Here is a 72089-nt window from a genome sequence, read left to right as displayed (position 1 = left end):
TTTCTAGCGATGGCCGGACTGCTGGCATCAAACATTACTAAAAGATGATATAATGACTTGTATATACAGACTGTTAATAAGGCATCATTATAAACCATGGCTTCTCCTTCTCTCCAGGTCCGTCTTCTTAGTGCGCCATAAAGAATCACAACAGATCTTCGCTATGAAGGAAATGGCCAAGCGGAACCTGGATACTCCACAGAAAGTGGAAAGCGCCTTTATCGAGAGAGACATCCTAACCTTCGCAGATTGTCCCTTTGTGGTCTCCATGCTCTGCTCCTTCCCTACTACATCTTACCTGTGTATGGTCATGGAGTATGTAGGAGGTAGGACACGTACACTGTATTATATTCTTCCCATGCCTGCTGACATCTTATCACCTCTCATATCATTAGGATTGTCCCCGTGGACGGTTACATCCCACAGGGCATTTACTATAGGTTATCTATTACCAAGATGCCCAGAAAGTCATTGATCTGTGTGATCTCCTGGTATGTCCGCACTGAGAGCGTCAGTATCTCCAGCTGTAGGCGAGATGTGACATCACTTTATGTTATTAGTTACATAGATGACATTTCATCATGACGTCAGACTAATTCATTGTGCAGTATACTTTATATTATATCTTCATATATTGTCTCCTGCCCCAATGTCTCCGCTCACTTCTCATCACACATCATGGTGATCTGCTGTATAAACCCCTCACCGGCCATATTTCCTTTCTTCTATAGGTGGAGACTGTAGGACCCTTCTAAACACCAGGGGTCCTTTCCCTGTCCCGTTGGCCCGCTTGTACTTTGCAGAAGCGGTCCTTGGTGTGGAATACCTGCATAGTTACGGTGTGGTGCACAGAGACCTGAAGCCGGAGAAGTAAGTGAATACCTGTAGTATGAGAAAAAGAGGAAAGTTATCCTTTATTATCTCACGGTCTATGAAGCTACAACCATCTTCTCTTTCACAGCCTCCTGATAACATCTGCTGGACATATTAAAGTTACCGACTTTGGAATTTCAAAACTTGGTGTCATGATGCCAGACACCAACATCTACAAGCCATCAGCAGAGGACATCTCCAGAGAGTTCCAGGACCATGAGGTTGGCATTACCTACAGGAACTTAGCTTGTTCTGCATAAATCTCATAACCCTATTGTCTCTTCCCTACGTTCTTCATTTCTACAGAACTTTTTCACTGATATTTTATCTTCTGTATTTCTGCTTTTATGTCAAGAACTTATCATAATAATTGTCTCATCGATTCTCATCTCGCTCTTCTGTTGGTTTCTAGTTCTGTGGCACCCCGGGTTACATGGCCCCTGAGGTCATCCTGATGAAAGGCTATGGAAGACCTGTGGACTGGTGGGCAATGGGCGTCATATTATATGAGCTTCTCATGGGATATAGACCATTTGATGGAAATTCCTGGACTGAGATTAATGAAAATGTGATCAGTGGTAAGTAGAATAATCTGATCATTGCTTTCACTGGTTATCTTGGTTTAGTTGCTTCCTTTGCTTTATCTTACAGTCCAGTAAAGAGGTTTTATGTTCTGTAATTTTCTATATAACAGGAGATATAATTTGGGATAGTAATGAAACTATTCCACCCGATGCTCAGGACCTCATCACTCAGCTGCTCAGAAAAGATCCTGTGGATAGACTTGGGACAGGTAACATATCCAGTACTATCACTATTCCCTTGTTACACCGAGGACATATCACTCATGTCCATGAGGATCATTACTTCTCCATCAGCTTCTCCATTTATAGTTCTCATTGCTAAGATTTTCACTCTATTTCCTACATGTCTGCTCGGTTACGTAATTAATTCAGATTAAGATAAACTGTTCAGATATAGTTACAAAGGTTGAAAAAAGACCTCGGTCCATCAAGTTCTCCCTTTCTCCACCAATTATTCATTTTGTCACCAAATTACCTATAACCTACAATCTTATGTGCACTGAGGGAATCTTCCAGCTCTTTTTTAGAAGCTGTTATAGTGTCTGCCATTACTAATTCTTGTGGTCGGCATTCCACAGACCGACTGCTCTTACTGTAAAGAACCCTTTCCTATTTAGCTGCTGGAATTGCCATTCTTCTACCGGTAATGAGTATACAGAGGGTATATGTTTTCTACAGGATTCTAGTAGGATATCCTTAAACATGTCCCATTTATGGTCGGAATCCCCATTTGCCATGAGATGGTCCCAGCCCACTTGATTAAGCGCTTCCCTTAATTTGTTGGTATGGAGCTGTCTCTGACAATGTCCCCATCACTTTTGTTTTTCTTTATCCAGGAGGTGCATTTGAGATCAAGGGTCATGCATTCTTTAGAGATTTAGACTTTGACAACCTTCTAAGTCAAAAGCCAGTGTACGTTCCTCAGCTTGCATCAGATGTGGACACCAGTTTATTTTTTGTCAGTAAGTAGAAAAGACATCATCTAGACATAGTGTCTGCTTGTCTCGTCTTCCATATTATGTGATAATCGGATCCCATTAATATTAATGATAAATGGGGACTGTGTTAGACTGACAACCTCTAATAGTAATAACACTTCATTGTCTGTCTTACAGACCATTATAATATGATTAAACATCTGGTCTCAGAGGATGAGAAGGGTACAAATGAGGACAATAAGTGGTATGACTTTCAAAATTTTACATCATCATCTGAAAGCCTTTCTAAAGTAAGTATGTGATTAATAAATCCAAAATATGCATAAAAATACCCTTAAAAGTAAACATAAAATGAATTAATATCTTGTTGCTTCCACATGTAGCTCTATACCACCACTAACGGATTGAAGAACGATGAGGATCCCAAGTCCCCTCCAGAGTGTACCCCAACATCCAACACTGACAGCTCCAAAATGTGAGTAGATTATGGGGTCATTACTGGGAACTTCAGGCTGATATATGTGCACAACACCAAATATAGGACAGAAATACCATAATATCACATGCAGCATCCTCCGCCCCCTGGTTAGCAGTCATTGTGCTTTTGGCTTCAGAAACCGCTGGTGATAACAGCCCATGATTGTGGCCAGTCATGCATTTTTAGTAATACACACACTGTAGGAGAGATGTAGTATTACCTGACAGACATTCTTGGTAGTTTTTTTCCACTCCACTCTATAAAAGTTAGCTTTGAGCATTAGACCTTCCCCACTATGGCAGTCATATGTCCTATTAGGCCTTATAGTCAGTGTTCTTATAGTGAGACAACACTTTTATACTGTGTTTCCTTGTGATTCATGTGTTTTTCTTCTTCCAAACAGGCAGAAAGAATCTTCCCCAATAGTTGATAGAGACGACGCCATTAGCATCTTACCATCCTCGTCCCCACTATCAGGTATGTCCATGTCTGCAGCACCAACAATCTCAATATTGACTTCAAGTCTCAAATATTTCCACATGGTTTTCCTGTAATAGGTCTCCTATGTTATTCATGATTCATGGATCACAATTATGTTGTCCATGGGCCCATATTGTATTTCTATTTCACTAATTTTGCACAGGAGCTTTTTCATGGATTCTGTGAGATGCGTTGCAGCGTCCAATAACCTCCATCATCATAAGGAGACATCGTCTCCTACAATAGAATATCGCTCATCAGTGATGCACCACATGGCGGCACACAGGACGCTTACTGCTGTATATCAGTGACACATCTATTGCCCCTCAGAAGGGATTATGTACATTATATAGGACTTATTCTGCCCTATTATGATATAATACCAGATTATCAGGACTATAGGAGACAGGACTAGAACAATCCTACTATATACAGGACACAAAGCAGATCCCATTAGGATATGTCATTACTGAAGTTTTTTTTTACTTTATGATCAGAATTTCCAGCTCAGGAGGAAAGAAAATCTACAATAAATCTGAGTAAAGAAGAAGAAAAATCAGAAAACGGAAAAAAGGGAAAAAAGACACGAGGTAAGTGTGAGAATCAGCCCCATGTTGTGTGATGTCAGTGAGAATCATTCATGTGGAGCAGATGTCATCTGTCAGTGATGGGATTATCACATGTATGATGGCTGACAATGATCCCTGACCTCTGTGTGATAATATTCCTCTGCCGTCCGGCCACAGTGTCCGCACAGTAGTATCATGTCATATGGAGTGCCATCACTTACATTATGTTTACTTCTCTTCTCATAGGTTCCATCTTCCGCCGGATCTTATCATCCTGCCGGCGTGGATTATCCAGGGCTGCTCGAGTATTTGCAGGTTGTCACGGTTGCCCTAGAACCATCTGAAAGACAGGAAACCTAAGCATCGAGCGCCCTGAAGTCAAGCAGATCCACCATCACTGCTGGACCTGTTTTGAAGCGGGACTAACTCCTAGCCGCGGTCTACGGACCAAACATTGGGCATGGGCAGGGCCTTGGGGGCAGATCCCAAGTGCGCTCAACCATGTGAAATAGCTTACGCTCAGGAACATTAAGGGATAGCGCTATCGGATAGCTCTACCCGTTCATTTCCTTTAGGAATAGAGCTATGGGATGGCTCTACCCGTGCACTTTCTTCATGGATAGCGCTATCGAATAGCTCTACCCAAACAGTATTAACGACAGAGCTTTTTCATACAAGTATTGATTCGGTTACTAGTTTTACCTCTCCCTTATCCTTATATCCTATTATTAATTAAAATTATAAAGATAAAAAAAAATGCTAAGTTTGCTTAATTTTTTTTTCACTTTTATTAACCTTATCTATGTATTTTGTTATCTGATAAGATTCAGTACATATACAGATACTGGCCGGTGGCCGAACCTTATACTACAAACACTTATTACCATTTGTGCCAACATTTTACTTATGAGTTGTGCCCCTAAAGACATCTAAAGTACAGGAAACCTCCACATCTCGCTCCCACAAGTCCAGCAGATACACCATCAATGCTGGACCTGTAAAGAAGGACCTTCACTATCTACCTGTGGCCTTCTGTTATATCTCTACCTGGACATGTATCGCCTCTGTCACCAGGCTCTGCGGTATTCCTACTGCTCGACTGACTGGGTTCTTACTGGTATCTGACCCCGGATTCCCTCCTGACTATGATTTCGACTACTGATTCTGTTCCCGATCTTCTCCCTCCTTGAAGTCCAGCAGATCCACCATCACTGCTGGACCTGTATAGAAGGACCTTCACCATCTACCTGTGGCCTTCTGTTACATCTCTTGCCGGACATGTATCGTCTCTGTCATCAGGCTCCGCTGTATTCATACTGCTTGTCTGACTGGGCTCTTACTGGTATCTGACCCCGGATTCCCTCCTGACTATGATTTCGACTACTGATTCTGTTCCCGATCTTCTCCCTCCTTGAAGTCCAGCAGATCCACCATCACTGCTGGACCTGTATAGAAGGACCTTCACCATCTACCTGTGGCCTTCTGTTACATCTCTTGCTGGACATGCATCGCCTCTGTCACCAGGCTCCGCTGTATTCATACTGCTTGTCTGACTGGGCTCTTACTGGTATCTGACCCCGGCTGCCCTCCTGACTATCATTTTGCCTATTGATTCTGTTCCCGACCTTCTCCCTCCCTTTTCCTTCTATCCTATTTTCAATAAAAAAAATTATAAATATTTTTAGTAAGATTTTTTTCATCTATTAATGATCAAACTTTACTCTGCATTTTGTTAGTTGATAAAAATAATAATCTAACATTCCTGTTTCTAAACATATGAATGTCTATGTAAGCAGCATATACATTACTGATTTTACTCATTATATAGAGCCATTTATTCCACAGCACTTTACAAACATTATTGAAATTGTCCCCATTGGGGCTCACAATCTAAATTCCATATCAGAATGTTTTTGAAATGTGGGAGAAAACCAGAGAATCTGGAGGAAACCCACACAAACATGGGAGAGCATTCAAACTCTTAAGTCCATTAAGCAATGCATAAAATGAGAGCGTTTTTAAGACAAAAAGTCACTAAATGCTCCAACTGACGCCCAGGTATCTTCTGGGGTTGAGCATCTGCGAAACAGAATATGCCTGAAGAATGGTCGGCTCACTTCTTTCAACCTCTTGGTGTTTTTGGAAACCTGAAGAATTTCAAAGACACTGAAGAGATACATAGAAATTTTGTTGCAGTTTCTGAATGATTTTTCAGGTGGTTTTCAGAGCGGACCATGGGTTCAGTGATGGTCAGTGTAGCAGATCAGTATTCTTCCAGCTGGGGCTGAGGTCGTTAAGCTGGCATCCTGTAGAATGTTAAATCTGAGTCCCTCTTGATGGAGCCATGGTGTACCGGCAGCTGTCTTGTAGAGTGTTTCTGGCTGTGATTTGTAAAGTTTACCTGATACAGAAGCAGATCCTCTTTTATACATCACAGCTCTTATTCAGGTATTTTTTCCACAGGATTGGGGGATGTTTGCAGTGTCTCATCCCTCATTGTTTGAGTATTTAATTAATTTGCATAGTTTGTCTTCCTCTGTTTTTCCAAGTAAACAAGCTCCATGGCTTGGTACAATGTGTAATCAACATATTAGCAAACATGATTGTTCAATGACCCTGCGTCCCTGTTTTTCAAAGATAGCAGACAATAATCCCTAGGAGCTGATATAAGAGGTAAACAGCTGCCATTCAGCAATTTCCCAAACATCAATTCTAGTGTCAACATTCAGACCCATACGACTATAGTCCATGTGTCTTATGCAATGTATGGTGGGTAAATTTGGCAGTAGTACAGCAGAAGGCTTTGGGCACAGTATTGTAGTATTATTAAGGAGTAGTTTCATGCTGAGCATTAATAAGCAGAGCAGTAGGACATATATGATATTTTCCCCTTGTCATATCATTATAATGACTTCTACTAAGATAGTGATCCATGATATCACATGTATTACTAGGAATATTATCATGTGACAGCACTATACAGATGTGTAGACCTGCGCCTGATGCCTAATAACTGAGGGGCTTAATCAGAGCTCCTCTTGTGCTGCAGGATGATAAGTGAATTGATTGTCGAGCACTCAGCTACTTCTCATCATCATTTACTTGATAAACGAGCTGTGTCATTAAGATCTGAAGTCTGCGCCATTTAGAAAACCGGAGAACGTACTGGATGTGAATATACGGAAGCAGATGCCCAGTAAATTTTAAAAGATAATACACTTTATTGAATACTGTATAATGCACAATTTTAAAAAAAAAATTCCAATGGTTAAACACAAGAAAAATGGACTTGCAAACAGAGGGATCGTTATACCCAGTATTAGGAGCAATAGATTGAATACCAATAAAGTAGTGTTACAATTATGATTTGGTCCAGAGAAGATAAAAGAAAAAGCATCCAATTCTTTTGCAAAACAATAAAATACTGTTAGCGCTTATAAGCTTCGATGTATAAAAAATAATAATTGATGATTTCTCAAATAATAGGTAGTCAGGTACATTTAGATTGATGAAATTATTCCTGATGCTAAGTAGCAATATTAGTACATATTAGATCAGTACCCTTGTACATACAATTAGTGCTTATAAGCTTCAACGTATGAAAAAAAAAGTTTTTAAGTTCTCTGATGATATGAAGTCCAAATCCAATTGGACGAATTACATTATTAAATCTATTTTTAAAGCAGAGTAACAAGTGTCTTAAAGGTAAATTAGCTAATAGTACATATTGCATCAGTGGTCCAATTGAAAACAGCTTTTAACAATAGTAAGAAATAAGGGTTTTGAATAAAGTTAAACAGTAAAGTAACTGGTGGTCATTAGTGATGGGTGAGCACTAAAATGCTCGGGTGCTCGTTGTTCGGGTCGAGCAAATTGGAATACTCGGGTACTCGGACAGAAGAACAAGCCCAATGTAAGTCTATGGGAGACCCGAGCATTTTTACCGCGATCTCCACCGGGGATCCTTTTAAGGCCTAAAAACGTCTGAAAATGATGGAAACACTGCTCAAATGACATGGGGACATCATGGGGATCGCCCCTGGAAGCATTCCTGACTCCTAGTTCACAGCTTTATATAATGTTGTCAGAGTTTCATGCCATTTTTACCGGTGCACCAAAAAACATATCAAAACGAAACCAAAATGGACTTTGCTGGGAAATATGTTACGGTACATCCTTTCCAGATTAATGACTTGCATATAAGGCAAAATAATTAACCCCAGACCAAAATGTTCCTCCACCACTTGGGATATGTTCAGACGCAGCGGTTTTGAAGCGTATTTCAACTTTTACATTGCTTTCAACCAAAACAAATGCATTCACTGGGAAATGTCACTGTAACATTTCCCAACCCTAGCTGGCCATGTGGTGTGTGACACATAAGCAGACACATCTTGTTTCCTTTATGAAGGAGGGACTCCTGCAGTGAGTGGATGGGCTGCCAAGAATTACGACGCACCCAATACCCCTTTCACGAGATGTCCAGGAGGACGTTGAATGCAATGCCTGCCCTGCTGCCAAGTCACATGCACCCCAATAAGCCTTTGAACCCAGGTAGTGGATAGGCACAGGAAAATCCAATTCACATTATTCATTTTGTACTTCCATACTCTTTTCTTATGCATTGACAGCAAGGTCTGCCCTGCTACCAAGTCATAGGCACCCCAATAACTCCAATCCCCCTTGGAAGAAACATGGAGGAGGGCCTCTTAGCAAAAAATGACCCATTAAAAAGGAGCGGTCTCCTTGACTTGTAATGCCCATACACCAAGTGTGTTGGCTGGCAAACATTTTCCCCTGTGGGGTACACCTCAACCTTTTCCATAACAACTCTTTTACGCCCAGCAAAACCACCCACCCTTGTTCATGGGACGACTCCTGGACACTCTGGGCCGTGATACCAACCCACCCCGGGCGAAGTGACCTAGTGAGTACCACCCCCTATACAAGGAGAATCAGGGGCAGGCCCAGGGGAACAAAGTACCACGACTGCTGGAACCAGGTGGCTGGCTCGAAGACAACACAGAGCAGAGCGCGTGCTGGGAAGCAAGCCTGAGTACAAAACAGAGGAGACTGCATGCTGGGAAGCAAGTCTGAGTACAAAACAGAGGAGACTGCATGCTGGGAAGCACGCCTGAGTACAAGACAGAGGAGAGCACGTGCTGGGAAGCACGCCTGGGAACAAGACAGAGGAGAGCGCATGCTGGGAAGCATGCATGAGTACAAAACAGAGGAGACTGCATGCTGGGAAGCACGCCTGAGTAGAAGACAGAGGAGAGCACGTGCTGGGAAGCATGCATGAGTACAAGACAGAGCAGAGCGCATGCTGGGAAGCACGCCTGGGTACAAGACAGAGGAGAGCACGTGCTGGGAAGCACGCCTGGGTACAAGACAGAGGAGAGCACGTGCTGGGAAGCACGCCTGAGTATAAGACAGATCAGAGCACATGCTGGGAAGCACGCCTGGGTACAAGACAGAGGAGAGCACGTGCTGGGAAGCACGCCTGGGTACAAGGCAGAGCAGAGCTCATGCTGGGAAGCATGCATGAGTACAAAACAGAGGAGACTGCATGCTGGGAAGCACGCCTGAGTACAAGACAGAGGAGAGCACGTGCTGGGAAGCACGCCTGGGTACAAGACAGAGGAGAGCGCATGCTGGGAAGCATGCATGAGTACAAAACAGAGGAGACTGCATGCTGGGAAGCACGCCTGAGTAGAAGACAGAGGAGAGCATGTGCTGGGAAGCATGCATGAGTACAAGACAGAGCAGAGCGCATGCTGGGAAGCACGCCTGGGTACAAGACAGAGGAGAGCACGTGCTGGGAAGCACGCCTGGGTACAAGACAGAGGAGAGCACGTGCTGGGAAGCACGCCTGAGTATAAGACAGATCAGAGCACATGCTGGGAAGCACGCCTGGGTACAAGACAGAGGAGAGCGCATGCTGGGAAGCATGCATGAGTACAAAACAGAGGAGACTGCATGCTGGGAAGCACGCCTGGGTACAAGACAGAGGAGAGCACGTGCTGGGAAGCACGCCTGGGTACAAGGCAGAGCAGAGCTCATGCTGGGAAGCACGCCTGGGTACAAGACAGAGGAGAGCACGTGCTGGGAAGCACACCTGGGTACAAGACAGAGCAGAGCTCATGCTGGCAAGCACGCCTGAGTACAAGACAGAGGAGAGATCATGCTGGGAAGCACGCCTGAGTACAAGACAGAGCAGAGTGCATGCTGGGAATCACGCCTGAGTTCAAGACAGAGGAGAGCTCATGCTGGGAAGCACGCCTGGGTACAAGACAGAGGAGAGCACGTGCTGGGAAGCACGCCTGAGTACAAGACAGAGGAGAGAGCATGCTGGGTAGCACGCCTGAGTACAAGACAGAGCAGAGCGCGTGCTGGGAAGCACGCCTGAGTTCAAGACAGAGGAGAGCTCATGCTGGGAAGCACGCCTGGGTACAAGACAGAGCAGAGCGCGTGCTGGGAAGCACGCCTGGGTACAAGACAGAGGAGAGCGCATGCTGAGAAGCACGCCTTGGTAAAAGACAGAGGAGAGCACATGCTGAGAAGCACGCCTGGGTACAAGATAGAGCAGAGCCGTGCGGTAATTGTGTGTCGTGCAAAAATATAGTGAGATCTTCTTCATTCACATCTGTGGATGGCAAAAAAAAAAAATTTTTCCATCCAACAACATATTACCTGCAACACCTCTCAGGTAATATATCATGCCACAAGTGTTAGGTGTCGGGATTCCTGCCCCTGCACAGGAGGAATCTCGAGCCTTGCCTTCTGCATTCTCCCATTCAGTCCCAGCAGCAGAGGAGCCTGCTCAGTAAAGACGTCGTTCCCAGAGTCTTGCTCAGGCTAGTGCTGTCACGTTGGTTACTGCTGCCACCTCTGGGTCAGCTTTGGCAATCCGCACTAGCCAGCAGCGATGGCTTCCCAGCCATCCAGAAAAAACCCATAAGTTTACAGTTTCTGATTAGTAGACAGGACAAAATAAGTCTGACCCTCTGATGAATATCCAGAGGGTCAGTAGCACCAGAAATGGTCAGTCTGGTGCCAGATGCTCTTTGGGAACACGTTACAACAGCCATTACGCTGATGAAGCCCCTGTGTTATGGGTAAATATGTATATGAAATACTCAGTGCCTGATGACAGATGAATAATGATAAAACAGGCAAAAACCCCCAAGGAATGAAATGTTCACCCACCTGAAATCCCCTTTGTTGTTGATCACTCTGTCCATGGGGCAATACTGTGCTGAACTCTCCAGCACCACGATGTCCACAGTCCTGCTGTCATTACCTCGCCTGCTCTACACCCGGCAGCCCCAGTTCCCGGTTGATTCAGCTTGTATGTTGGAAATGGTCAGTGCACTAAAAAGGGGATCAAGGTGTCACAACCACACACAAAGGCAATACTATTATAATAACCTCATACCTTCCACGGCCATAACTCACCTACTGGAGCATTTACGACAGAAGATAAAAGACTTTAAAGAGGACCTGTCACCAGGACAACAATGGCCAGGTTTTGCTCTTATTTTATCCCTGCTGTTTCCCAGAGTGTTCCGTAGCTTTTCTGTACGTATCAGGGATATGGGCCTTTTTATTTAGTACTGACTTTACCATGGGGCGAGGCTCACAGGATCCTCTGGGGCGGGTCTTTGGGCTGCTCTGCATTATATGTCCTTGTAAGTCACCGCTCCTTAGTGAAGAGCATAATTATAGCAAGTAAATAAAAAGGCTCATATTTCTGGAACAGTATAGCAAATTTACAAAAAAATTACATACAACCCCCCGCTCCCAAAAAGAAACCAAAAAACTGAGCTGGACTATAAGCTGGCATGTGTGCAAAGTGTAAGAGCAAGTTCACACTGTGGCCATTTCACAGACAGAACCTAGGAAACAAAGAAAATGAGCCCATACCCTACAGAAAATAAGCAAATACTAATAGCACATATTATATATATAACACAGGGGACTTAGCGCTGTTTTGATCAAATACATGTTTTTTGTGTTATTTTCCTATGGGTTTTGTCTGTGAAATTGCCGCAGTGTGAACGCGCTCTAAGGCCGGAGTCACACTGGCGAGGAATACGGGTGCGTGCGAGGCGCAAAAAGCCCGCATTAGACACGGACCAATGATTCTCTATGGGGTCACTCGCACCAGGCGTATATTTCTCCTCCGTATCCTACGCTCCGTGCCACTCGTAGCATGCTGCGATTGTTAGCGTACTACGCCCGTAGCACGCCAATGCAAGTCTATGGGTGCGCCAAAAATACGGATTACACACTGACCACACGTGTGACCTGCGAGCAATACGCAGGTCTTTTGGCTGGTGACAGGAAATGGGCCAATCCATCATCAGGAAGCGTAGACATGCAAATGAGCTCAAAAAGCGCTCCAGACATCCAGGAAGTACGCCTCCACGGAGTACAGCAGCAGCATGGCGTCCACTTACATAAATGTGGAGATGCTAATTGTGCTGGTGCAGGAGCGTCCAGAAATATGGGACCCACGCGACGCAAACTATGCGAACCGCACACGAAAGGAGGCGTCATGGAGGCGCATCTGTCGCCAGATGTACCATGACTTCGTTGACAGACCACGTGAGGAGCAGCAGAAAATTCATAAGTGCAACCATAAAAATATAATTACCGTTAGCGCACGCTAGAAAATGACTCTACAATCAGCCCCCCCTTCCTGGGCATGTAATTTTAGCCTCATGAGGCCGTTACATTAGGATGTGACACGTGGCTTCACACAGCCATAATTAGGGGTTAGGCCACAAGCTCCTCATCCTCCTAGCCACAAAAATTATTTTCAGGGGAGCTAATGAGACCCTGGGTATCGGCCCAATTACATATGCCACCATGGGTAGAACGCACACCCCAGAAGGCCCCATGCCTAGACTACTGTTTGAAAATGTGACCACTCAAATATGTGATTTTGACAATCTTTCCTGTCACATTGCAGTGGAAGATGTGATGAAACGGTGGAGAAGCATCCGGGACCAGTACCGCCGGGAACGCCAGCAGCGGTCCAGGAGTGGGGATGCTGGCCATGTAAAGCGCAAATATATATATTATGACCGGCTGAACTTCCTCGCCCCAATTCTGGCTCTGAGACCGTAAGTACATACCTCACACCACATGACACAAAAACATTACACAAATACTTTACAGGGACAAAAATATTGATGTATTTTTGCCTCTGTTCTATTTCATAACAGAACTCAATCCAACCTTACGGATCGAGGAACGGCCTCAGAGGCAGAGCCCGTTATTGATCCTGTAGGGGATGAGGTGGCTGGCCCATCTTCTCCCCCTACAAGAAGGATGTCTGAAGAGGAGGCTTCACAAGAGCACACAATGGCTGCCCGACAAAACACACCACCAGGACGGTCTGCAGCTGCAACCTCACCCATCCTGGAAGAGATGGGCAACTTGAGCAGCAGCCCAACTGCCCAGATCAGGCCCTCCCCACAGGCTGCTCTAGCAACACGGCGAATAAGAAGAAGGCGCCAGGTCGCCATTCAAGAGAGCAGGACCAATGTGGACACTGGGGTGCTGAATTACCTGTCCAGAGTCACTACAGATGATGGTGAGGAGGCCTATGCACGTAGCCTCACCCTTTATCTCCGTGCCCTTACCCGTGAGGTCAGGCTCCGTATTAGGGGGTGTATTCAGATCCTGCTTGATGCAAGCACCCCCCCCAATACCCCATATGAGGTGTTTGAATTTCTGGAGAGGTGGCAGCTCTCACCAAGAAATTTAATGCGCATGAGACCATCCACACAGATGCTTGCTCAAGCAGGGTCTGAACAGCCCCTAATACGTGGGCCAACACCTCAACCCCTTCCTCCCCCTACCCATCCTTCTATTCCGCAGCCCCAAATGTCTTCAGCAAGCCAACCCCACCAATATGGCCACTTGTACCCACCCAGTGTTGGAGGCTGGTCCCAACCTGGTTGGGGACGATCTGGCTATCTTGGTGGGTATGATCCACGGGCCTACCATAGCCAACAAGAAGCCCCTCACCATCATCATTATTACTCTGGGCAGTATCACCAACAGGCCCAGGAGGCTGGACAACAACAGCATCATGGGCAACAGTATGGCCCCACACAGGGCGATGTTGCCCACAATGTCCAGCAGCACCCCCAGGCTGTTCCTCCCCGTTCCCCTTCCCCTACATATGAGGATTTATGAATCCAAACTTTGGAGATGTCCAGTGACATGTAACTGGTGCTTCTAATCTAGAGAAAAAAACAGGTGTTCTCCATCACCAACATTTATAACATAATTTAACACTCACATTTGTAAACAATGTTTTCCAAACATATGAAACAATCCATCATGACAGGCAACGCTACCTCACGCCTTTCACACAGATATTACATGTGTGTATAAAAGAGAAGATTTAAATGCGCTATACAGTTACCTGAAAGGATGAGAATACAATAATCACTTGTTAATGCATAGGAAAGGCGTGCTTGCCTTTAGTTAAGTAGTCAACTTTGTTATTAGCATTCTCTAGTAACCCAATTTGAGGCGACCAGCATTCACAATATCACGCTCTCTCTATGTCTTAACAAGTGAGTTTTGTATTTTCATCCTTTCCAGTATAGCATGCTTAAATATTGTCTGTTCTACAGACAGGTAATATCTGTGTGAAAGATGTGAGGTAGCCTTGCCTGTCATGGTGGAATCTTTCTATGTTTGGAAAACATTATGAGGAAATGTGAGTGTTATCTTATTGACTTTATTTAGGTGATGGAGCTCACCCTTTGTTGCCTAATCCAGGTTAATGTAGGCATGCAGCAATGTTGTTATTGCATAATGTTTGTTGCAGTTATTTTCTGTTATGTTAATGTTACATCAAGTTAACGAAGGCCCAAAGGGGCATTTTGGCCATTGCCAAATTTGTGTGATGGCAAAATTATGTTTGCCTTTAAGCAAAACCCAAAAAACAAAAAGGCAAAACTAAAAATTTGTCTACTCTAGTTAACGTCTCTGTGTGATTTCTCACTATCCCTCACAACATACTAACAGACACCAACCAATGCAAAGAAACACTCATAGAATCATAACAAGGCTTGAGTAATATATATTTAGACACACTTTGAACCAAAAATAATTAGAACATAGACACAGCATTCTCTTGCCAAGAAGTAGCCCCCTCAGGTGAGATAAAGTAATTAGTGAATATATCACGCACTTTGAGGCCAGAGAGCGGTCTACGTTGAGGGATGATAGGTGGTCTCACCCTGCGCACATTGTCCGGCCTACGCACAACACCATCAGAGGAGGAGCAATCATGTATCCTGGTGAAGTTATGCAGAACAACACAGGCTTTCACAACTTCATTCACATTTTGCTCACTCAACTGAATGGCAGACTGGAGTACCCGCCATTTGGCACAAAGAATCCCAAAGGAACACTCCACCAGTCGCCTAGCACGTGATAGGCGCAAGTTCAAAATTCCGCGCCTGTGGTCAAGGTTGCGCCAGGGATATGGCCTCATGACATTACATAACTGAAAGGCCTAATCTGCCACAAGGACATAAGGGACTGATTGTTCGGGGGAGCCTGGTAGCTGGCGTGGTGGTGGTAGTTCAAACTGGTTGGTGCGTAGCCGCCGACCCATTATGGAAGTATTGAAGACTCTAGAGTCTCCTGTCCTTCCATAGGCCCCAATGTCCACAATTATAAACTTGTATTGAGGGTCTACCAGAGCCAACAATACAACAGAAAAGTATTGTTTATAATTGAAGAATTGGGACCCTGAGTTCGGCGGCTTACGCACCCTGATATGTTTGCCATCCAGGGCCCCAATACAATTTGGAAACTGGCAGTCCTCCTCAAAGTCCCTTGAAATCCTTAACCAGTCTTCCATCCTGGGCTCGGGTAGGACCACCTGATGGAGTCTTGTCCAGATTTGTGCACATGTAGACCTCACTATGCCTGAATTGGTGGACTTTCCAATGAGAAACTCATGGTGGAGGGCGGCATAAGACAGGCCAGTGGACAGGAAGCTGTAGAACAACAGAAATAGTCCAGGTTAGAATGGCTAAAGTAAAAAAAATCAGTTACATGCCGACCAAACTTGGTAGGAAATGAGAGAGAACAACACACACATATTTGGTGGCACAATGACTAAGTGATATGCAGTACATATTAGATGTAACATTGTGCTGTGTCAGTTGAAACATATTTTGAGTAAGATGAGGGTATTAAACATTGTCCAAGAAGGCCAAAAAACATAAATTAACACACACATTATGAACATAGAGAATGTGGTTGTGTAGTACATACCGTATTGTGAGTAGAAGTCGCTCCTCTGCAGATAAGGCTTGGCGCATCCTAGTGTCCTGAAATGTGATCCCAGGGCGCACTGTCTCCAATAGGCGATCAAATGTGGTAATGCTCATTCGACAGTACTGGTAAAATTTTTCCGGATGCTCCCGCAGAGACGAATAGAGGCGGTGAAAATGCCCTCTTGTGAGTCGTTGCCTCAAAAGTGGATGTACCCACATGCGTCTCCTCCTCCGCGGATCCACTATCACAGGATATGGTTGGCCAAAGCGCCGTGACAAAAGCCAGGTAAAGAGAACCTGCTCGGTTGTATTGAATGTCAGACCCTCTGCCATGCTGCACAAAGAACACCAACACACCTCGTGAAAGCAAGGTGAGAAATGTACAGAATGTAGGCAGCCACCTATTTCTGAGTGTCTAAATAGGGTGCAGGCTAATGATTTAAATAGTTTGCAGGCCTCAAAACCGTTAAATGTCCATTTTGCAAGGCTGCGAGAAAATCTCGCCATACGGATTGCATACGGATTGCATACGGAGACACACATGCGCAAAATACGCGACCTCACCTTGCTTACGGATGACCTACGGACCACTATTTTGTGGTCATTGATCCGTATTACGCATGTAAAATACGGAGCGTATTTTGCGCAGGTTAGTGTGACTCCGGCCTTACACTTATGTACTGGGGATTACAGATTATAGTCCAGATCAGATTTTTTTTCTGCTGAAAAAATAAAATAGGAAAAACTCTCTTTTAAACTTGACAACCCCCCTGTAACTTGTACCCATGGCTCTGAATATTTCTGGCCATGCATGCGCTGAGAATGATGAAAATGTCTATAGGACGCTGCATCGCTCCCCATCCAGCTCAGGGGGTAGAAGTCTGGGGAAACTGTGGGGTCTTGCAGGGCAATGCATACAATTCTCCGGGGTTTGGTAAATCAGGGAAAAATAACAGAATAAATGACTCTTTATGACCCAATATGCGCAGTGATCTTTAGGCTACTGGCTTCGTATACAATGCCAAACTCCTATAGGGATTTTATGGTTTGTCCATGAAACAACGTATATATATACCGATGATATATCGGAGAACACGGGGCACCTGGCAATCAGCGATCAGCTGTGGATCATGTTCTTCTCAACAAAAATCCCCTGCGACTCGTCCGTTCCCACAATCCTCCCATCCGGATAGCACAACACCGGCATGTCCTGGTCTATGTAGGACGCCGTGCACTGGAAAGCGAGGCTGTCCCCTCAGACACAACCTGACGATGGGACGGGGTCATGTAAAATGAAGGCAGCTCCAGAGTCTGAAAAGTGGATACAAAAAGTTTGAAAAAGTTAAAATAAAAAAAAACTAAAATCTTATGTCACCAAATATACACGATTTTATTACCTGGATTGTAAAATCCAGCCAGCTCCAGAGGCGCACGGCGCATGTCCAGAAGTTTGGAAGATAACTTTTGGTCATGCGGAGTGCGTACACCCGGCTTCAGAGACGCAGTGACGTGGCCGGAATGAGCGGCGCATGCATGCGCTAGATACGCATAAGCGGTGATGACACGGCGTGTGCACATTATGTTATCACGCCCACAGGGGCACGATAACATGGAAAGAGGGCTGACTAGTCTGGGGCAACGAGCGCCATTTGACTCGAAAAATGTTATCTAGGGCCGGATAGGCAGGGAACTTACTCATAAGTGAGTTAGAGGGAATGGGGGACCTGACAGCTTCACTTTAATGGGGTCGCAGCCTCTGTGGACTTTCCGAAAAGGTGTGTGTATACTGACAGACCATGTGACACTGAGGAAGACCACCTGGGTGCAATCTTTCACTTATGAAGGGAATTGCTTGCACCAGAAAATTTTAGTGGCTTTATGGCAAAAGGCGTGAACACATATGCACAGGTAGATTTTTAGAACCCAACCAAAAAATTATTCTATGCCAATTTATCACCCACAAATCAGATTACAAAAATATTTAAACACAGGTAACAAGATAGGTAACAAGCCAACAGGGGTGAAAACTTTTGCAAATTGCTGTATTTCTATGCAGCTGTCACGCTAGAGCCAGGAGAGCAGACGGCCAGTCTTAGCACTCGTCCGAGTTATACGGCCGTCTGACTCTTCCCTAACACAGAGAGAAGAGAGGGAGAGCAGTCACTACCAGGAGCTCTGCGGGATTTGTAGCATTTTTGCAGAGCGCTCTGCTAGATAAAAGGACTTGCAGACACTGATGATAGAACATTTGTAATGAAGACTATTTAGAAAGTTCCATTTAGCCAGGAAATATTTATCATCAATGAATTTTCACCCACTAGCCAGCACAGCATTGTATATATCCCCCTGCGGGGACTGTTCACCGTCAGCACGCCATGTTTCCCTACAGTACGTGGCCTCCTGGAGGTGCTCTAGACCAGAGGTCCCCAACCTTTTTTGCACCAGGGACCGGCTTGAAGCAAGACCATTCTTCCATTGCCCGGCAGGGCGGGGATGGAGGTGTGACAGGGGCGGGGCTTTGGTTATAAGGGGGCGGGGCTATGGACGTGGTTGTAGTTTAGCAGTGCATACTTATAATTTAATTATAACATTTTTAATGTGACTCAGCTCACCATAGGTTTTGAATGAGTGGGAGCACCTGGCTTGCTTCTCTGTTTCAGTGGGAGCACTGGGCTACTTCTACTGATGATCGTCACTGCTAATGATGATTGGAACCTACAAGGAAATGGAGCATTGAGCACTTAAGAAAGATTGTACTGGAGTTCTGTACATGCTGATTATTTTCTAATCATCAGAAAATTTATGTGTGGTTCCCCCCGTCCTGTCCAGCTCTGTGTGGCTTCCCCTGTTGTATGCATATCTCCCCTGTCCCATCCTTGTATACATGGCTCTGCTCCCATCCTGTATACATGGCTCCACTCCCACCCTCCCATCCTGTATACATGGCTCCGCTCCCACCCTCCCATCCTGTATGCATGGCTCCCCTGTCCCATCCTGTATACATGGCTCCCCTGTCCCATCCTGTATACATGGCTCCCCTGTCCCATCCTGTATACATGGCTCTGCTCCCATCCTGTATACATGGCTCTGCTCCCATCCTGTATACATGGCTCTGCTCCCATCCTGTATACATGGCTCTGCTCCCACCCTCCCATCCTGTATACATGGCTCTGCTCCCATCCTGTATACATGGCTCTGCTCCCACCCTCCCATCCTGTATACATGGCTCCGCTCCCACCCTCCCATCCTGTATGCATGGCTCCCCTGTCCCATCCTGTATACATGGCTCCCCTGTCCCATCCTGTATACATGGCTCCCCTGTCCCATCCTGTATACATGGCTCCCCTGTCCCATCCTGTATACATGGCTCTGCTCCCATCCTGTATACATGGCTCTGCTCCCATCCTGTATACATGGCTCTGCTCCCACCCTCCCATCCTGTATACATGGCTCTGCTCCCATCCTGTATACATGGCTCTGCTCCCACCCTCCCATCCTGTATACATGGCTCCTCTGTCTCATCCTGTATATATGGCTCTGCTCCCACCCTCCCATCCTGTATACATGGCTCTGCTCCCACCCTCCCATCCTGTATACATGGCTCCGCTCCCACCCTCCCATCCTGTATACATGGCTCCCCTGTCCCATCCTGTATACATGGCTCTGCTCCCACTCTTCCATCCTGTATACATGGCTCCCCTGTCCCATCCTGAATACATGGCTCTGCTCCCACCCTCCCATCCTGTATACATGGCTCACATGCTCCCATCCTGTATACATGGCTCTGCTCCCACCCTGTATACATGGCTCCGCTCCCACCCTCCCATCCTGTATACATGGCTCTGCTCCCATCCTGTATACATGGCTCTGCTCCCACTCTTCCATCCTGTATACATGGCTCCGCTCCCACCCTCCCATCCTGTATACATGGCTCTGCCCCCACTCTGCCATCCTGTATACATGGCTCCCCTGTCCCATCCTTTATACATGGCTCTGCTCCCACCCTCCCATCCTGTATACATGGCTCCGCTCCCACCCTCCCATCCTGTATACATGGCTCTGCCCCCACTCTGCCATCCTGTATACATGGCTCCCCTGTCCCATCCTTTATACATGGCTCTGCTCCCACCCTCCCATCCTGTATACATGGCTCTGCTCCCACCCTCCCATCCTGTATACATGGCTCCGCTCCCACCCTCCCATCCTGTATACATGGCTCTGCTCCCACTCTTCCATCCTGTATACATGGCTCCCCTGTCCCATACAGTATACATGGCTCTGCTCCCACCCTCCCATCCTGTATATATGGCTCCGCTCCCACTCTTTCTCCCCTGTATGCATGGCTCCGCTCCCACTCTCCCTCCCCTGTATATATGTCTCTGCTCCCACTCTCCCTCCCCTGTATATAAGGCTCCGCTCCCACTCTCCCTCCCCTGTATATATGGCTCTGCTCCCACTCTCCCTCCCCTGTATATATGGCTCCCCTCCCACTCTCCCTCCCTTTCATATATGGCTCCGCTCCCACTCTCCCTCCCTTTCATATATGGCTCCGCTCCCACTCTCCCTCCCTTGTATATATGGCTCCGCTCCCACTCTCCCTCCCTTGTATTTATGGCTCCGCTCCCACTCTCCCTCCCTTGTATTTATGGCTCCGCTCCCACTCTCCCTCCCTTGTATATATGGCTCCGCTCCCACTCTCCCGGCCTCCCTTGTATATATGGCTCCGCTCCCACCCTCCCTTGTATATATGGCTCCGCTCCCACCCTCCCCTGTATTTATGGCTCTGCTCCCACTCTCCCTCCCTTGTATATATGGCTCTGCTCTCACTCTCCCTCCCTTGTATATATGGCTCTGCTCTCACTCTCCCTCCCCTGTATATATGGCTCCGCTCCCACTCTCCCTCCCTTGTATATATGGCTCCGCTCCCACTCTCCCGGCCTCCCTTGTATATAAGGCTCCGCTCCCACTCTCCCTCCCTTGTATATAAGGCTCCGCTCCCACTCTCCCGGCCTCCCTTGTATATAAGGCTCCGCTCCCACTCTCCCTCCCTTGTATATAAGGCTCCGCTCCCACTCTCCCGGCCTCCCTTGTATATAAGGCTCCGCTCCCACTCTCCCTCCCTTGTATATATGGCTCCACTCGGCTCCCCCATCCTCCCCCATCATACTTACCCTCACATCGCTGAACTTCCCTCCCTGCATCTCGCGGTTCTTCAGCTCCTGTGCTACCGCTCATTAAGGTCTATGAATATGGACGCCACGCCTATGGGAGATGAGTGGCATCCATATTCATGACCTTAAATGAGCGGTACACGTGACCGCTCAGCGCTGGATGAAGCCGTCGCGGGATGCAGGGTGAGTATCAGGCACTGCTGCACCGCCGCCGGCTCCCCTTTTGTCCGCGGACCGGCAAGGGCACTGCAACGGCCCGGTGCTGGGCTGCGGCCCGGTGGTTGGGGACCCCTGCTCTAGACGTCTAGTCTTCCGTCTGTGCAGATACATATCTCCAGTAAGTCAGGCCTAGTCTACACATGTCTCCAGCAAGTCAGGCCTAGTCTACACATATCTCCAGCAAGTCAGGCCTAGTCTACACATATCAACAGCAAGTCAGGCCTAGTCTACACATATCACCAGCAAGTCATGCGTAGTCTACACATATCTCCAGCAAGTCATGCCTAGTCTACACATATCTCCAGCAAGTCATGCCTAGTCTATACATATCTCCAGCAAGTCAGGCCTAGTCTATACATATCTCCAGCAACTCAGGCCTAGTCTACACATATCACCAGTAAGTCATGCGTAGTCTATACATAAAGTCAGGCTTCGTCTACACATATCTCCAGCAAGTCATGCCTAATGTACACATATCTGCAGCAACTCAGGCCTAGTCTACACATATCACCAGCAAGTCAGGCCTAGTCTACACATATCACCAGCAAGTCAGGCCTAGTCTACACATATCTCCAGCAAGTCATGCGTAGTCTATACATAAAGTCAGGCTTCGTCTACACATATCTCCAGCAAGTCATGCCTAATCTACACATATCTGCAGCAACTCAGGCCTAGTCTACACATATCACCAGCAAGTCAGGCCTAGTCTATATATATCACCAGCAAGTCATGCCTGGTCTACACATATCTCCAGCAAGTCAGGCCTAGTCTATACATATCACCAGCAAGTAATGCCTGGTCTACACATATCTCCAGCAAGTCATGCCTGGTCTACACATATCTCCAGCAAGTCAGGCCTAGTCTACACATATCACCAGCAAGTCAGGCCTAGTCTACACATATCACCAGCAAGTCAGGCCTAGTCTATACATATCACCAGCAAGTCATGCCTAGTCTACACATATCTCCAGCAAGTCAGGCCTAGTCTACACATATCTCCAGGAAGTCAGGCCTAGTCTATACATATCACCAGCAAGTCATGCCTAGTCTACACATATCTCCAGCAAGTCAGGCCTAGTCTACACATATCACCAGCAAGTCAGGCCTAGTCTACACATATCACCAGCAAGTCAGGCCTAGTCTACACATATCTCCAGCAAGTCAGGCCTAGTCTACACATATCTCCAGGAAGTCAGGCCTAGTCTACACATATCACCAGCAAGTCAGGCCTAGTCTATACATATCACCAGCAAGTCATGCCTAGTCTACACATATCTCCAGCAAGTCAGGCCTAGTCTACACATATCTCCAGCATGTCATGGGTAGTCTATAAATAGTCAGGCCTAGTCTACACATATCTCCAGTAAGTCAGGCCTAGTCTACACATATCTCCAGCAAGTCAGGCCTAGTCTACACATATCTCCAGCATGTCATGGGTAGTCTATAAATAGTCAGGCCTAGTCTATACATATCACCAGCAAGTCATGCCTAGTCTACACATATCTCCAGCAAGTCAGGCCTAGTCTACACATATCTCCAGCATGTCATGGGTAGTCTATAAATAGTCAGGCCTAGTCTACACATATCTCCAGCAAGTCAGGCCTAGTCTACACATATCTCCAGGAAGTCAGGCCTAGTCTTATTTACCCACCAAGTCCTGTGAATAGCAGACACATTCTTCTACCCAGAGGAGGTGAAGTCATGCCTCAGCTCCGTGACAGGCATCCACATAGGAGACGTCACGTGTGCAGCTTAGCTGCCGAGGATCAGAAGAAAAAGAAGAGCGCTCGGTGGGTGAAACCCGCGCAGGATGATTTACTCTCAGTACAAGTAAGAACCCGGACTTGTGATCTTACAGGAACGGCTCAGCTGCCAGGAAACATCAAGGCTGACGCGGTGGTGGATTAGAGAAGAAGTGGATGGTGAACGCCACCAGCGTCTATATGTCCTGAAGTCACGTTCTGGAGCCACACACAACCTTCAGGGCATCCTCACAGTGAGCCGTCACAGCTCCCACCGCTCTGCCCAGGAAATCTTATTTGTAAAATACTAGAACTCCTAGAAAATAACAATAAACTGACAACTGGGCGTTACCAGCAAGGGGCGAGTCCCTACACTGGACAATATCATTCAGGAGCGACGATGGCTGCTCTGTGCGCACAGGACCTGTGATGAGGTCACAGGAGGGGAGGAGTCAGAGGTCACATGATCAGGGGCCTCAATGTCTGCAGGCCTCTGCTGTCCTGGTTGTCATGGTGCTGGATGAGGGGAAGTTTCTGTGTGGGGTCAGGAGGGGTTTACAGGGTGGATGTAGCAGAGCTGTGTGTGTACGAGGTGTACGGAGCGGAGCCGCGTGTGTACGAGGTGTACGGAGCAGAGCCGAGTGTGTACGAGGTGTACGGAGCAGAGCCGTGTGTGTACGAGGTGTACGGAGCGGAGCCAAGTGTGTACGAGGTGTACGGAGCAGAGCCGTGTGTGTAAGAGGTGTACGGAGCGGAGCCGTGTGTGTACGAGGTGTACGGAGCGGAGCCGTGTGTGTACGAGGTGTACGGAGCGGAGCCGTGTGTGTACGAGGTGTACGGAGCAGAGCCGAGTGTGTACGAGGTGTACGGAGCAGAGCCGAGTGTGTACGAGGTGTACGGAGCAGAGCCGTGTGTGTACGAGGTGTACGGAGCGGAGCCGTGTGTGTACGAGGTGTACGGAGCGGAGCCAAGTGTGTACGAGGTGTACGGAGCAGAGCCGTGTGTGTACGAGGTGTACGGAGCGGAGCCGTGTGTGTACGAGGTGTACGGAGCGGAGCCGTGTGTACGAGGTGTACGGAGCGGAGCCGTGTGTGTACGAGGTGTACGGAGCGGAGCCGTGTGTACGAGGTGTACGGAGCGGAGCCGTGTGTGTACGAGGTGTACGGAGCAGAGCCGTGTGTGTAAGAGGTGTACGGAGCGGAGCCGAGTGTGTACGAGGTGTACGGTGCGGAGCCGTGTGTGTACGAGGTGTACGGTGCGGAGCCGTGTGTGTACGAGGTGTACGGAGCAGAGCCGAGTGTGTACGAGGTGTACGGAGCGGAGCCGTGTGTGTACGAGGTGTACGGAGCGGAGCCGTGTGTGTACGAGGTGTACGGAGCGGAGCCGTGTGTGTACGAGGTGTACGGAGCGGAGCCGTGTGTGTACGAGGTGTACGGAGCGGAGCCGTGTGTGTACGAGGTGTACGGAGCGGAGCCGTGTGTGTACGAGGTGTACGGAGCGGAGCCGTGTGTGTACGAGGTGTACGGAGCGGAGCCGTGTGTGTACGAGGTGTACGGAGCGGAGCCGTGTGTGTACGAGGTGTACGGAGCGGAGCCGAGTGTGTGTACGAGGTGTACGGAGCGGAGCCGAGTGTGTGTACGAGGTGTACGGAGCGGAGCCGTGTGTGTACGAGGTGTACGGAGCGGAGCCGAGTGTGTACGAGGTGTACGGAGCGGAGCCGTGTGTGTACGAGGTGTACGGAGCGGAGCCGTGTGTGTACGAGGTGTACGGAGCGGAGCCGTGTGTGTATGAGGTGTACGGAGCAGAGCCGAGTGTGTACGAGGTGTACGGAGCGGAGCCGTGTGTGTACGAGGTGTACGGAGCAGAGCAGTGTGTGTACTAGGTGTACGGAGCAGAGCAGTGTGTGTACTAGGTGTACGGAGCGGAGCCAAGTGTGCACGGGGTGTATGGAACAGACGTGTTCGAGGTGTACGGAGCGGAGCCATGCGTGTACGAGGTGTACGGAGCGGAGATGCGTGTATGAGGTGTACGGAGCGGAGCTGTGTACACGAGGTGTACGGAGCGGAGCTGTGTATACGAGGTGTACGGAGCGGAGATGCGTGTATGAGGTGTACGGAGCGGAGCTGTGTATACGAGGTGTACGGAGTGGAGATGCGTGTATGAGATATATCACACAGAATATATCACACAGATACAGAGGGCAGGCCAATAGAAAAGCGGCAGGCCAGACATACATTACAAAAGCCGCAGGTGGCCAGAGCCTGCCGATATTTACTGTGGGAATTACAAAGGTGGGGGAGGGCGGACAAAAGGGGAATATCGTGTCCCCTCTGCCCAGGGGCGTAGCCTGTGGGCTGATGCATTAGGGACATGCATCTCACATGTAACCTATTATACATACGTATAACTGCACAACATATTCTGGGTGCTGAGTGGTTCTGTAACACGTAACATGCCTGTTTGGCAGCTCACTAGCGACCATTTAGCGATGCACCAGCGATCCTGACCGGGTCGTATCGTTGTTGGGATCGCTGGTGCATCGCTAAATGTAACAGGGCCTTTAGTCCCAGGAGCTGCTTGCTGCTGACCAGTGCAGGCTGCTATCACTGACCCTGAGATGGCAGCAGCAACTGAACCGACAGCACTGGCCTAATCAAGACGCCGGCAACTAAGTCTTGGCTGAGAAGCCTCCTCTGCAGCTGGGACTGAATGGCAGACTGCAGAAGGCAAGGCTTGAGATTCCTCCTGTGCAGAGGCAGGAATCTGACGCCTAACACTGAGTTCCTGCCGTGTAATCCCAAAAATGATCAGTGTACATCGAGTACTGTGATACTTGGACGAGTAACGAGTAGTGTGAGCACGTTCACTCATCACTAGTGTTGAGCAATACCATCCGATATTCAGAAATATCGGATCCGATTGGATCGGCCCGATACCCCAAAAAGTATCGGTATCGCCGATTCCGATGCCGGAAGTCCCATTCAAGTCAATGGGACAGAAATATCGGAACTAAAAAAACCCCTGCTTTTTTCAATTGGACCACTGATGCAATATGTACTATTAGCTGATTTACCTTTAAGACACTTGTTACTCTGCTTTAAAAATAGATTTAATAATGTAATTGGTCCAATTGGATTTGGACTTCATATCATCAGAGAATCTAAAAACTTTTTTTAATACGTTGAAGCTTATAAGCACTAATTGTATGTACAAGGGTACTGATCTAATATGTACTAATATTGCTACTTAGCATCAGGAATAATTTAATCGATCTAAACGTACCTGACTATCAATTATTTGAGAATTTATCAATTATTATTTTTTATACATCAAAGCTTATACGCACTAACAGTATTTTATTGTTTTGCACAAGAATTGGATGCTTTTTCTTTTTTCTTCTCTAGTCCAAATCATAATAGTAACACTAATGGTATTCAATCTATTGCTCTTAATATTGGGTATAACTATCCCTGTGTTTGCAAATCCATTTTTCTTGTGTTTACCCATTGGAATTTTTAAATAAAAATTTTGGGTTATTCAGTATTCAATAAAATTTCTAGGTTTTGCGTACCTGGATGTAAGTACGCAAAACCTATGTAATGTAAGAGTTTTCTAATGCAGTTTGTTGGCAAAAGCTCTGATTGTTCCTCTGATTCCTTTTCATCTTGAACCCACTGCTAATTGCTCTTCTCCTCACTATATATATTTCTTATTGTCCTGAATGCAGCAGTAAGGCTTATATTTCTGTCCAGCAGTTACACCGCCGCCTCCACCCTGTACCAGTCATTGCACTCACCCACATAGCTCTCCACAGAGCTGCACCATCCTACATGTTCTCTCACATCTCGATCTACTGCCATATCTACACTCCAAGGAGCTAAGGCTAACATCCTCCATGATCAGGACTTCGGGCAGTATGAGGTCTCAGTGGTTAGTACTGCAGCCTTTCAGTGCTGGGGTCCTGGGTTCAAATCCCACCAAGAGCAACATCTACAAGAAGCTTACTTGTGTTTCCTCCCACATTCCAAAGATGTCCTGAAAGCGAACCTAGATGGTGAGCCTCATGGGGGAAAGTGCTGGTAATATCTGTGAAGCACTGCAGAGTAAGACAATGCTATATAAGCAAATTATAACTAAAAAAAACTATTAAGGACTTTCCACATATTAGATATTTTAGGGCTGCACCAGTTTTATGGAATGTACTACTCCAGGCAATCAGTTTCATTCCCACTGTCTACAATTTTAAGTTTGCGCTAAAGGGCTCTGCGTTAAAAAATCGGATTGCACTTTGACTAATGTTATTCAATGACTCAGTGCTCATCTACAATTTGTTTCTCAGCCCAGATCAGACTGAGAAAAAAAGCATGCTGCAAACGGCCGTGTATATCAGAGGAGACTTGCCAATGCAAGTCAATGGGTGTGTGATGGAGAGCCAGGGCCGTACTAGTGGCAGTGATTAACGGTTCTGGTGCGCCCTGACCTCCCGTCACATGCAAACTGTCACGGGGGGCTTAGTTCAACTAAGGCTGTAACTCCCGGGGCCCCTGTGATGTCCCTATAACTAGGGGAAACCCTGTCTGACCCTCAACCCAGGGTTTTTGCTGATGGTGCAAATGCCTGAGCCTCCACACTTTCCTTATCTCCTGCTCAGCCCTGCACTTAACCCTCCACTCTCCACCCAGTGAGGAGCCACAACACCAAAGCCCCCACACAAATATGACAGACAGGGAGAACTTAAACTGCACTGCGCCGAACACACACAGGAATATACAGTAATGTGAACAGGGCACAACTAAACACAAATATGGGAAGGAGAAAGGAAAACAACGGATCATACGCCACCAGACACGAATCTCTCTCTCTCTGCAACACCTCCACTCCAGACCGGAACCACTTGGTATGAAACACAAGCTATAATCGGCGACGCCCATAGGCCAGCATGACTACTTAAAGACCGTGGGCGTGACTAACCATCCAACCTGGTCTCCAGCAGGATTAACCCCCGAGAGCCTGAAGATCAAGCCGGCGCCACTGAGGCTATAGTGGCTGGAGGTGGAACTACCTCTGCCTGCCGGACGCAGTGGTGTGAACAGCGTCCGACATGACACAAACAGTGTCCATTACTTAGCATACCTGTGGCATCACGTCCTCTACGTTGCTGGAGGCTCCCTCTGTCCAGTTTTGCACAAATTGAGACACAGTCCATTTCAAGTTTTAAACGCACAACTTTACTGGTCTAATACATAGCACATCCATGCTCATCACAGCATCAACATCATATTTCGCATAGTGCATCTCTTCCTCTTTCCCTCTACTTCTGGTTATACAGCACGTTCCCGGGTCGGACCGTTTCATATAGTTCCTCAGCGTCCTCTCTGTTCAGAATCTCTGCTCTTGGGGGTTCCCTCAGTCATTTCACCCCAGATCTGAGGGCATCAGCCCATGCGATGATCTGCCACATGATGAGCGACCTGCGCGTCTAAACTGCTGTGACTTCTGCAGTTCCAGTTCCCACTACTGATGTCACTGCTGTCTTTGCTGCTGTTCTGACCCACTGGCATTAGATGGCTGGGCTCCAATATTTCAACGTTACAGGGTCACTGTGTTGTCCCTCTATAGCCCAGGCTCTAAGCCCACCCGAGCTGTCTGGGCACCTTCACCCTACTCCCCTCACTTGAGGAAATGTACCCACAGTGAAGCCCTCCTACATTTAATTGTTAACTATACTGAACTCCTATCTTACATTATGTACGCTATAATGCCCCATCTAGTGGCCATACATGAGTACTACACTTTCTCTATTATTCATATCTACATATAAGAGTATATACATATACATTACTCAGTAACAAATAACAAACACTATATACAATTAGCATAACTAAATACACAACTTTAAGGGGGTAGAGGCGTGGTACCCCCTTACAGGTGCGAGAAAAAAGTTGCACAGCACACGCACCATGCATGTGATTTTTACTCACTCATCTCATAGGAAACCCGATATTTCATCAGTCGAGAATAGAAAGTTCACAACCCGAACTCTCAAAATAGGATAGAAGAGGCATACACTGCTCAAAAAATAAAGGGAACAAAGAAATACCACATCCTAGATATCGCTAAAAGAAATGTTCCAGTTGCAAATCTTTATTCATTACAAAGTATTAGCCCAAACAATTTGGATTATGAAATGAGGCCTGGTGCCTGCACCTCAGTATTAGCACAAAGGATTTATATTGTGAAATGTAGACTGGCGACTGCAACACATTATTAGCAAAAAGGATTTAATTATGAATTATGGGCTGGTGCCTGAAACACAATATTAGCACAAAAGATTTATATTGTGAAATGTGGGCTGGCATCTGCTCCAGAGTATTAGCCCGAACGATTTAGATTATGAAATGAGGTATGGTTAGGGATGAGCGAGTAGTGAAGTATTCGGACTCGCTATACTCGTACCGAGTATACCATAATACTCGGGTATTCGGTACGAGTAGTGAGCCCAATGATAGTCAATGGAAAATGCGAGTAATTGTCTACTGGACCCTACAAAGTGGTCTGGGGGCCGAGGAAAAGGCTAAAAAAAATGCTAAAAAAACATCCGGGGGAAAACTGCTGGGGGCAAAACATCCGGGGGCAAACTGCTGGGGGCGAAACATCCGGGGGGCGAAACATCCGGGGGCAAACTGCTGGGGGCGAAACATCCGGTGGCACCACTGCTGCACTGCAGGTCATTTTTTTTAACTGTGCATCTTTTCATCAGCATGTGGATGGGATTTAGACCTTTACGCTGCATATGAGCCCGACCTAATGAACCGTTGAGTTAGTATGTTTTTTCAGTAAACAACATGCTGTAAACAAATGTATATAACATGGGGGCACCTGGTCAGGGGCTGCACGAGTGGTTTTACACCTCTGCTTCACTAGAATGTACAAACACTATTTGAAATCCTGTGTTTTTTTGCTGGCAGAGCGGGACTCGTACGCCACTTACGCAGTGCCAGTGATATATCAGAAGTGCCGTAAGAGCGAGTAATAATGGAGGCGATCTTCTGACAGCTAAGTGTGTAAGTGGTGTAAGGAGAGCAATCTGCCCTAAGGGCTGTGCTATGGTTAACGCAGGAAGAAGCCATCCATCATCATCTTCATCACAAGGGATTCACAATTATAAAGCTTGGACTACTGTCCTTGTTGTGCCACTGCCCAATGTGTAGGCATAGACATAGTGTCTTCAAAACATTAGCCCTAGGGGCCGTATCATGGTTGATGAAGGAAGCAAAACAGGTCTGAAGAGCCAAACACTTATGACGTAGCTAGGACTACTAGCATAGAGGTGGCAGTGCCCAGTGTCCAGGCATAGCCATAGTGTCTCCAAAAATTAGACCAAGGGGCATGATACCATGGTTGATGAAGGAAGAAGGGTCTCACTCTCATCACAAGTGCCTCCGATGGGAAATATTAAGTAACGTAACATTGTTTTTAGCTTATTGACCATGAGGTACATGTGGCAGAAGCAGGATTTGAAAACATGTGTAAGAAGAAGAATAGGGGCTTGTATGGGAAGGGATGGACGTGATCACCAATTTAAAAAAATAATAAAGCTTTGGGTGACTTTAGCTTGGGATAGAAGGAGAGGTCGGGCCAACTATGCTTTCTTGGATACCCAGTAATTAAATGGTAAAGAAGCGTCAGGAAGGACGCAGGTATGGTCACTTAGATAGTCGTTGACCATCTTGTTCAACTTCTCCCTCCTTGACATTTCTACTGTTCCAGCTAGTCTTTGGTGATGAGCCGGTTTATTGAAGATAGCCCTGTTTGTGGACATTTTACCACCACCTCTTTTGGATCTGCTTGACGTATCTCTCCCCATTAATGCATGCTGTTGCACAGAGCAGGTATCTCCGCTAGTAGTGGTGTCTGAGGGCGCTGTTGCCATCAAATGGTCGACAACGGCCTTCTTGAAGGATTCCATTGTGAAACCCCTTCGTGACTGCAACAGTAGCGAAGGAAATTTGTCCTTGTACCGTGGGTCTAGAAAGGCGGCCAACCAGTATAGGTTGCTATTGAAAATGTGGATTACACTAGGGTCTTGGCACAGACAGTCAGATATGAAGTGTGCCATGTGTGCCAAGCTGCAAAGAGCCAAATGTTCTGTGACTCCTAAAGGAGGAACAATACCCATCCTCTCCTCACACTGACTCTACTCCTCCACCTCCTCCTCTCCAGCCCACCCATGCTGGACAGACATGAAGCTGGGGTTGGGATTCCCCTCTGTAGCATGAGGTGTCCCCTCGGTACCACTGAAAAAGAAGTCCTCTCCCTCCTCATTTTCATCATCCTCTTCATCCCCCAATGTTACCTTGTGATATTGGCTGGGCTGGGTAGGATCACCCATTGTGAAATCTTGCTCCATACCCAGCTGCTGGGCATGTAAAGATTAAATTTTTTGATTCTGCAGCGATTTTTTTCAGCAGACATAGCATAGGGATGGTTACGCTGATAATAGCCTGATCACCGCTCACAAGCTTGGTGCAGTACTCAAAGTTATCAAGCGCTTCACAAATATCAGCGATCCACACCCACTCGACAGTTATGCATCTTGGCTGAGTCTCAGAGTGACGGGCATGTTTAAGCTACTATTCAGAAAGTGCCTTCTGCTGCTCACTTACCCTTGCCAACATATTATACGTTGAGTTCCACCTTGTTGGCAGGTCTCAAATGAGTCTGTGGTTTGGCAAATTAAATTGCTTTTGAACTGCTGCAAGACCGGCAACAGCGGCTGAAAAGTGGCGGAAATGGGTGCAAATACGGCGCACCTTCTCAAGTAGGTACGGCAAGTCAGGGTATGTTTTTAGAAGTTTCAGCACCACTAGGTTCAGCACGTGAGCCATGCATGGCACGTGTACCAGCTTCCCGAGCTTTAAAGCCGCCACCAGGTTACGCCCATTGTCGCAGACAACCAGACCAGGTGGGAGTTGCAGTGGGGAGAGCCACTGATCGGTCTGTTGCTTTATTCCTTGCCACAGCTCTGCTGCAGTGTGTGGTGTTTCACCTAAGCAGATCAGCTTCAGCAGAGCATTTTGCCGCTTTGCCGATGCGCTGCTGCACAGCTCCCAACTTGGGAGTGTTGTGGAGGGTAATTCAGCATAGGATGATGAGGCGGAGGAGGAAGAAAAGGGGAGACTGAACGTATATAATGAGGCGGAAACCCTAATTGAGGCTGGGCCCACTATCTGTGGCATGGGTAGGATATGTGTTGATGGTCCAGTTTGAGACTTTGTCCCACCCTCCACCAGGTTGAGCCAGTGTGCCGTGACAGAGATGTATCGTCCCTGGCCACAAGTACTTGTCCACGAGTCTGTTGTAAGATGGATCTTCCCGGTTAAGGCGTTGGTGAGAGCACGCTTTAGATTGTTTAAGACGTGCTGTTGTAACGCGGGGACGGCACATCGGAAAAATAGTGCCGGCTGGAAACGGAGTATCGTGGGGCAGCCACAGCCAAAAGATCACGGAAAGACTGTGTCCCCACAAGCCTAAACGGCAGCATCTCCATGGCTAGCAACTTGGCAATGTGAGCAGTCTGTATTCGTGCTTGTGGGTGCGTGGCTTGGTATTTACGCCTCCTTTCATACATCTGGGGCACGGACAATTGGACACTTTCCTGGGACAAAGAAGTGGATGACCTTGTTATGGCCTGTGTTTGTGCAACCTCAGCTTGTGAGTGAGAGGTATGATGATCACCTGCTTCCTGCCCAGCAGATTGGAAAGGACGTATCACAGGCGACATGGCAGTGGTTTGACCCGCAGTCGCAGACACTGATTTGGTACCCTGTTGTTCAGCCCACCGACTAGGGTGCTTGGCTGCCATGTGTTTCCACATACTGATGGTGCTTTGGTTGCCTTTGCCCTTGGCCTCTGCTCAGCTTCCTATGGCAGATGCTACAGATGACAACATTTGGTTCAGAAGGACTATCGGAAAAAAATTTCCAGACAGTGGCTGAACGCACCCTTGCCTTGACTTGGGGCAGAGAGGGATTGCTCTTGGCAACAGATGACACAGTTCGCACTCTGATCAAACCAGTAGCCCTTGGTGCCTTTGTTGGCGCTACATATCCACCTTCATCCTCTGTGCTGCTGTGCTGGCTATGCGTGCCAACGGTCCAGGTCGGATCGGTGGTCTCATCTTCGACCACCTCGTCGTCCATGTCATCCTGTGTATCATCACCATCAACCTACACCTCTTCACCTGGTATATCAAGTGGATGAAAGTGGCTTTCTTCTGGTTGTGGGGTTTCAAATATTTGGCCATCATCAACAGACGATACCCCCTCATGTTCCTCTTTAATGTCGCGCGGTGAGTGTCACGGGGCTTGGTGACACTGTGCAAATGGTGCTAGCAAAACAAGATGTCTGCTTATTATATGGCCAGGGACATGTTTCTTTGGCAACCAATCACAGAAGACCTTGTGTCATGATGTTGTGGATGGTTTCTGTGCGACTTCTCTTCTAAATTATGTTGCATGCCCTGCTTATTGTCCAATCTGGATATTTGCGCTTTTTAACTTCCGTGAGGAATGAGCAAATTCAGTATGCAGATTCTTATTGTCGCTGCAGTTGCATTTGAATCTAACAAATTCACCCACAGGTATAGAATCTTTTTGAGAAAAAGACACAGGGCCTCAGGTAAGTCAAAGTGGCGGGTTCATGGGACAACACTGCCCCACCCCTACCTCTGAAGCTTTTACCTCAACAATGAATGGTTTTGATGGACCAGGGTGGACTAAAACAAGGGGAAGACATAAAGCATTTCTTTAATAAAGCAAACTCCTCCACAGCCAGAGCTGACCAGTTTTTGATATCAGCTCCCTTACGAGTTAGATTAGTGAGGGGCTTGACCACCTGTGAAAACCCCTTAATAAATTTCCTATAATGGTTTGAAAACCCCAAAAACATTGACGACCCTTTAAGTCTCTGGGTTGCACCCAATACACAATGGCCCGTACATTCCCATGATCCATACGAAACCACATGTCAAACAGAATGAACCCCAGAAAGGACAATTCTTGGACAAAAAATAAGCATTTTTCAGGTTTTGTAAATAGCGAGTTCTCTTGTAACCTCTGGAGAACCGCAAGTAAATGATCCATGTGAACCTAGTTGTTAGATGAGAACATGAGGATATCATCCAAATACACCACCATAAAGCACCCAATAAAATCAGAAAATACATGGTAATGAAATTCTGAAAAACAGCTGGCGCATTGGTGAGACCAAAGAGCTTAGTCTTGGGCAATTTAGCACCCGGAATCAGATTGAAAGTGCAATCAAAAGGGCAGTGTGGTGGTAAGACCTCGGCCTCTTTTTCGGGAAAAAAAAATCCTCAAAATCCTTCAGGTACTCCGGAATATCTTCCAGATTAATGGATGACACAAAAACAGTAGTAAGGCAACTTCTACTACGATTAGGACCCCATTTAACAATGTCCCGAGAGTTCCAGTCTATCACAGGATTATGTAACTGTAACCAGGGGAACCCAACAACAGTTGTAGATTGTCCAGAGCCAGAGTATCCTTCAGGTGATCCAACAGTCCTCTCCTGAATTGACATCTCAGCACAGAGTTATGCCAGGACACCTCAGTGGATCATCGACGGAACTTGAAGCAATATCATTCAGCTGAGAGCTTTCCCTGAAAGAGACTCATGATTGTGTCCTCTGCCACTCTGACCTAGTCAGGCTTCTCAAAAATAAGTTCTAAGGCCTCAAAGAACCTATCCACAGACACATGTTCAGGGGCAGAAGCAGATAAAGTGAAAGCCCACGATTGAGGTCCCTCCCGAAGTAAGGAAATGATTATCCCCACCCGCTGACTCTCATCTCCAGAGGATCGGGGTCTAAGAGAAAAAAATAGCTTGCAACTTTCCTAAAATGTACAGAACCTCTCCTTTACCCCAAAGAAGGTATCTGGGAGCCTAACTGTAGGTTCAGTAGAGTACAATGAGATGTCAACAGTGTTACACTACTTACAGGCAGAGTGGAAAGAAAATCACTGCAAAGATTTTACAGAGTCAGAAAGTTCTCTTTGCAGGCTCCACAAGATGGCAGTAGAGTGGAAGCTGGACTGGTCCTAAACAGAGCTGGCCTGCAATACAGCAGCAAGGCTACCACAGGTGGCAGCAGAGTAGTCCAAAAAACCGGGTCAAATCCTTGACTGTAGCGCAGTACCAAAGGAATAAGCAAACTCACGGTCAGGGACAAGCCAGAGAATCAGCAACGGTCGGAAGCGGATAAGACAAAGACAAAAGATAGAAGCAGGTCAGGATGCAAGCCAAGTCAAACCCAGGGAGTCAGCACACTAAAGGGAAACAGTGGTTCAGGACGGGAATACGGGAAAACAGAGACACAGGATCAGATAGCAAACGTAGCAGGACCAATCAGAGCAATCAGAGTGAGCTACAGCAGCCCTAGGCAGGAACTATAAGGCTGTGTGCACACTTTGCGGATTGCCCTGCGGAATTTTCCGTGCGGATTTCCCTTGAGGTTTGTCACCTGTCATGGAGCAGGTGGTAAACCGCTGCGGAATCCACACAAAGAATTGACATGCTGCGGTTTGAAACTGCAGCAAATTCGCGCTGAAAATTTTGCACAGTGTGCACTGCGGATTTAATTTTCCATAGGCTAAAAGGGTACTGTACAATGCAGCAGAAACTGCTGTGGAGCTGCAGGACCAAAACCGCTGCGGATCCGCAACAGAATCCGCAGCGTGTGTACACACCCTAACCGACATTGCAGGAAGCAGCGAAAAATAGCAAATCTGAATTCAGACTAAGGCTAGGAAAGGTAACTCCTTTATGGTCAGAACGCGAAAAAGGGAAAACAGTGCTCCAACCCTGGTCTGGAGCATGACAATTATAATGTAGGAGCATGTGAGAAGCTATTGATTTTTTAAAAACTTTAGCAGTAATATCATCATTTATTATACTTATTTGCACATCTAAAAACTCTAGACTACAGTGCCTTTCAAAATTATTTGGCTCCCTGGAACTTTTCAACCTTTTCCCACATATCACGCTTCAAACATAAAGATACCAAATGTAAATTTTTGGAGAAAAATCAACAAGTGAGACACAATTGTGAAGTTGAACGAAATTTATTGCTTATTTTAAATTTTGGTGGAAATTCAAAAACTGAAAAGTGGGGCATGCAATATTATTATTATTTGGCCCCTTTACTTTCAGTGCAGCAAACTCACTCCAGAAGTTCATTGTGAATCTCTGAATGATCCATTGTTGTCCTAAATGACTAATGATGATAAATATAATCCACCTGTGTATAATCAATTCTCTGTATAAATGCACCTGCTCTGTGATAGTCTCAGAGTTCTGTATGAAGCACAGAGAGCATCATGAAGACCAAGGAACACAACAGGCAGGTCCGTGATACTATTGTAGAGAAGTTTAAAGCCAGATTTGGGTACAAAATGATTTCCAAAATTTAAACATCCCAAGGAGCACTGTGCAAGTGATCATATTGAAATGGATGGAGTATCATACCACTGCAAATCTACCAAGACCCGGCCGTCCCTCTAAACTTTCATCTCAAACGAGGAGAAGACTGATCAGAGATGCAGCCAAGAGGCCCATGATCACTCTGGATGAACTGCAGAGATCTACAGCTGAGGTGGGACAGTCTGTCCATAGGACAACAATCAGTCATACACTGCACAAATCTGGTCTTTATGGAAGCGTGGCAAGAAGAAAGCCATTTCTCAAAGATGTCCATGAAAAGTGTCATTTAAAGTTTTCAACAAGCTACCTGGGAGACACACCAAACATGTGGAAGAAGGTGCTCTGGTCAGATGAAACCAAAATCGAACTTTTTGGCAACAATGCCAAACGATATGTTTGGCGTAATGGCAACACAGCTCATCACCCTGAATACACCATCCTCACTGTCAAACATGGTGGTGGCAGCATCATGGTTTGGGCCTGCTTTTCTTCAGCAGGGACAGGGAAGATGGTTAAAATTGATGGGAAGATGGATGGAGCCAAATACAGGACCATTCTTGAAGAAAACCTGTTGGAGTCTGCAAAAGACCTGAGACTGGGACAGAGATTTGTCTTACAACAAAACAATGACCCCAAACATAAAGCAAATTTTACATTGGAATGGTTCACAAATAAACGTATCCAGGTGTTAGAATGGCCAAGTCAAAGTCCAGACCTGAATCCAATCGAGAATCTGTGGAAAGAGCTGAAAACTGCTGTTCAAAAATGATCTCCATCCAACCTCACTGAACTCGAGCTATTTGCCAAGGAAGAATGGGCAAGAATTTCAGTCTCTCGATGTACAAAACTGATAGAGACATACCCCAAGCGACTTACAGCTGTAATCGCAGCAAAAGGTGCCACAACAAAGTATTAAGTTCAAGGGGCTGAATAATATTGCACGCCCCACTTTTCAGTTTTTGAATTTACCCAAGAATTTAAAATAACCAATAAATTTCATTCAGCTTCAATTGTGTCCCACTTGTTGTTGATTCTTCACCAAAAATTTACATTTGTTATCTTTATGTTTGAAGCATGATATGTAGGAAAGGTTGAAAAGTTCCAGGGGGCCGAATACTTTCGCAAGGCACTGTATTAGGCCCAAATTTTGCTGTAAATTTCATGCTAATTTTGTTGTAATTATTTAAATAATAAACAAAGTCATTAAACTCTGGTTCTGTTCCTGCCCATACAACAAATATATCAACCATCGTCTCAGGGGTGGGATCTATTACTGAGCCGCTTTTCAAGTTCCTAGATTGGAGACTAAAACCTTTATTAATATTAATACCAGCACATATAAAAGACGCTAATGATTTTTTAAAAATTATTTCAGATTTGCAGCGAAAAAAGCTTGTAAACGGAATCGATAGATGTTGAAAGTTTATATACGAGGATCCCACAATCATTGGGGATAGATTCTATTGAGAATATTTGGAATAACCAGAGGATACAGAACTAAATATAACATTCATGACAGAAGGACGAGATGTTGTATTATCTCATAACGCCTTCACCTCTGACAATAATTGGTATGTGCAAGTAACGGGGACAGCAATGGGTGCGCCAGTGACACAGCAAAGATAATATCATTACTAAAGTTTAAAAACCCAACAGCTTCTAACATGCTCCTACATTATAATAGTGCACACCCCGGCATGTATTTCTATGCCGCCCCACACTCCGGTCCTGAGTGCCGGCGGCAGTGCCGGGTATTGATGCCACAGACTCGGGCGAGTTTCTCACATCACACTCACAAGTGTGACCCCGGCCTAAGACGAATCAACAGCAGTGATGCAGGTTGTGAAACTCAAGCAATAGAGCTCACAAAAAACTTTAGAGCTCGGGGTTACCCTTCAACATTACTGAAAGAGGCACATAATAGAGCTAAAGAAAAAACGCACGCAGAATTAATAAAAAAGCCAAGAACTGATATGATTAAAAGAAAACAGAGATTTATTTTTATTTTTAGAAATAACCCAAATATGAGTTTGATAAAGAATGCGATCAGAAAACACTGTCATTTATTGGAAAGTGACCGAGACCTTAGTGCTGTAGCTCAGAATAAACCGTGAGTTACTTATAGAAGAAACAAAAATATTGGCGACCTACTAGTGAGAAAAAGATTTACAGCTGATATAGAAACATCTACATGGCTAACAGATAGTAAACCAATAGGTAATTTTTGCTGTGGACATTGTTCATACTGTCGGCTGCAGATTACAGGGAAGGTTTTAAAATTAGGTAAAATTACGCATATAATAAAAGATTTCATCACGTTTCGTACGAATCACGTGGTATATGCAATTTTATGCCCTTGTCACTTCTACTATATCGGAATTAGGCCACTATGCACACGCTTCAGGGAACATTTCCATTCTATCACTACAATGAAAGGGTCAGTGAGATTCATCAAACACATACATGATTGCCACAATGCAGATCCTAATGAGTTAAAATTTGCAAATATTGAGCATGTAGAAAATCCACTAAGAGGAGGCAATAGCAATAAATTACTTCTGCCAAGAGAAGCCAAATGGATTTTAGACACTGAAGCACAGGGCCCTCTAGGCTTACATGACATGTTAGATCTGTCTGTTTTGTGTGACATGTTTTTCTTTGTGCACAAGTGTGATGTTTAATCAGTGTTGTTGCATTCACCTAGTCTTTCACTTCCCTCACGCTGGTTTAAAGGGAATGAGGTGTTTTCACATAGTAACATTGACCAGTAGAAGCGCAAACTAGCGCAAAACGTTCAAATTATCCTTAATGGGATACCGTCCCTCCTCGTGGGATCATGTGATCACCACATACGGCACATTGACAGTGGTTTACCCTTATAGGTAGAATGCGCGGTTACCCTGTGTTCACTCCTATATTCCAGTGGTGCAATTATGTGGGCGGTTTGTCAGCGACACTGACAGTTTCGAATGTGCACACAATGAAATGGACATGTGTTGTATGTCAGTGGGCGGCTCCCCGATAGACCAACTCAACTGTCTCCATTGGCTGGAGGTTGCTTTTATAGCGATATTGCTTCCCACTCAGGCATGCCCCCAGGAAGAAGCACTAGCGAAACGTGCATCGGGGTTACGGGAGGCAGCATGCAGCCATTACCCATGTGTCAGCTTTGACCCATACAGGTAATATGTACATCTCCTAGCTTTACCAGTCTTTATATATATACCAGTGCACTCCCGATTACTTCTACATTGCCTTGCTGCGCATGTCATTTTGTGACGTCACCTCTATGAGTAGTTATCCTCTGATGGGAACTTTCCCACAGCAGTGTCTCCCTGCATAGGCGGCATACCTTATACATTATTTATATCTCATATCACACCGGCAAACACTGTGTCTGCAGAGTTTATCATTCCCAGGCCTCAAGGATTGGTGATTGGGGACACACTGCTGTCCAGGCACTCTGGCCAAATTATTTACTCACGTGAGGGGTGCGATTGTTCACCCTCACCTGATTCCATTGGTGTCTGGTGACAGTTGGCTTCCATGCAGATATCAGGATTTTATAGTACGGCATGTTTACCCGATTATATATATTTAAGATCTCTCTTTATGCACGATGGCTGAACACGGGAACAATTAGGATTTATATATAGTCATTTGTTTTACAACTACTAGTAATTTGCTGCAACTGCCCTCCGTGTGTTTGTTGGTTTGAGGCACCTTTTTATGTCATTAATGTTTTCTCTTTTATGTATTGCTTTAAATATTCAAAAATAAAGTGCTCCATTTTATTTTGTGCTGAATATAAGCACTTCTTGATTTGTATGTTGCATACATGTGGCATGATCATTATGGCTTCTTATTGTCCTGTAGCCCATCCCAGCCTTGTGCAGGTCTACAATTTTGTCCCTGGTGTCCCTAGACAGCTCTTTGGTCTTTGCCATGGTGGAGAGGTTGGAATGTGATTGATTGTGTAGACAGGTGTCTTTTATACAGTTAAATTCAAACAAGAGCAATTAATACAGGTAATGAGTGCAGAGTAGGAGGACTTCATAACCCCTTAATGACCGCTGATACGCCTTTTAACTGCGGCAGTTAAGGGTACTTAAACCACAGCGCCGTTACTGAGGAATAAGGGTATAGCGCTCCCCAAAGTCAGAATTTATCCATGCTTTCAGCTACCTGGGGTAGCCAAGACCCCAGAGAACATGATTTGGTCGGTTTTTACAGACTCCGGTGTTACGATCGCCGTTATTAACGGAATAATGGCGACTGCAGAAAAAAAGTCAGATTTTCCATTTAATTTCTCTGTCATCTGATGTAATCGCACATCATCGGAGAGAGAAATAGGGTCCTTGATTCCCCCACCCGGAACTTCACGGTGTCCCTGGCCTCTCCTACATCCCCCCATTTTCCCATTTGAGTTAGAGTTGGGCTAGTGGGTTGGGCTAAAGTTAGGGTTGGTGCTGAAGTTAGGCTTAGGATTGGGGCTAAAGTTAGGGTTAGGTTTGGGACTAAAGTTACGCTTAGGATCGAGGCTAAAGTTAGGGTTAGGTTTGGGACTAAAGTTAGGGTTAGGGATGGGGCTAAAGTTAGGGTTAGGGTTGGGGCTAAAGTTATGTTAGGGTTGGGGTTAAAGTTAAGGTTGGGGCTAGGATTAGGGTTGGGGCTAGAGTTGGGGGGACGGTTAGGGTGGGGATTAGGGTTAGGGTTGTGTTTGGGTTAGGATTACGGATAGGGGTGTGTTGGGTTTAGGGTTGGGATTAGATTTGTGGGGTTTCCACTGTTTAGGTACATCAGGGGGGTCTCCAAACGCGACATGGCGCCACCATTGATTCCAGCCAATTTTGTGTTCAAAAAGTCAAACGGTGCTCCCTCCCTTCTGAGCCCTGCCATGCACCCAAATAGTGGCTTTTCCCCACATATGGGGTATTGGTGTACTCAGGAGAAATTGCACAACAAATTTTGTGTTTCATTTTCTCCTGTTACCTTGTAAAAATAAAAAAAATTGGTTCCAAAGTAATTTTTTGTGATAGAAGTAAAATGTTCATTTTTTCCTTCCACGTTGCTTTAGTTCTTGTGAAGCACCTGAAGGGTTAATAAACTTCTTGAATGTGGTTTTGCGCATCTTGAGGGGTGCAGTTTTTAGATTGGTGTCAATTTTGGGTATTTTCTGTTATTTTGATCCCCAAACTCATTTCAAATGTGAGGTGGTCCCTAAAAAAATGTTTTTGTACGTTTTGTTTGAAAAATAAGAAATCGCTGGTCAATTTTAACCCTTATAATGTCCTAACAAAAAAATTGCTTCAAAAATTGTGCTGATGTAAAGTAGAAATGTGGGAAATGTTATATAGTAACTATTTGGTGTGATATACCTCTCTGATTTAAGTGTACAAAAGATAAAGTTTGAAAATTGCAAAGTTAGGGTATATCAAACAAATTTTACCACTGACATGAAGTACAATGTGTCACGAATATCAGAATAAGTGGGATACGTTAAAGCGCTCCAAAGCTGTAACCTCATAAAGTGACAGTGGTCAGAAGTGTAAAAATTGGCTTGATCATTAAGTACTAATTTGGCTCTGTAACTAAAGGGTTAAAAAAACAGGTCTGGGAGAGCCAGAATGCTTGCTGGTCGGTAGGTGATCAAATACTTATGCAATAAAATGCAATTTAATAATTTGAAAATCATATAATGTGATTTTTTTTTTTTATTTTTAGATTCTGTCTATCACAGTTGAACTGTACCTATGATAAAAATTACAGATCTCTCCATTCTTTGTGGGTGGGAAAACTTGCAAAGTTGTCAGTGAATCAAACACTTATTTTCCCCATGTATTTGTGCAGAGCCGATCCTTGAAGATTCTATCACAGGATTCCGTGATGACATCACTGACGATGCTCGGCTATTGTGAGATCACTGGTGATTCTCGGCCATTATGACCTCACAGCTCGGTCCCTACTTCTAGAATGTGCGCAGGGTCACCGCTGCCATTTATGGTTCTATAGTGACTGAGAGCATTTGCAATTTTTCACTATGGCTGAATTACTTTTGCAGAATTTTCAGGTACAAGCACTGTGGGAGATTCTTACCACCCATCACCCTAACATTGTGCTTCCACCATCCGATGGCGTCCTCAGCTTCACTCACCGGCTGGTGGTGCAGCTAGTAATGGATTGCCTGACCAAATACCAACTAGACCAACTAACGTCAGACTATCTGACGGATTTACGTCACAACATCAGGACATTACTACACCAGGTAAATGGCGGACGCTCCGCACAAAACTTCCCCGTAATCATAGATAATAATGGTGGGAGAGAAGCTTCTTCTTTCCTCCAATATAAAACACGACGAGTCCCCAGATATGGAGCCGTTGTATCTGCAGAGAGGAGACGATGTCACTGACAATGGCCGCCTCCATTGTGTCTTTTCTCATCTCACATTTTTCCTTTTTGTTTCTTCTCTTCTTTATAGGCTGAAAAAAGATCTCAAATTGAAGATTTGTCTTTTATTAAAGATCTGGCCGAAAAAGTCCTGTGTGTCCTAGAAGGTCCGGCCTGCTCGTCGGAACGCCCGGTAAGGAGCCATCATCTTCTCCAGATCACCAGTCAGAGATCAGAAGATCTGGTGTTAGATCTTCCAGGCCTCCCTGTCAGTCCCCGGCAGGCACAGGAGGTATTATGGCCGCCTGTCTGTGCTGCTCCCTCCTCTGTGAGGACAGTCTGTATTCTGCTGATGTAGTCACAGCTCAGTGGGGGGAAGTCTGTATTTTCCCTTCTTTCTCGCTCTATCAGTCTTCCTACTTGTAAATGCTGCCGCTGAGATAATAGACGTCATTACAGAAATGTTGTGCATACAAGTCCCTTATACAGTATATTAATGTGGGCTTGTGGAGAGGAGCTGCAGTGTAAAGCAATTCTACCCAATGATATAATGAATAAAGTGCAAGACGTATCCACGGTGGAAAGAGCGGGGATAATGCAGCTCTGGGATATCACGGTGCATAACATAAAATCTGACACCGAACGGGAGATTTTTCAATATTAACTCATCGTAATCCACATAAGGGAGAGAAGTGTCTGAGAAAAGTTCTCATGATGGCGCGTGATTTGTAGCGTTACAATTGGTGCATCTGTAAATGTTGGTTTAGTCCTTCCTGATTGGTGCATTTGTATTTTTTACATCCTGAGATGTTTTCCTGCAGCTTCTATATCTTAGTATTATTTCTTATTCTTTTTTAGGACTTGATCAGATCATTGATCCCGGCAGGAGAGCCGCGGATCAGCGACTATGAGACATCTAAACGGATCGGCAGTGGAGCTTTTGGGTGAGATTTCTGTTCCCATAATCCCCATTTCTCAGGGTTCCCCATGACAATGCTTCTGCCCCTGTGCTCTGCCATTCAGTGTTATCATAGGGAAACGATCAGAGTCCACATCACTGTCCGCATCTCAATGTCACTCTTCAGCTCAGTTATATACAGCTGAGCGACCAGATCTGTAACCAATCAGTCTGTAAGGAAAGGGCGGATATAATACATTACACCCACCGGTCCGAGACCTCCTCTGTTCTTATGCTGCCGCCTCCACCACCGCTTCCCCGTCCTCCGCACCGATCTTCGGATTTTTCGGGGCCCCATTATGGAGCTGATAATAGTGAATGGCAGCACACGGTCAGGTGAGGGGTGACACGAAACTGACGCCAATGACATCTGCACCCCCACCCTCCACCATGACCATGTGAGTCCGATCACCGGCATCAGCAGCAGAAGGGAGGACAACCAAAGACTGGCACAGACGACGGAGGACAGCAGTGATGGACGGGGAGGGACGAGGACAAGGGGGTGTAATGTGTTTAATTATATTTTAACCTCTTCCCTCCCCTCCATTTATTCTGCCTTGGGCTGTGGAGAAAGCCTAAAAACCATCCTGCTACGGCAACGGGAATTTAGACCAATTTATATTTGGACGGAATCGTATGTACTGGTCGGTTATAGCGAATCTGCCCAAGATGAATTTCAGTAGATTCTCTCATCTGTAATGTGACCTGGGTGAGGGTCCGGCAGACATGGCGTGGTGCAGACCTCCCATAGGTGATCTATGCAGAGCTTTTTTATGTATTTCTAGATGTGGATTTCTAGTGATGGCCGGACTGCTGGCATCAAACATTACTAAAAGATCATATAATGACTTGTATATACAGACTGTTTAATAAGGCATCATTATAAACCATGGGTTCTCCTTCTCTCCAGGTCCGTCTTCTTAGTGCGCCATAAAGAATCACAACAGATCTTCGCTATGAAGGAAATGGCCAAGCGGAACCTGGATACTCCACAGAAAGTGGAAAGCGCCTTTATCGAGAGAGACATCCTAACCTTCGCAGATTGTCCCTTTGTGGTCTCCATGCTCTGCTCCTTCCCTACTACATCTTACCTGTGTATGGTCATGGAGTATGTAGGAGGTAGGACACGTACACTGTATTATATTCTTCCCATGCCTGCTGACATCTTATCACCTCTCATATCATTAGGATTGTCCCCGTGGACGGTTACATCCCACAGAGCATTTACTATAGGTTATCTATTACCAAGATGCCCAGAAAGTCATTGATCTGTGTGATCTCCCGGTATGTCCGCACTGAGAGCGTCAGTATCTCCAGCTGTAGGCGAGATGTGACATCACTTTATGTTATTAGTTACATAGATGACATTTCATCATGACGTCAGACTAATTCATTGTGCAGTAGACAGTATATTATATCTTTATATATTGTCTCCTGCCCCAATGTCTCCGCTCACTTCTCATCACACATCATGGTGATCTGCTGTATAAACCCCTCACCGGCCATATTTCCTTTCTTCTATAGGTGGAGACTGTAGGACCCTTCTAAACACCAGGGGTCCTTTCCCTGTCCCGTTGGCCCGCTTGTACTTTGCAGAAGCGGTCCTTGGTGTGGAATACCTGCATAGTTACGGTGTGGTGCACAGAGACCTGAAGCCGGAGAAGTAAGTGAATACCTGTAGTATGAGAAAAAGAGGAAAGTTATCCTTTATTATCTCACGGTCTATGAAGCTACAACCATCTTCTCTTTCACAGCCTCCTGATAACATCTGCTGGACATATTAAAGTTACCGACTTTGGAATTTCAAAACTTGGTGTCATGATGCCAGACACCAACATCTACAAGCCATCAGCAGAGGACATCTCCAGAGAGTTCCAGGACCATGAGGTTGGCATTACCTACAGGAACTTAGCTTGTTCTGCATAAATCTCATAACCCTATTGTCTCTTCTCTACGTTCTTCATTTCTACAGAACTTTTTCACTGATATTTTATCTTCTGTATTTCTGCTTTTATGTCAAGAACTTATCATAATAATTGTCTCATCGATTCTCATCTCGCTCTTCTGTTGGTTTCTAGTTCTGTGGCACCCCGGGTTACATGGCCCCTGAGGTCATCCTGATGAAAGGCTATGGAAGACCTGTGGACTGGTGGGCAATGGGCATCATATTATATGAGTTTCTCATGGGATATAGACCATTTGATGGAAATTCCTGGACTGAGATTAATGAAAATGTGATCAATGGTAAGTAGAATAATCTGATCATTGCTTTCACTGGTCATCTTGGTTTAGTTGCTTCCTTTGCTTTATCTTACAGTCCAGTAAAGAGGTTTTATGTTCTGTAATTTTCTATATAACAGGAGATATAATTTGGGATAGTAATGAAACTATTCCACCCGATGCTCAGGACCTCATCACTCAGCTGCTCAGAAAAGATCCTGTGGATAGACTTGGCACAGGTAACATATCCAATACTATCACTATTCCCTTGTTACACCGAGGACATATCACTCATGTCCATGAGGATCATTACTTCTCTATCAGCTTCTCCATTTATAGTTCTCATTGCTAAGATTTTCACTCTATTTCCTACATGTCTGCTCGGTTACGTAATTAATTCAGATTAAGATAAACTGTTCAGATATAGTTACAAAGGTTGAAAAAAGACCTCGGTCCATCAAGTTCTCCCTTTCTCCACCAATTATTCATTTTGTCACCAAATTACCTATAACCTACAATCTTATGTGCACTGAGGAAATCTTCCAGCTCTTTTTTAAAAGCTGTTATAGTGTCTGCCATTACTACTTCTTGTGGTCGGCATTCCACAGACCGACTGCTCTTACTGTAAAGAACCCTTTCCTATTTAGCTGCTGGAATTGCCATTCTTCCACCGGTAATGAGTATACAGAGGGTATATGTTTTCTACAGGATTCTAGTAGGATATCCTTAAACATGTCCCATTTATGGTCGGAATCCCCATTTGCCATGAGATGGTCCCAGCCCACTTGATTAAGCGCTTCCCTTAATTTGTTGGTATGGAGCTGTCTCTGACAATGTCCCCATCACTTTTGTTTTTCTTTATCCAGGAGGTGCATTTGAGATCAAGGGTCATGCATTCTTTAGAGATTTAGACTTTGACAACCTTCTAAGTCAAAAGCCAGTGTACGTTCCTCAGCTTGCATCAGATGTGGACACCAGTTTATTTTTTGTCAGTAAGTAGAAAAGACATCATCTAGACATAGTGTCTGCTTGTCTCGTCTTCCATATTATGTGATAATCGGATCCCATTAATATTAATGATAAATGGTGACTGTGTTAGACTGACAACCTCTAATAGTAATAACACTTCATTGTCTATGTCTTACAGACCATTATAATATGATTAAACATCTGGTCTCAGAGGATGAGAAGGGTACAAGTGAGGACAATAAGTGGTATGACTTTCAAAATTTTACATCATCATCTGAAAGGCTTTCTAAAGTAAGTATGTGATTAATAAATCCAAAATATGCATAAAAATACCCTTAAAAGTAAACATAAAATGAATTCATATCTTGTTGCTTCCAAACGTAGCTCTATACCACCACTAACGGATTGAAAAACGATGAGGATCCCAAGTCCCCTCCAGAGTGTACCCCAACATCCAACACTGACAGCTCTGAAATGTGAGTAGATTATGGGGTCATTACTGGGAACTTCAGGCTGATATATGTGCACAACATCAAATATAGGACAGAAATACCATAATATCACATGCAGCATCCTCCACCCCCTGGTTAGCAGTCATTGTGCTTTTGGCTTCAGAAACCGCTGGTGATAACAGCCCATGATTGTGGCCAGTCATGCATTTTTAGTAATACACACACTGTAGGAGAGATGTAGTATTACCTGACAGACATTCTTGGTAGTTGTTTTCCACTCCACTCTATAAAAGTTAGTTTTGAGCATTAGACCTTCCCCACTATGGCAGTCATATGTCCTATTAGGCCTTATAGTCAGTGTTCTTATAGTGAGACAACCCCTTCTATACTGTGTTTCCTTGTGATTCATGTGTTTTTCTTCTTCCAAACAGTCAGAAAGAATCTTCCCCAATAGTTGATAGAGACGACGCCATTAGCATCTTACCATCCTCGTCCCCACTATCAGGTATGTCCATGTCTGCAGCACCAACAATCTGAATGTTGACTTCAAGTCTCAAATATTTCCACATGGTTTTCCTGTAATAGGTCTCCTATGTTAGTCATGATTCATGGATCACAATTATGTTGTCCATGGGCCCATATTGTATCTCTATTTCACTAATTTTGCACAGGAGCTTTTTCATGGATTCTGTGAGATGCGTTGCAGCGTCCAATAACCTCCATCATCATAAGGAGACATCGTCTCCTACAATAGAATATCGCTCATCAGTGATGCACCACATGGCGGCACACAGGACGCTTACTGCTCTATATCAGTGACACATCTATTGCCCCTCAGAAGGGATTATGTGCATTATATAGGACTTATTCTGCCCTATTATGATACAATGCCAGATTATCAGGACTATAGGAGACAGGACTAGAACAATCCTACTATATACAGGAGACAAAGCAGATCCCATTAGGATATGTCATTACTGAAGTTTTTTTTTACTTTATGATCAGAATTTCCTGCTCAGGAGGAAAGAAAATCTACAATAAATCTGAGTAAAGAAGAAGAAAAATCAGAAAACGGAAAAAAGAGACGAGGTAAGTGTGAGAATCAGCGCCATGTTATGTGATATCAGTGAGAATCATTCATGTGGAGCAGATGTCATCTGTCAGTGATGGGATTATCACATGTATGATGGCTGACAATGACCCCTGACCTCTGTGTGATAATATTCCTCTGCCGTCCGGCCACAGTGTCCGCACAGTAGTATCATGTCATATGGAGTGCCATCACTTACATTATATTTACTTCTCTTCTCATAGGTTCCATCTTCCGCCGGATCTTATCATCCTGCCGGCGTGGATTATCCAGGGCTGCTCGAGTATTTGCAGGTTGTCACTGTTGCCCTAGAACCATCTGAAAGACAGGAAACCTAAGCATCGAGCGCCCTGAAGTCAAGCAGATCCACCATCACTGCTGGACCTGTTTTGAAGCGGGACTAACTCCTAGCCGCGGTCTACGGACCAAACATTGGGCATGGGCAGGGCCTTGGGGGCAGATCCCAAGTGCGCTCAACCATGTGAAATAGCTTACGCTCAGGAACATTGAGGGATAGCGCTATCGGATAGCTCTACCCGTTCATTTCCTTTAGGAATAGAGCTATGGGATAGCTCTACCCGTGCACTTTCTTCATGGATAGCGCTATCGAATTGCTCTACCCAAACAGTATTAACGACAGAGCTTTTTCATACACGTATTGATTCTGTTCCTAGTTTTACCCCTCCCTTATCCTTCTATCCTATTATTAATTAAAATTATAAAGATAAAAAAAAATTCAAAGTTTGTTTAATTTTTTTCACATTTATTAACCTTATCGATGTATTTTGTTATCTGATAAGATTCAGTACATATACAGATACTGGCCGGTGGCCGAACCGTATACTACAAACACTTATTACCATTTGTGTCCAACATTTTACTTATGAGTTGTGCCCCTAAAGACATCTAAAGTACAGGAAACCTCCACATCTCGCTCCCACAAGTCCAGCAGATCCACCATCACTGCTGGACCTGTATAGAAGGACCTTCACCATTTACCTGTGGCCTTCTGTTATATCTCTACCTGGACATGTACCACCTCTGTCACCAGGCTCTGCGGTAATCCTACTGCTCGCCTGATTGGGTTCTTACTGGTATCTGACCCCGGCTGCCCTTCTGACTATGATTTCGACTACTGATTCTGTTCCCGATCTTCTCCCTCCCTGAAGTCCAGCAGATCCACCATCACTGCTGGACCTGTGTAGAAGGACCTTCACCATCTACCTGTGGCCTTCTGTTACATCTCGTGCCGGACATGTATCGTCTCTGTCACCAGGCTCCGCTGTATTCATACTGCTTGTCTGACTGGGCTCTTACTGGTATCTGATCCCGGCTGCCCTCCTATCATTTTGCCTATTGATTCTGTTCTCAATCTTCTCCCTCCCTTTTCCTTCTATCCTATTATCAATAAAAAAAATTATAAATATTTTTAGTGAGTTTTTTTCATATATTGATCAAACTTAACTCTGCATTTTGTTAGTTGATGAAAACAATAATGTAACATTACTGTTTCTAAATATATGAATGTCTATGTAAGCAGCATATACATTACTGATTTTACTCATTATATAGAGCCATTTATTCCACAGCACTTTACAAACATTATTGAAATTGTCCCCATTGGGGCTCACAATCTAAATGCCATATCAGAATGTTTTTGAAATGTGGGAGAAAACCAGAGAATCTGGAGGAAACCCACACAAACATGGGAGAGCATTCAAACTCATTGCAGATGTTGTCCATGGTGGGATGTGAACATAGGTCCTCAGTGCTGTAAGGCAGCAGTGCTAACCACTGAGCCACCTTGCTGCCCAAACGTATGCAGTTTCATTTTCTAAAGCTTTTTTTATTGCTTAATCATAGAATCGTAGAGTTGGAAGGGACCTCCTGGGCCATCTGGTCCAACCCCCTGCTCAAAGCAGGATTCGCTAAATCATCCCAGTCAGATGTCTGTCCAGCCTCTGTTTGAAGACTTCAATTGAAGGAGAACTCACCACTTCTCGTGGCAGTCTGTTCCACTCATTGATCACTCTAACTGTCAAAAAGTTCTTTCTAATATCTAATCTGTGTCTCCTCCCATTCAGTTTCATCCCATTGCTTCTAGTCTTTCCTTGTGCAAATGAGAATAAAGTTAATAATAATAATAATAATAATAAATTTTATTTCTATAGCGCCGACATATTCCGCAGCACTTTACATTTCAGAGGGGATTTGTACAGACAATAGACATTACAGCATAACAATAATCACATACAGTAGATTATAACAAATACCAAGAGGAATGAGGGCCCTGCTCGCAAGCTTACAGTCTATGAGGAAAGAGGTAGACACGAAAGGTGGGTGGTAACAGTTGCCCTGATTGTATGGACCAGCCATAATGTTAAGTGTGTGACAGTACAGACAGAGGGCTAATGGATGCATAAAGCATGTGCATAAAGCAAAGTTGATCCTTCTACAATGTGACAGCCCTTTAGATATTTGTAGACAGCTATTAAGTCTCCTCTCAGTCTTCTCTTTTGCAAACTAAACATTCCCAAATCCTGCAACCTTTCCTCATAAGACAGGGTTTTCAGACCGGTCACCATTCTGGTCGCTCTTTTCTGAACTTGCTCCAGTTTGTTGATGTCTTTTTTAAAATGTGGTGCCCAAAACTGGACACAATATTCCAGATGAGGTCTGACCAAAGAGGAGTAGAGGGAAATAATCACTTCACGTGATCTAGACTGTATGCTTCTGTTAATACATCCTAGAATTGCATTTGCCTTTTTTGCTGCTGCATCACACTGTTGACTCATATTCAGTCTGTGATCTATTAGTATACCCAAGTCTTTTTCACATGTGCTGTCACTTAGCCCTATTCCTCCCATTCTGTATATGCTTTTTTCATTTTTATTTGCCCAGATGTAGTACTTTGCATTTCTCCCTGTTAAAAACCATTCTGTTAGTTGCTGCCCACTTCTCCAGTTTATTTAAATCTTTTTGAATCCTCTCTCTCTCTTCTCTAGTATTAGCTATCCCTCCTAGCTTTGTGTCATCAGCAAATTTAATCAGTTTACCATCAATTCCTTCATCTAAATCTGTTGTGAGTTCATTTTCCCCTCCGTCACTGAGGCCTGGTGGACTCCCTATTCTGGTGAAGGAAGGTGGTGGGCCTGATTATCAGGCACCTGGGACTAATGAAGACGATTGGCTGAGTGGAGTCACTGACTGGATTTAAGGCAGCCTACGCCCTTTCTGCCCTGCGGGTGATTTCTCTGTGGACTCTTGGACACCAGTCTGATTCCTGCTCTCCTAAAGCTAAGTTTTCTGTTTTGCCTTTTTGCATTTAAGATTTGTTTTTGTTTTTCTTGCTTTTTGGATTCTGCCACTCCCTGCTGGAGTGTGCAGTGTTCCGTTAGCTCTGTCTTCAGAAAGTACCTGAGTGCTGATTTAGTTTTTGAAGCTTAGTCGCTTCAGGGCCATTTTTATATCAGCTTGTTGGCTTTTGTCTCTGATAGGGTTTTGGCAGATTGCAGACAGCAGCCTTCCTATCCGTTCCTATCTAGGTAGTTTTTGGGCCCCGTCTTTGCTCAGCCTGTCTTTCTGTCTGTGTAAGTGTTTTCATCTTGCTTCACCGTCATTATATGTGGGGGGCTGCCTATTGCTTTGGGGTCTGCTCTGGGGCAGTTAGATTTCCCCTTTCCTTCTTTAGGCCTATGTATCTCTCCGGCTGTGATCGAGGGGTCTAGGTCATCGTAGGAACCCCCCACGGCTACTGCTAGTTGTGTTGATAGGTTCAGGGGTCTGCAATCTGATAGTTGCCAATTTCTCTGGTTTTCTGGACTTAGCTAGAATTTCTGTTTTTTCCTCCTACGGTGACTCAATCATAACATAAATCGTTGATAAAGATGTTGAACAATACAGGGCCCAGGACAGAGCCCTCTGGTACCCCACTTGAGACATTCTTCCAACTGGATGTGCAGCCATTTACGACCACTCTTTGGGTCCGATCACTAAGCCAGTTATGAATCCACCTAACAGTTGCCTTGTCCATTCCATACTTAGTCATTTTTTCAATAAGGATTGTATGAGAGACTTTGTCAAATGCTTTGCTGAAGTCAAGATATACTATATCTACAGCATTTCCTTGATCCACCCAATCAGTGATACCGTCATAGAAGGAAATTAAGTTAGTCTGTTGTTGTTGTTAGTCCGTTTCTTCTAGTTTAAAGCTCTCCTTACAAGTGTAGCAAGGCGACTTCCAAATACATGTTTTCCAGTCTTCGTAAGGTGCACCCCATCTCTAGCAAGTAGTCCATCGTATAAGTAATTCACTCCGTGATCCAGAAATCCAAATCTTTGCTGACGGCACCATCGACGTAGCCAGTTGTTCACCTGCAGAATCTTATTCCACCTCCTTGTTCCATGGCCATCCACTGGGAGGATGGAAGAGAAGACCACCTGCGCTCCCAGTTCTTTCACTTTCTTGCCTAAGTCTTCAAAGTCTCTGCAGATGGTTTCCAGGTCATTTCTTGCGGTGTCATTTGTCCCCACATTTAGTAGCAGGAATGGGTAGTCATCTGTAGGTCTGAAGAGTCCTGATATCCTGTCAGACACATCTTTAATTTTTGCACCTGGAAGACAGCACATTTCTCTTGAGGTTATATCCGGTCTGCAGATAGCGGCCTCTGTTCCTCTCAACAGGGAATCCCCCATGACCACCACTCTCCGTTTCTTCTTCACAACATTTTTCTTTCTCCATCCAGGAGGACTCTGAGGGCGTACAAGGTTGCTGTTTGTGGGCAACGTCTTATCCTGATGTATTTCTTCATCGTTTTCCTGCGTGAGAGCCTGGTACTGGTTCCTGAGGAGTATGGGTGCTGACTGCCTCCTGATCCTCCTGCTTCTCTGGGTCACATGTCTCCATTCCTCTGTTTCTTCAGGTGTACTTCGAATTTCTTCTTTTTCGGTAACATGAAGAGATAATTCTGCTCTGTCTAAGAACTCTTCACCTTCCTTAATGATCTTCAGCGTAGCTAACCTCTCTTCGAGATTTTGCAACTTTTCCTCCAACAGGGACACAAGCTTGCATTTGTGGCATGTGAAGTTTGGCTTTTCCACTGGTAAGTCTGTGAACATGTAGCAAGAAATGCAGCTCACCAAATGGCTCCTGGCCTCTTCCATATCGAGATTTCTTAAAAACAATGAAAGATGAGCCAAAATTTTCCGATTTCCTCTTTTCAGCTGCAACGGCCAAAACCCAGTGATCGTTGAGCTCGCGGAGACTCTTCACTTATCCCAGAAGGCACTGGGAATATGCAAATGATCTCCTCAAGACTCTTCCCCCAGTTTTCTTCTTGGACCTATTGTCAGAAGTTTTGATAAGTCCATTAAGCAATGCATAAAATGAGAGCGCTTTTAAGACAAAAAGTCACTAAATGCTCCAACTGACACCCAGGCATCTTCTGGGGTTGAGCATCTGCGAAACAGAATATGCCTGAAGAATGGTCGGCTCACTTCTTTCAACCTCTTGGTGTTTTTGGAAACCTGAAGAATTTCAAAGACACTGAAGAGATACATAGAAATTTTGTTGCAGTTTCTGAATGATTTTTCAGGTGGTTTTCAGAGCGGACCATGGGTTCAGTGATGGTCAATGTAGCAGATCAGTATTCTTCCAGCTGGGGCTGAGGTCGTTAAGCTGGCATCCTGTAGAATGCTAAATCTGTGTCCCTCTTGATGGAGCCATGGTGTATCGGCAGCTGTCTTGTAGAGTGTTTCTGGCTGTGATTTGTAAAGTTTACCTGATACAGAAGCAGATCCTCTTTTATACATCACAGCTCTTATTCAGGTATTTTTTCCACAGGATTGGGGGATGTTTGCAGTGTCTCATCCCTCATTGTTTGAGTATTTAATTAATTTGCATAGTTTGTCTTCCTCTGTTTTTCCAAGTAAACAAACTCCATGGCTTGGTACAATGTGTAATCAACATATTAGCAAACATGATTGTTCAATGACCCTGCATCCCTGTTTTTCAAAGATAGCAGACAATAATCCCTAGGAGCTGATATAAGAGGTAAACAGCTGCCATTCAGCAATTTCCCAAGCATCAATTCTAGTGTCAACACTCAGACCCATACGACTATAGTCCATGTGTCTTACGCAATGTATGGTGGGTAAATTTGGCAGTAGTACAGCAGAAGGCTTTGGGCACAGTATTGTAGTATTATTAAGTAGTTTCATGCTGAGCATTAATAAGCAGAGCAGTAGGACATATATGATATTTTCTCCCTTGTCATATCATTATAATGGCTTCTACTAAGATAGTGATCCATGATATCACATGTATTACTAGGAATATTATCATGTGACAGCACTATACAGATGTGTAGACCTGCGCCTGATGCCTAATAACTGAGGGGCTTACTCAGAGCTCCTCTTGTGCTGCAGGATGATAAGTGAATTGATTGTCGAGCACTCAGCTACTTCTCATCATCATTTACTTGATAAACGAGCTGTGTCATTAAGATCTGAAGTCTGCGCCATTTTGAAAACCGGAGAACGTACTGGATGTGAATATACGGAAGCAGATGCCCAGTAAATTTTAAAAGATAATACACTTTATTGAATACTGTATAATACACAATTTTTAAAAAAAATTCCAATGGGTAAACACAAGAAAAATGGACTTGCAAACAGAGGGATCGTTATACCCAGTATTAGGAGCAATAGATTGAATACCAATAAAGTAGTGTTACTATTATGATTTGGTCCAGAGAAGATAAAAGAAAAAGCATCCAATTCTTTGGCAAAACAATAAAATACTGTTAGTGCTTATAAGCTTCGATGTATAAAAAATAATAATTGATGATTTCTCAAATAATAGGTAGTCAGGTACATTTAGATTGATGAAATTATTCCTGATGCTAAGTAGCAATATTAGTACATATTAGATCAGTACCCTTGTACATACAATTAGTGCTTATAAGCTTCAACGTATGAAAAAAAAAGTTTTTAGATTGTCTGATGACATGAAGTCCAAATCCAATTGGACCAATTACATTATTAAATCTATTTTTAAAGCAGAGTAACAAGTGTCTTAAAGGTAAATCAGCTAATAGTACATATTGCATCAGTGGTCCAATTGAAAAAAGCTTTTAACAATAGTAAGAAATAAGGGTTTCGAATAAAGTTAAACAGTAAAGTAACTGGTGGTCAGTAGTGATGGGCGAGCACTAAAATGCTCGGGTGCTCGTTGTTTGGGTCGAGCAAATTGGAATACTCGAGTACTCGGACAGAACAACAAGCCCAATGTAAGTCTATGGGAGACCCGAGCATTTTTACTGCGATCCCCACCGGTGGTCCTTTTAAGGTCTAAAAACGTCTGAAAATGATGGAAACACTGCTCAAATGACATGGGGACATCATGGGGATCGCCCCTGGAAGCATTCCTGACTCCTAGTTCACAGCTTTATATAATGTTGTCAGAGTTTCATGCCATTTTTACTGATGCACCAAAAAACATATCAAAACGAAACCAAAATGGACTTTGCTGGGAAATATGTTACGGTACATCCTTTCCAGGTTAATGACTTGTATATAAGGCAAAATAATTAACCCCAGACCAAAATGTTCCTCCACCACTTGGGATATGTTCAGACGCAGCGTTTTTGAAGCGTATTTCAACTTTTACATTGCTTTCAACCAAAACAAATGCATTCACTGGGAAATGTCACTGTAACATTTCCCAACCCTAGCTGGCCATGTGGTGTGTGACACATAAGCAGACACATCTTGTTTCCTTTATGAAGGAGGGACTCTTGCAGTGAGTGGATGGTCTGCCAAGAATTACGACGCACCCCAATACCCCTTTCACGAGTTGTCCAGGAGGGCGTCCCTAAAAAATGTTGCATTGAATGCAAGGCCTGCCCTGCAGCCAAGTCACATACACCCCAATAAGCCTTTGAACCCAGGTAGTGGATGGGCACAGGAAAATCCAATTCACATTATTCATTTTGTACTTCCATACTCTTTTCTTATGCATTGACAGCAAGGTCTGCCCTGCTACCAAGTCATATGCACCCCAATAACTCCAATCCCCCTTGGAAGAAACATGGAGGAGGGCCTCTTAGCAAAAAATGTCCCATTAAAAAGGAGCGGTCTCCTTGACTTGTAATGCCCATACACCAAGTGTGTTGGTTGGCAAACATTTTCCCCTGTGGGGTACACCTCAAGCTTTTTCATAACAACTCTTTTACGCCCAGCAAAACCACCCACCCTTGTTCATGTGACGACTCCTGGAGTGGACACTCTGGGCCGTGATACCAACCCACCCCGGGCGAGCTGACCTAGTGAGGACCACCCCCTCTACAGGGAGCATCAGGGGCAGGCCCAGGGGAACAAAGTACCACGACTGCTGGAACCAGGTGGCCGGCTCAAAGACAAGACAAAGCAGAGCATGTGCTGGGAAGCACGCCTGAGTACAAAACAGAGGAGACTGCATGCTGGGAAGCAAGTCTGGGTACAAGACAGAGGAGAGCGCATGCTGGGAAGCACGTCTGGGTACAAGGCAGAGGAGAGAGCATGCTGGGAAGCACGCCTGAGTACAAAACAGAGGAGACTGCATGCTGGGAAGCATGCCTGAGTACAAGACAGAGGAGACTGCATACTGGGAAGCACGCCTGGGAACAAGACAGAGCATTGCGCATGCTGGGAAGCATGTCTGGGTACAAGACAGAGAAGAATGAGTGCTGGGAAGCACGCCTGAGTACAAAACAGAGGAGACTGCATGCTGGGAAGCACGCCTGGGTACAAGACAGAGGAGAGCATGTGCTGGGAAGCATGCCTGAGTACAGGACAGAGGAGAGCGCATGCTGGGAAGCATGTCTGGATACAAGACAGAGGAGAATGCGTGTTGGGAAGCACGCCTGGGAACAAGACAGAGGAGAGCACGTGCTGGGAAGCACGCCTGGGTACAAGACGGAGGAGAGCGCGGGCTGGGAAGCACGCCTGAGTACAAGACAGAGGAGAGCACGTGCTGGGAAGCACGCCTGGGTACAAGACAGAGGAGAGCGCATGCTGGGAAGCACGCCTGAGTACAAGATAGAGGAGACTGCATGCTGGGAAGCATGTCTGGATACAAGACAGAGGAGACTGCATGCTGGGAAGCATGTCTGGATACAAGACAGAGGAGACTGCATGCTGGGAAGCACGCCTGGGAACAAGACAGAGGAGAGCACGTGCTGGGAAGCTTGCCTGGGTACAAGACAGAGCAGAGTGCATGCTGGGAAGCACGCCTGGGTACAAGACAGAGCATTGCGCATGCTGGGAAGCACGCCTGGGTACAAGACAGAGCAGAGCGCGTGCTGGGAAGCATGCCTGGGTACAAGACAGAGCAGAGCGCGTGCTGGGAAGCATGCCTGGGTACAAGACAGAGCAGAGCGCATGCTGGGAAGCACGCCTGGGTACAAGACAGAGCATTGCGCATGCTGGGAAGCACGCCTGGGTACAAGACAGAGCAGAGCGCATGCTGGGAAGCACGCCTGGGTACAAGACAGAGCAGGGCGCATGCTGGGAAGCACGCCTGAGTACAAGACAGAGCAGAGCGCGTGCTAGGAAGCACGCCTGAGTACAAGACAGAGCAGAGCGCATGCTGGGAAGCACGCCTGAGTACAAGACAGAGCAGAGCGCGTGCTAGGAAGCACGCCTGAGTACAAGACAGAGCAGGGCGCATGCTGGGAAGCACGCCTGAGTACAAGACAGAGCAGAGCGCGTGCTAGGAAGCACGCCTGAGTACAAGACAGAGGAGAGCGCATGCTGGGAAGCACGCTTGGGTACAAGACAGAGCAGAGCGCATGCTGGGAAGCACGCATGGGTACAAGACAAAGGAAAGCCGTGCGGCAATTGTGTGTCGTGCAAAAATATAGTGAGATCTTCTTCATTCACATCTGTGTATGGCAAAAAAAAAAAAAAAAAAATTATCCATCCAACAACATATTACCTGCAACACCTCTCAGGTAATATATCATGCCACATGTGTTAGGTGTCGGGATTCCTGCCCCTGCACAGGAGGAATCTCGAGCCTTGCCTTCTGCATTCTCCCATTCAGTCCCAGCAGCAGAGGAGCCTGCTTAGTGAAGACGTCGTTCCCAGAGTCTTGCTCAGGCTAGTGCTGTCAGGTTGGTTACTGCTGCCACCTCTGGGTCAGCTTTGGCAATCCGCACTAGCCAGCAGCGATGGCTTCCCAACCATCCAGTAAAAACCCATAAGTTCAATTTCTGATTAGTAGACAGGACAAAATAAGTCTGACCCTCTGATGAATGTCCAGAGGGTCAGTAGCACCAGAAATGGTCAGTCTGGTGCCAGATGCTCTTTGGGAACACGTTACAGCAGCCATTACGCTGATGAAGCCCCTGTGTTATGGGTAAATATGTATATGAAATACTCAGTGCCTGATGACAGATGAATAATGTTGAAACAGGCCAAAACCCCCAAGGAATGAAATGTTCACCCACCTGAAATCCCCTTTGTTGTTGATCACTCTGTCCATGGGGCAATACTGTGCTGAACTCTCCAGCACCACGATGTCCACAGTCCTGCTGTCATTACCTCGCCTGCTCTGCACCCGGCAGCCCCAGTTCCCGGTTGATCCAGCTTGTATGTTGGAAATGGTCAGTGCACTAAAAAGGGGATCAAGGTGTCACAACCACACACACAGGCAATACTATTATAATAACCTCATACCTTCCACGGCCATAACTCACCTACTGGAGCATTTACCACAGAAGATAAAAGACTTTAAAGAGGACCTGTCACCAGGACAAAAATGGCCAGGTTTTGCTCTTATTTTATCCCTGCTGTTTCCCAGAGTGTTCCGTAGCTTTTCTGTACGTATCAGGGATATGGGCCTTTTTATTTAGTACTGACTTTACCATGGGGCGAGGCTCACAGGATCCTCTGGGGCGGGTCTTTGGGCTGCTCTGCATTATATGTCCTTGTAAGTCACCGCTCCTTAGTGAAGAGCATAATTATAGCAAGTAAATAAAAAGGCTCATATTTCTGGAACAGTATAGCAAATTTACAAAAAAAATTAAATACAACCCCCCGCTCCCAAAAAGAAACAAAAAAACTGAGCTGGACTATAAGCTGGCATGTGTGCAAAGTGTAAGAGCAAGTTCACACTGTGGCCATTTCACAGACAGAACCTAGGAAACAAAGAAAATGAGCACATACCCTACAGAAAATAAGCAAATACTAATAGCACATATTATATATATAACACAGGGGACTTAGCGCTGTTTTGATCAAATACATGTTTTTTGTGTTATTTTCCTATGGGTTTTGTCTGTGAAATTGCCGCAGTGTGAACGCGCTCTTACACTTATGTACTGGGGATTACAGATTATAGTCCAGATCAGATTTTTTTTGCTGCTGAAAAAATAAAATAGGAAAAACTCTCTTTTAAACTTGACAACCCCCCTGTAACTTGTACCCATGGCTCTGAATATTTCTGGCCATGCATGCGCTGAGAATGATGAAAATGTCTATAGGACGCTGCATCGCCCCCCATCCAGCTCAGGGGGTAGAAGTCTGGGGAAACTGTGGGGTCTTGCAGGGCAATGCATACAATTCTCCGGGGTTTGGTAAATCAGGGAAAAATAACAGAATAAATGACTCTTTATGACCCAATATGTGCAGTGATCTTTAGGCTACTGGCTTCTTATACAATGCCAAACTCCTATAGGGATTTTATGGTTTGTCCATGAAACAACGTATATATATACCGATGATATATCGGAGAACACGGGGCACCTGGCAATCAGTGATCAGCTGTGGATCATGTTCTTCTCAACAAAAATCCCCTGCGACTCGTCCGTTCCCACATTCCTCCCATACGGATAGCACAACACCTGCATGTCCTGGTCTATGTAGGACGCCGTGCACTGGAAAGGGAGGCTGTCCCCTCAGACACAACCTGACGATGGGACGGGGTCATGTAAAATGAAGGCAGCTCCAGAGGCGAGTCTGAAAAGTGGATGCAAAAAGTTTGAAAAAGTTAAAATAAAAAAAACCCTAAAATCTTATGTCACCAAATATAGAAGATTTTATTACCTGGATTGTAAAATACAGCCAGCTCCAGAGGCGCACGGCGCATGTTCAGAAGTTTGGAAGATAACTTTTGGTCATGCGGAGTGCGTACACCCGGCTTCAGAGACGCAGTGACGTGGCCAGAATGAGCGGCGCATGCGCTAGATTCGCATAAGCGGTGATGACACCGCGTGTGCACATTATGTTATCACGCCCACAGGGGCACGATAACATGGAAAGAGGGCTGACTAGTCTGGGGCAACGAGCGCATTTGACTCGAAAATGTTATCTAGGGCCGGATAGGCAGGGAACTTACTCATAAGTGAGTTAGAGGGAATGGTGGACTCGACAGCTTCACTTTAATGGGGTCGCAGCCTCTGTGGACTTTCCGAAAAGGTGTGTGTATACTGACAGACCATGTGACACTGAGGAAGACCACCTGGGTGCAATCTTTCACTTATGAAGGGAATTGCTTGCACCAGAAAATTTTAGGGGCTTCATGGCAAAAGGCGTGAACACATATGCACAGGTAGATTTTTAGAACCCAACCAAAAAATTATTGTATGCCAATATTTCTCTCACTTCACCAACTTAGACTATTTAGTGCTGATTTATCACCCACAAATCAGATTACAAAAATATTTAAACACAGGTAACAAGATAGGTAACAAGCCAACAGGGGTGAAAACTTTTGCAAATCGCAGTATTTCTATGCAGCTGTGACGCTAGAGCCAGGAGAGCAGACGGCCAGTCTTAGCACTCGTCCGAGTTATACGGCCGTCTGACTCTTCCCTAACACAGAGAGAAGAGAGGGAGAGCAGTCACAGCCAGGAGCTCTGCGGGATTTGTAGCATTTTTGCAGAGCGCTCTGCTAGATAAAAGGACTTGCAGACACTGATGATAGAACATTTTTTATGAAGACTATTTAGAAAGTTGCATTTAGCCAGGAAATATTTATCATCAATGAATTTTCACCTACTAGCCAGCACAGCATTGTATATATCCCCCTGCGGGACTGTTCATCGTCAGCACGCCATGTTTCCTTACAGTACGTGGCCTCCTGGAGGCGCTCTAGACGTCTAGTCTTCCGTCTGTGCAGATACATATCTCCAGCAAGTCAGGCCTAGTCTACACATATCTCCAGCAAGTCAGGACTAGTCTACACATATCTCCAGCAAGTCAGGCCTAGTCTACACATATCTCCAGCAAGTCAGGCCTAGTCTACACATATCTCCAGCAAGTCAGGCCTAGTCTACACATATCTCCAGCAAGTCAGGCCTAGTCTACACATATCTCCAGCAAGTCAGGCCTAGTCTACACATATCACCAGCAAGTCAGGCCTAGTCTACACATATCTCCAGCAAGTCAGGCCTAGTCTACACATATCTCCAGCAAGTCAGGCCTAGTGTACACATATCTCCAACTAGTCACGCCTAGTCTACACATATCTCCAGCAAGTCAGGCCTAGTCTACACATATCACCAGCAAGTCAGGTCTAGTCTACACATATCTCCAGCAAGTCAGGCCTAGTCTACACATATCTCCAGCAACTCAGGCCTAGTCTACACATATCTCCAGCGAGTCATGCCTAGTCTACACATATCTCCAGAGAGTCATGCCTAGTCTACACATATCTCCAGCGAGTCAGGCCTAGTCTACACATATCACCAGCAAGTCAGGTCTAGTCTACACATATCTCCAGCAAGTCAGGCCTAGTCTACACATATCTCCAGCAACTCAGGCCTAGTCTACACATATCTCCAGCGAGTCAGGCCTAGTCTACACATATCTCCAGCGAGTCAGGCCTAGTCTACACATATCTCCAGCGAGTCATGCCTAGTCTACACATATCTCCAGCGAGTCAGGCCTAGTCAACACACATCACCAGCAAGTCAGGCCTAGTCTACACATATCTCCAGCGAGTCAGGCCTAGTCTACACATATCTCCAGCAAGTCATGCCTAGTCTACACATATCTCCAGCGAGTCAGGCCTAGTCAACACACATCACCAGCAAGTCAGGCCTAGTCTACACATATCTCCAGCGAGTCAGGCCTAGTCTACACATATCTCCAGCGAGTCAGGCCTGGTCTACACATATCTCCAGCAAGTCAGGCCTAGTCTACACATATCTCCAGCAACTCAGGCCTAGTCAAATACATATCTCCAGGAAGTCAGGCCTAGTCTTATTTACCCACCAAGTCCTGTGAATAGCAGACACATTCTTCTACCCAGAGGAGGTGAAGTCATGCCTCAGCTCCGTGACAGGCATCCACATAGGAGACGTCACGTGTGCAGCTTAGCTGCCGAGGATCAGAAGAAAAAGAAGAGCGCTCGGTGGGTGAAACCCGCGCAGGATGATTTACTCTCAGTACAAGTAAGAACCCGGACTTGTGATCTTACAGGAACGGCTCAGCTGCCAGGAAACATCAAGGCTGACGCGGTGGTGGATTAGAGAAGAAGTGGATGGTGAACGCCACCAGCGTCTATATGTCCTGAAGTCACGTTCTGGAGCCACACACAACCTTCAGGGCATCCTCACAGTGAGCCGTCACAGCTCCCACCGCTCTGCCCAGGAAATCTTATTTGTAAAATACTAGAACTCCTAGAAAATAACAATAAACTGACAACTGGGCGTTACCAGCAAGGGGCGAGTCCCTACACTGGACAATATCATTCAGGAGCGACGATGGCTGCTCTGTGCGCACAGGACCTGTGATGAGGTCACAGGAGGGGAGGAGTCAGAGGTCACATGATCAGGGGCCTCAATGTCTGCAGGCCTCTGCTGTGCTGGTTGTCATGGTGCTGGATGAGGGGAAGTTTCTGTGTGGGGTCAGGAGGGGTTTACAGGGTGGATGTAGCAGAGCCGTGTGTGTACGAGGTGTACGGAGTGGAGCCAAGTGTGTACGAGGTGTACGGAGCGGAGCCAAGTGTGTGTACGAGGTGTACGGAGCAGAGCCGTGTGTATACTAGGTGTACGGAGCGGAGCCAAGTGTGTACGAGGTGTACGGAGCGGAGCCGTGTGTATACGAGGTGTACGGAGCAGAGCCAAGTGTGTATGAGGTGTACGGAGTGGAGATGTGTATACGAGGTGTACGGAGTGGAGATGTGTGTATGAGGTGTACGGAGTGGAGATGTGTATGAGGTGTACGGAGTGGAGATATGTGTGTATGAGGTGTATGGTGTGGAGCTGTGTATACGAGGTGTATGGAGTGGAGATGTGTGTGTATGAGGTGTATGGAGTGGAGCCGTGTGTGTACAGTATGTACAGAGCGGAGCCGTGTGTATGGAGCAGAGCCTCGTGAGCAGCACGTGTACAGCGTGGACGGATATTGGCTTCGCTGTTGATTGGGTTAATGTGTTTGGAGATCCTTCTGAATTCCTGGATTGTTTTTCCAATGTATAACTTTGTGCAGAGCATTCTCCTATGTAAATAACTCTTTTCGTCCTTTATTCTATCTCTGATATTGAATTTCCATTTGTCATGGAGATTCGTAAATTCTTTAATACTGCGCAGGTATTTGCAAAATTGGGAAGAATTGCCGGGATAAGATCCCATTTGTAATTGTTTAGGCCAATTCCCCTGTGCTTGTGGTGTCCTTATTGATGTAAAATGGCTCTGCACCAGTTGCTCATGTAAGGTGAGACCTCTCTGATAGGACACTGATGGATATGAGACAATTATAGCTTTCAAATCAGGATCTGTCTGCAAGATAGGTCAGTACCTGCGCCGTATATTTATAGCTTCTGGGGTTTGGTCCTCATGGGTCCCTATGGATCTAATGATTGAATTATCCCTTTGTTTGTCTCTTGGGTCCAGTATGGGAACTTTCTTTAATTTTGCTATATTAAATGCCTTATAAAAAACTTCTTTCGGGTAACCTCTAGCTGTAAATCTTTTCACAAAGATTATGGTACTCTCTACCAAAACTTTCATTCTCTGAACCGTTTTGGCGAGTCCTCGAATACTGTCCCACCTATATTCCTGCTATTAGCTTTGGGGGTGATAGCTGTTTCAGTGGAGAAAACTGTTGGTAGTCGTTGCCATCCTGAGAATATCCGTGCGGATAAAGCCATCATCCTGAATACCGATCGTCAAATCTAGCAAATTGATGCATTTGTTTCCAATTTCATGTGTAAAGAACTTGGCAATTTTATTCCTATTCAAACCTGTAACAAAGTCAGAAAATAAGTGGACATTGCCATCCCAAAGGATAAGAACATCATCGATGTACCAACCACCCCCTTGAAAAAAAAAAGTGACTAGTGTAAAAAAGTAATAATTCACCAATTTTATCTTCCCACCACCCTAAAAATAAATTAGCAGAAGTCAGTGCACAAGAAATACCCATGGTGGTGCCTTTCACACAGTGGTAAATGTTATGAATGGGTCACCGAGGAGGAAAAAAAACAACAAGATAAGTCTCAGAAAACCAGAGAGGTTGATAACTATGCAGATTGCAGATCCCTGATCTTAAGCACACAACTAGCAGCAGTCGCGGAGCGTTCCTACGATGGTCCTAGATGCCTCTTCACAACCAGAGAGCTACATAAGCCTAAGGCAGGAAAAGAGGAAAACTAACTGCCCCAGAGCAGACCCCAAAGGAAAGACAGCCCCCCACATGTATTGACGGTGAAACAAGATGAAAACACAAACAAAGGCAGGAAAATAGGCTGAGCAAACGATGGGGCCCGACTAACTAGAAAGGACAGGAAAGGAAAGCCACTGTCTGCAATCTGCCAAAAAACCCTAACAAAATAATGTCCAACACGTCTGATAGCAAAATTAACCCTGAAGTCACTAGACTTCTCCCACTATATCAGCACTCTGAAATATTCTGAAACAGAGCAAAAAGAGGCCAATCTAATAAGAAACAAAAAGGCAAATTGGCAAATACAGATAAATAGGAGTGGAAGTTCAGCATAGCCCCAGCAGGGGCAGGCTGACCACACATGAAACTGAATTGACCAACAAGCGCAAGTGTGAACATTAGCAAAAAAACAAACTTAACTTAAGAAGACTGGAAGAGAGCTGAAGTCCAAGACCTGAGAAGCAGACTGAATCACCAGCACCAGGATAGGACGTTGGCTGTCTTATATCCAGTCTGATACTCCAGAGATACAATTGTTATCCTCCTCATCAGGTGGCAGATCACTACCACTTAATCCAACCTCACTACCTCCTGTCACCACCAGAGGGAGAACGGAAGGAGAACTCTCAACTGGTGGAGCAGAAAATGAGCTCATAACAGTATCCCCCCTTGAGGAGGGGTCACAGAACCCTCATCCATGCCACCAGGCCGATCAGGATGGGCCCGGTGAAAAGCACGAACCAATTTATTGGCATGAATATCAGAGGCAGAGACCCAAGAATTATCCTCCTGGCCATAACCCTTCCATTTGACCAAATACTGGAGTCTCCGTCTAACCAAACGAGAATCCAATATTTTCTCTACCTCATATTCCACATTGCCTTTAACAAATACAGGGTCAGGAGGTGCCGCCACAGGAACTACTGGCTCAACAACCTCTTCAACAGTGACTTGTGAAATACGTTATGGATTTTGAACGTAACTGGAAGAGCCAATCGAAAAGAAACAGGATTAAGAATCTCCAAAATCTTATAAGGTCCAATAAATCTGGGCTTAAATTTTGGAGATGCAACCTTCATAGGAATATTCTTAGACGACAACCAAACCATATCAGCCACTTTAAACCGGGGACCAATGGTCCTATGCCGGTTGGAAAAATGCTGGGCCTTTTCCTGAGAGAGTGACAACTTATCCACCACTTGGTCCCATATCTGCTGCATTCTCACAACCACAATGTCCACACCTGGGCAGGACGAAGATTCCACTTGCCCAGAACAGAATCGAGGATGAAACCCAAAATTACAGAAAAAGGGTGACATCAAAGTGGCAGAACTAGCTCTATTGTTCAGCGCAAATTCGGCCAATGGCAAAAATGAGACCCAATCATCTTGATCAGCAGATATAAAACATCTTAAATAAGACTCCAGGGTCTGGTTTGTTCTCTCAGTCTGCCCACTGGTCTGGGGATGAAACGCGGAGGAGAAGGATAACTGAATTCCCAGATTGGAACAAAAGGCTTTCCAGAATCTGGAAACAAACTGGACCCCTCTATCGGACACAATGTTCTCAGGAATCCCGTGTAACCGAACCACCTGTTGTAAAAACAAGGGTACCAACTCAGTGGAAGATGGCAACTTTGGGAGTGGTACAAGATGGACCATCTTCGAAAATCTATCACAAATCACCCAGATAACAGTCATTCTCTGAGAGACAGGAAGATCAGAAATAAAATCCATTGAGATATGGGTCCATGGCCTCCTGGGCACCGGCAGGGGCATCAGCAACCCACTAGAACGAGAACAGGGTTTAGACTGAGAACAAGTCCCACAGGACTGTACAAAATTCCTGACATCTCGAGATAAGGCAGGCCACCAAAACAACCGACTCACCAAATCTCTGGAACCAAAAATACCCGGATGACCAGCCAATGCGGAGCAATGGACTTCAGACATCACTCTCTTTCTCCACTGGTCAGGAACATACAATCTTCCCATAGGGCAGCGCTCAGGTTTATCCTCCTGAAATTCCTCCAGGGCGCGTCTCAAATCGGGCGAAATGGCAGGAAGAACTACCCCCTCACCTAGGATAGTAGTAGGCTCGGTCACATTAAGAGAATCAGCAAAGAAACTCCTAGAAAGGGCGTCTGCCTTAACATTCTTAGTGCCCGGAAGAAAAGAGACCACAAAATTAAAACGCGTGAAAAACAAGGCCCATCTAGCCTGTCTAGGATTCAAGTGTTTGGCCGACTCCAGATAAATCAGATTCTTGTGATCGGTGAGGACCACAAATTGATGTCTAGCTCCCTCCAACCAATGTCTCCACTCCTCAAATGCCCATTTCATGGCCAACAATTCCCGATTCCCCACGTCATAGTTGCGTTCAGATGGGGGAAACTTTAGAGAAAAGAAGGCACAGGGATTCATCTTAGAAGTCACAGGGTCTTTTTGGGACAAAACAGCTCCTGCACCAATCTCAGAAGCGTCTACCTCCACTTTAAATGGAAGTGAGACATCAGGTTGCCGTAAAACTGGAGCTGAAGTAAATCTCTGCTTAAGCTCCTGAAATGCTGAGACAGCCTCAGGAGACCAATTCAGCACATCAGCTCCCTTCTTGGTCAGATCAGTCAGTGGTTTGACAATACTAGAAAAATTACCTATAAATTTACGATAGAAATTAGAAAAACACAAAAAAATTCTGGAGAGCCTTCAAAGAAGTAGACTGAACCCAATCATAAATGGCCTGTACCTTGGCCGGGTCCATTTCAATAGTCGATGGAGGCAAGATAAATCCCAAAAATGAAATCCTCTGTACACCAAAGAGGCACTTCGATCCCTTAACAAACAGGGAATTCTCCCTCAAAATCCGGAACACAGTCCGGACATGTTCCACATGGGAATCACAATCACTAGAAAACATCAAAATATCATCCAGATAGATGATCAAAAACTTATCCACAAAGTCTCGGAAAATATCATTCATAAAGGACTGGAAGACAGAAGGGGCATTAGAGAGCCCAAAAGGCATCACCAGGTACTCAAAATGTCCCTCCGGAGTATTAAACGCCGTCTTCCATTCATCCCTGTGCTTAATGCGAATAATATTATACGCCCCCTGAGGTCAAACTTGGTATACCAACAGGCACTTTTAACTCTGGAAAATAAATCAGTAATCAGGGGTAACGGGTACTGATATTTGACAGTGATTTTTGTTAAAGGAACGATAGTCAATACACGGTCTTAATGAACCATCTTTCCTGGCCACAAAAAAAAACAAGCACCTAAAGGTGACGAGGATGGTCTAATATGACCCTTCTCCAACGACTCCTTAATATAGGATCGCATAGCATCATGTTCGGGTACAGATAAGTTGAAAAGCCGACCCTTGGGAAACTTACACCCAGGCATCAAGTCAATTGCACAGTCATAACTCCTCTGACGAGGCAAAGACGCAGACTTACTCTCACTAAATACATCAGAGAAATCAGCCAGATAATCAGGAACATCATGAGACTGAGGAGAGGTGGAGAAAGCAGGAGCGTCCCTAAGAACACACTGACAACCCCAATTCACCACAGAGACAGATTTCCAATCCAAAACTGGGTTATGAGTTTGCAACCAGGGGAACCCCAGAACAATAGTATCATGCAAATTATGCAGCACCAAAAATTTACAATTTTCCTGGTGGTCAGGGGCAACTCGCATTATCAGAAAAAATTAATTAATGGAGATTGGAAAAGACTTAGTGTACATAAAAATCCCCTTAAAACACAATTTTATTAATGATCATAAAAACACACCTTCCCAGTGACGTTGAAAAAATGTCAAAAAATAAACCTAGTATAAGGTGCTGCATAGCCCTACATTAAGGCCTAACTGATACCTTCCTATCCGTGGAGGTTGGCACCCTAATAGTACGATATTGGCGCCCCCACTCAACGAGGACTATCCCTCACTTCCCTAGTGATCCCTAGTATCACAGAGAGGAAAACAATTTCAAGATAGAACAGTAATGAAAAGATCAGAATGCCCTAGGACTTATGCAGACCAAACAGATAATACAACAATAAAACATAACCCACATCATGATATCATGTGACCCACAAAAATAGCAGCTATTCTCACTTGGAGAGATAAACATCCTCAAATACAATCAGCAATAAATGAAAAGGTCACTTATCATGTCTCATGGGGGACCCTCAACGCGTTTCCCCGCCGTAGCGGTTCATCAGGAGTAATAGTCCTATCAAAAATATTGTTGCTGCTTCATGCCTGATACCTTCAATAATAGTGGCACCAGAAGTCTAGGAAACCGGATTTAAATAACCGGTGTGATTGTTTTGCATACCACCCACTATCCGGCAGTCCAATCGGTGTGAAGATGCAAATAACTGAGAGCCAGGTGTGCAGCAAAAAATATCATATACCTGAGAGCCCGCCGCTGCATTCAAAATTCAAAGCGGAAGAAGGGGTCATTAGCGTGCGTTCCACCGTGGGGCGTATCCAATATGGCGCCCATACTTCCGGTCGCGCAACCCCCTCAGCGGGTTGTAGCCTCCGGAACCATCCTGTGCGGGCAGAGCGGAGGGGAATCAAAGATGGCGCCGGCACTTCCGGTCACATGTTTCCCCTTAGCTCCCGGACACGCCCATAGATACCAGCAATGGGCGCATCACCAATGTGGGCCGGACCTTTCGATCACATGCTTCCTCCCTGCTCAATAATGTAAACAAACAGAGCGCATCATATGAAATCGCCAGGAGATCAAGAGTCTGCCCGCAATACAGTGTCCCACAGATTTATCGCAGTAAGGATGACCCCAATAAATCTAGTAGTACCAATGTCCTCATATTCGGCATAATGCTGCACATCAGAAATTCAAGAAATGTAGAAAAATAAAAGTCCATATTGCTATGCGATAAATCAAATCAACCATCCAATGTGGTCCATGCCATACAGGCATCATCCAATATGCCAGACATATAGAACCCCTTATCATAACCCCCTATAACAGAAAAAAGGGGGGCAAGTTCAACCAACCAGAGACTCAAAAGATCATAAAAAACAGGCATATGAGATGCATTCATTCATCCCATTAGGGAAAACCGATTGCAGTCTGAACATCCATTCACACTCCCGTCTCAAAATTAAATTGTCCAGATTACCTCCCCTAGCCCTTGGTTTGATTAATTCTATCATATTAAAGGTGATGTCACCCATTCGACCCTGATGTATACCATTGATGTGTCTGGCGACAGGAGTATCACGTTTATTTCTGATATCAACTCGCATTATCACCTGGGTCCAAAACTGAAGTTTATTCTCCGCCAAAGGAGTGGCATCAATACCCCTCAAAGGAATGGGCGTCTGCAGAGGTGTCATGGACAAACCACAACGTTTAGCAAAGTCCAAATCCATCAGATTCAGAGCTGCTCCTGAATCTACAAAAGCCTTAGTGGAAAATGTGGACAAGGAGCAGATCAGAGTAATTGCCAAAAGGAACTTAGATTGTATACTGCCCACAGCAAATGTGTGTGCAAAACGTTTCTCTCGTTTAGGGCAGACAGAAATAGTATGAGAGGCGTCTCCACAGAAAAAAACACAGCTTATTATGCCTACTAAACTCCTGATGTTGCGCCCTAGGCAAAACCCCATCACATTGCATAGGTTCAGACATTTGTTCAAAAGGTGGCAGCGCCTCCCGTGCAGTTTTACGTTCACGTAAACGTCGATCAACTTGAATGGCTAATGACATAGAGCCATCCAGACCAGAAGGAACAGGAAATCCCATCATAACATCTTTTACGGTCTCTGGCAAACCTTTCTGAAAGAGAGCCGCCAATGCACTATCATTCCATGTAGTAAGGACCACCCACTTTTGGAATTTTGACAGTACAACTCTGCACGATCCTGACCCTGGTCTAATGCCAACAGGGTTCTCTCAGCTTGATCAACAGCATTAGGTTCATCATACAACAACCCCAAGGCTTGAAAAAATGCATCCACATAGGATTTTCAGGTGTCAGAGAAAAAGCCCAATCCTGGGGATCGCCGCGCAGCAAGGAGATGACAATTTTAATCTGCTGCACAGAGCTCCCCGATGAATTAGGCTTCAAGGCAAGAAATAATTTAAAATTATTCTTAAAATTCAGAAATTTAGACCGATCCCCAGAAAACACATCAGGAGTAGGAATCTTAGGTTCAGCAGCATGTGTCTGAATGAGGTAGGTGGAAATTCCCTGCACTTCAGCAGCAAGTTGCTCCACACGATCAGACAATTGCTTAATCTCTATTAGAAAAAAAAATCCTCCTACGGCCCCAGAAGAAAAAAAAGAGGAAAAAATAGACCAAAAAAAAAAAAAATTCTGACACTTTTTTTTTTCTTTTCCTTTAAACAATATTTCCCTGCTTTTGAGTACCCTAGAATCTGCGGTATGGCTGGTGATTCTGTTATGAATGGGTCACCGAGGAGGAACAACAAAAA

The sequence above is a fragment of the Dendrobates tinctorius genome, unplaced genomic scaffold (genome assembly GCF_039654945.1).
Source record: "Dendrobates tinctorius isolate UK_male_01 unplaced genomic scaffold, ASM3965494v1 ptg000095l, whole genome shotgun sequence".
In the NCBI taxonomy this organism is placed as follows: Eukaryota; Metazoa; Chordata; class Amphibia; order Anura; family Dendrobatidae; genus Dendrobates; species Dendrobates tinctorius.
This window is presented reverse-complemented; position numbering follows the sequence as displayed.